The sequence below is a fragment of the Lactuca sativa genome, chromosome 6 (genome assembly GCF_002870075.4).
Source record: "Lactuca sativa cultivar Salinas chromosome 6, Lsat_Salinas_v11, whole genome shotgun sequence".
NCBI classification, from domain to species: Eukaryota; Viridiplantae; Streptophyta; class Magnoliopsida; order Asterales; family Asteraceae; genus Lactuca; species Lactuca sativa.
Window position 1 is genome coordinate 134,571,861 of NC_056628.2, and position 72,089 is coordinate 134,643,949.

At 39.1% G+C, this 72,089-nt stretch overlaps 2 protein-coding genes across 2 annotated transcripts; both read left to right on the plus strand.

The window, feature by feature from the left end:
* Window positions 1-11,726: 11,726 nt before the first annotated feature.
* LOC111919221 (pectin acetylesterase 8) lies at window positions 11,727-16,880 on the plus strand. The gene is made up of 13 exons (XM_023914835.2): window positions 11,727-11,887; window positions 12,404-12,539; window positions 12,662-12,744; window positions 13,655-13,784; window positions 13,872-13,951; window positions 14,037-14,123; window positions 14,541-14,665; window positions 14,754-14,814; window positions 14,901-14,954; window positions 15,049-15,126; window positions 15,817-15,922; window positions 16,039-16,190; window positions 16,476-16,880. The coding sequence occupies exons 2-13, from the start codon at window positions 12,416-12,418 to the stop codon at window positions 16,581-16,583; spliced, it is 1,188 nt and encodes a 395-aa protein (XP_023770603.1). The 5' UTR covers window positions 11,727-11,887; window positions 12,404-12,415; the 3' UTR covers window positions 16,584-16,880.
* Window positions 16,881-22,288: 5,408 nt separating this feature from the next.
* On the plus strand, window positions 22,289-22,843 carry LOC128126875 (uncharacterized). Its single transcript, XM_052765028.1, has one exon. It carries the CDS (start codon window positions 22,289-22,291, stop codon window positions 22,841-22,843), a length of 555 nt encoding a protein of 184 aa, XP_052620988.1.
* Window positions 22,844-72,089: the final 49,246 nt, after the last annotated feature.

Here is a 72,089-nt window from a genome sequence, read left to right on the forward strand (position 1 = left end):
TCTCATTACTCAAAGACCCTAAAGTTGACCAAACCCTAAAAGTCAAAAAAAGTCAACCCTCCGGGTTACGTTGCGCGTACCAAACCTGTACGTTGGGCGTACCCGACGACCTCACAGAAACGGGGTACGCGACCCCTTACGCAGCGCGTACTGGGATTACGCCCCACGTAACTCCCAGTTTCAGACTCCTAAGATTTTGGGGTCTTAAATAGTTAAGACACATGTCCAACTTCTAGATCTGACCATTTTTAAGCCTCTTAATCCATAAAGTTGGTGACTTTAAGCCTTTGCATCGCTGGACAAGTCACTAACACCCATAATATTCCATTTCCAACCCTAGAAAAGCTCATAACTCAAGCATGACCCCCATAACAACGACCAAGTTGGGATTTTTATGGATCTATAACACAAATATCACTGAAACGGGACAGATCTAGGTCCATGGAGTCCATTACACACATAAAGTCTCCACCTTTGGGACTTTTAACCCTAGAAATGGCCCATGCAACACCAAGCCAAAATAAAGAGGAAAGTTTCGAACTTTATACCTCTAGATGAAGCTCCTTCCTCTAAAGATCTCATATCCAAACTTGCACTTCAAGCCTTAGCCTCCACAAGCTCATCTCCTTCTTCTTCACTAACACACCAAGGCACTTTTAGCTGAAAACACTCACACATAAGCTTAAGGACGAAGGAAGGCTCTCTTAGGGTTTCAATCTCTGATATGGTGGCTGAGGGATAAGCCTTAGCATCCCTTAAATAGTGTACAAGCAAAATATTAGGGTTTGCATATGTGCCCTCTAAGCCCAACGTAACCCTAGGTACGCCCAGCGTACCTAGGCGAGTAATATCATATATTCTTCAAACCTAGAGATATGAGTTGTTACTATGAGTTGGTTATACTTTGATTGCATGAAAACGCATTGGTAACTCGATGTTATAAAACGTGCCTTTGTGTAAGATTCAACAAGTAGTAGAACAAGCCATATTAGTCGAAGTTTATCCATTCCTTTTACCTTCGGGATAAAAGTGATATTTGTGCGCCCCTCGAGGATTTAATGATGACACATATGAGTGCTTGGCCAAGCCAGGACTGATTTGATCTGTTCAATCAGTTAGTCGTCATAAATCGAAAATCGAGAAACAACAAATGGATAGAGAGAATGATTTATAATCCACGTCTCAGTCTATATGATATCTAGAATGGAGGAATATATGATCCCTTATCTAATGGACAAGTCATTGACAAAGGTCAGAGTTCATCGACAAGGTCAGAGTTCGACAGCGGCTTTTGAGAGCTACGATTGCCAGTTAGGTTTTGAAGTCATACCCAATAATAGTTTTAGACTTATCCAAGTGGGAGATTGTTGGATTAGTGTCTAAGTCCATAACTTTAATTGGTATGTACTTGACCCGACTCGGCATGGTCCATTTGGGTTGCATGGCATCGGAACATTTGGATAGACCGTTTGTGAGAAGAGGACATTTGTGACATATTAATGTATTATAAGTTCTAATATATTAATATGAAATCATGTTATTTAATTAGTATTGATCAAGAATTAATTTGGACTTAATTTAGTGATCAAAAGAGACTAATTAAATATATGGGGATTGATTGTGTAAATCATTAATTCTTATATATGTGGGCTTATGATCCAAGATTCCTTATGTTGGGTTTAACCCATGTGGTGACCCATGGATACTCCATGGAGGTTAAAACCCATGGAGCATAAGGACTGGGTAAAGTCATGAGTTACATGGTGTAACCCTAATAGCCACACTATATAAAGACCCCTTTAGCTAAAGAAATTGGCACTAGTGATACATGTATGAGGGCTAGCCGATTTGAGCATGAAGTGTCTTCTTCTCATGGTTATTCCAAGTGTTGATGATGTTGTGTGAACCATTTGAGGTGTCACACTTGGGGCACTAGGCTCTCGAGCAACATGGAGTCAAGCTACATCAATAGGTATGCAATCTAACTTATTATATTGCCCGAGTATCAAAAGATTGTATTCTAGATAGGGTAATACCTTGGAATATTCATATTTGCATGTATAATAGAGAAAACATAGATCCAAGGTATTTAGGGTTGCATGTACACTTAGGAGTGTTAGAATGCTCAAAACCCAACAGTCCACCCTCGTGGTCACCCTAAACGGCCCAAAATATCGGGGCCCCAGCTTGCCCCTCTTCCTGAATCGAATTACTCCTTTCCAAGGAGACATTTTCAGGAGTACGAAGTCTCCCACCTGAAACTCGAGCTCGGATCGTCACCTATCCGCGTAACTCTTATGGCGACTCTAAGCTGTCAACAACCTCTGCCTGACCTGCTGTATATGCTCTGTCGTCTGAAGCACTATCTCAGTGTTGCCCATCACTCGCTGCCCTACCTCTCCCCAACAGATGGGAGTCCGGCACCTCCTCCCATACAACAACTCGAAGGGAGGCATACCAATGCTCGAATGGTGGCTGTTGTTATAAGAAAACTCAGCCAATGGCAGATACGTGTCCCAACTCCCTCCAAAGTCCAACACACATTCCCGAAGCATATCCTCGAGCGTCTGAATCGTCCGCTCACTCTGTCCGTCCGTCTATGGGTGGAAAGCGGTACTGAAATGCAGCCTCGTGCCCAACTCCTCATGGAACTTCTTCCAGAACCTGGAAGTGAAACGTAAATTCTGGTCTGATACAATTGAGATCGGAACTCCATGCCGCGATACCACTTACCTCACATACAACTCTGCCAGCCTCTAAGCAGAAGAGCTCTCACTGATAGCAAGAAAGTGAGCGCTCTTCGTCAGACGGTCGACGATCACCCAAATTGCATCGACACCCCTCGCGGTCCTCGACAACTTGGTGATGAAATCCATAGAAATTTGTTCCCACTTCCATTGGGGAACCTCTAGTGGCTGCAACATGCCATGCGGTCGCTGGTGCTCGGCCTTAACCCTGCGACAGGTTAAGCACCTCTCAACAATCGTAATCCTTTACCACGTCCAACCAACTCCTCTGGCGCATATTCAGATTGGGCTGGTCCATCAGATACTTCAAACTCTTGTGGTTCGTGTAGATGGTACACCGAACCCCATACAAATAGTGACGCCATATCTTGAGGGCGAACACCACTTCCCCCAACTCCAAATCATGGGTAGGATACCTCATCTCATGAAGCTTCAGCTGTCTCGATGCATACGTTGTCACATGCCCCCTCTTCATAAGTACTGCGCCCAACCTCGATATCGATGCGTCATAATACACCACAAAATCCTCCATCCCTTCCAGGAGGGCTAGCATTAGGGCTTCGCACGATCTCTGACGAAGTGTCTCAAACGAGGTCTGCTGCTCCGGACCCCATGAAAAAGCAACACCCTTCCGGGTCAACCTGGTGAGAGGCACGATGATCTTGGAAAAATCCCTGATAAATCTCCGATAATAGCCGGCCAATCCTAGAAAACTTCTGATCTCGGTGGGTGATCTCGTCACCTCCCATCTCATAACCGCCTCAATCTTGGCCGGATCGACCAATATCCCATCCTGGTTAACGAGGTGTCCCAAGAACTGGACCTCTCGTAACCAAAAATCACACTTGGAGAATTTGGCGAAAAGCCTCTCCGACCTCAATACCTCGAGAATCTCTCTCAGATGCTCCTCGTGCTGCTCTATATATCTCGAATACACCAAAATATCATCAATAAACACGATCACCGACCGATCCAACATTAGCCTGCACACCCTGTTCATGAGATCCATTAATGCTGCTGGTGCATTGGTGAGCCCAAAAGGCATCACCACGAACTCGTAATGCCCATAACAAGTTCTGAACGCCGTCTTCTGGATATCTTCATCCCGAACTCTCATCTGATGATATCCCGACCTCAAGTCTATCTTGAAGAACCAAGACGCCCCCTGCAACTGATCGAACAGATCGTCGATCCACGGTAACGGATAACGGTTCTTGACCGTCAACTTGTTCAACTCCCGGTAATCAATACACATCCGGTGTGAACCATCCTTTTTCTTGACAAAAAGGATCAGCGCTCCCCATGGTGAGCTACTCGGTCTAATAAACCCCTTCCCCAGTAGCTTCTGAAGCTGCGAGGATAACGCCTGCATCTCGGGCGGTGCAAGGCGATAAGGCGCCTTGGTGATAGGCGCTGCCCCCGGAACCAAATCGATACGAACTCTACCTGCCTCTTGGGAGGCACACCTGGCAATTCCTTGGGAAAAACATCTGGGAACTCGCACACTACTGGAACCTCATCAATCGAACTTGGCCTCCCAGCGGCCACTCGTGTGTTCATCACATAGGCCACAAACCCGCTGCAGCCCTACTGCAAACTCTGTCTCGCTCTGGCAGCCAAACAAAATGCTGACTCACATCGGGTACCCTCGCCTTACACCGTAAGTACTACCCCACTAGGGTCTCGTATTGTCACCAACTAACGCTCGCAGTCTATAACAGCCCCAAATCGGCTCAACCAATCCATGCCCACTATGACACACACGTCCCCCATCGCAATCGGGACCAGATCTATCAGGAACTCTACACCGAAGATCTCGAGTATACATCCTCGAACCACATATCCTTAGCATACACCGCTCGCTCGTTAGCTATAGAAACTCGCAGAGGTCGACTCACCGCCTCTCGTCGGATACTGATGTGCTGACTAAATGCCAAGGAAACAAATGACCGACTCGCACCCGAGTCAAATAACACCAAAGTAGGTACATAATTAACAAGAAAAGTACCTACGCATATCATAATATAAGCACAACACCTCAAACTCAACATGAATAAATGAAAGAATACATACCGCTTATCGAAAGTCTCAATCAATGTGGTCTTGATAGACCCAAACATCTCCGGAATCTCGGCTCGAATGGCAGCAGCCACCTCCTCATGAATCAACCTGCGGATCTCCTCCTCGCTAACACCACTGCTCTCAATAACACATCCCTACTTGTTCCCTAGTACCCTAAGGATTCTTACTTGGACTGCGCACTGATATGGTGTCTTCGGTAGTACGTGCCCTTATACTACCATCCACACTGCATCAGTATTTACCCCAATTCCTCCTCCTTGGATCTCAGCTCACAAGTACTCTACATCTCGCTAGAATAGGCTACCCTTCGGTAAACCTCTCATAAGCTCCTCACTACTACCTACTTACTCTCAAGAATGTAATAGCAGCAGAAATCTTCCTAGGCTAAGGCATCACAAATCAGTCTACTCTAGTCCTAATATGAATACCTAGCCTACTCTAGCATGCATATCATATCATAACATATATCATAACACATAATGTAAGGGTATTTTGGGAAATCACCTTCGGGCGCTGACTGATCGTACACACTGCTCCATTCTGCCTTTTTCCAAAATCCTTTACTCTCTTAGAAAAATTGTTTATTTTATGAAAAACTTTCTCAAATCCTCAGTTTGAGTTCAGATACATCTGAAGTTGCACCCGAATCCCTCAAAACAAGGCTCTGATACCAACTTGTAACGACAAAAATTTCCAAAACAATTTTTCATTTTTAAAACATTTTTTCAATCACCAAAAACAATATCCAACAACTGTATCCAATGTCATCATAATAAACAAATCCCAGAATCTCAAAAGATCTCAAATACATAAACCCTCTTAGTGTGTACGGATCATGCCAGCGCCTTCCCGCGATCATCACTGGTACCTGAAACACATAACACAACACTGTAAGCATAATGCCCACCAACTTTAAGTTAACACTCTTTCAAAGCACATGTATTCTCTAGGAACTAACAAGCTGGAAGTCATACTCTTGGAATAATCATGGGATTGTAGTCTATTTATCTTATTTTGGTACTTTAATAGTTGCCTACTATTGAGGCATTTTCTATACCTTCATGTTTTCCTATACCCTAGACTAAGGAATATGTAATCTACTCTTTTGAAGTAGTAAAAGTATCAATTGTTCAATGTGTGCAAATAACTATGATCCATGATGTCCTCTCAGCGCATGTCGCTTCCACCATCGGATGGAGGTGTGACAACAAACATCAGTGTGGATTATGTCCAATAATCCTTCACATCTTTCACATGTCCCTGTGAATGGTGCTTTCATCACCTTTCCTAATGAACAAGATTAACATTCATCGCTTGATTTTAAGTTAAATGATTCCAAGACTCCATCCTTTTGGAGTTGGGCAATGCATTTTTTTGCTTATGTGCCCAATACACCAATGGCATAAGCATGCCTTGTCTAACATATTATAAGAATCAATATTTAATATATTATTACTCATATTATTCACACATGCAACAATTTCATACACACCGTTACAAGGATAAGCTTTGAATATAAAAGAACCATCTTTATAAATCAAAATATTTCCATCACTATCACTAAATGAATAATGAACACACTATCTAAACAATGAATGGAATGGAATTATGTTTCTTGTCATCTCAGATGAATAGAAGCAATTAAGTAAATCTTCTAACACCATTATCAAGCAAGAGCTCATAAACTTAATCCTTGTAACAAGCGCAATGTGTCTATTCCACATGATCAGATTTATCTTCGATGCTTTAGCTTCTTACTTTCCTTTAGTCCCTTCTTATATGAACAAATACGAAAACCACATCAAGTATTAAGGACCCATGAATTCAAAGTTTTAGTGTTATAGAGTTCGATCATATACATACCATAGGAAGTGTCAGACACCTTGGCTTTACCATACTTTATCCCTTGCAAGTACTTTGGGAAGTTTTTCTTCCAATGGCCCTTTTTGTTACATTGAAAGCAATTGGCCTCTTTCGGATCATTAACAGGTGGAATATCATACTTGACCTTTCCATTTGACTCCTGACTAAACTCTCTAATAGGGTATTTCCATTTCCATTTAGGTTGGGAATAAACATTTCTTTTTTTTCATTTACCTTGTTGAATGGCTAGGATAGGAGCAATCGAGATAGTGAGCCATGAGACATACTCATGTTGTCTCGACAGTTTGCAACAAATTATGGAGTTGCATCAATGTGGTTGTTGTGTTGTTCAAATGATAAGTCAAAATGAATTGATCATAACAACTAGGCAATGGGTTAAGGACCATATCAATAACTAAGTTCCTATCAAAGTTCACATTGATTTTCTCAAGTCTCTCAACGTGTCTCTGCATTTTCTACACATGAGTACACAAAAACTCTCATTCCTTTAGCTTACACAACATTAGGGATTTCACGACTTCAAAGCATTCTTTCCTCACCTTTTTTTGTGTACCTCTAGTTGCATGTTTAAGATTAAACATTTCTGCATGTTTAAGATTAAAGTTGCATGTTCAGTAGCAGCACCGGAAGGGATCGGAAATGACCTGGGAGCCGGAGCGTGAGATGCAGGAGCAGCATCCGGAGCTATTTTCAGAGTGAGACTTCGAGGGCGAAGTCTAGTCCTAGTGGGGGAGAGTTGTAACAGCCCGGAATTCCAGGTATTGTTATATTTATGATTTTAGGTGTTTTAAGAGGGGACTCGGCGAGTTGGAGCTCAGACTCGCCGAGTAGGATCGCGGATCTGGTCGCGGGTTCGCGACTGGACTCGGCGAGTCCGGATATGGACTCGGCGAGTCCGCGCTGTTTAGCGAAACCCTAACCGTTCAGGTTTGGGACACATATAAGGGGCCTTATGGCCGTCATTGTTCACCCTAGTCCTGTGAGTGAAACCCTAATTCGATTGTGAGCATCTGGAGCAAGGTAGAAGACCATTATTGATCTTGGAAGTGTTATTTTGCAAGGAGGAGGAGGTTTGGTTAAGGGAACAACAGGAGAAGCCATATTCTGAGGGTTGGGGACACAGAGCAACGTTATTCAGGTAATAATTTCGAGTTGATCCCTTCTATGTTGATGTGTATATGGATTTAGGGTTTATTGAACCCTTTTGTGGCTAGATTGAGTGTTTCCTTAGTCCCCCAAGCGATTGGAACCCTATATTGGGACCCTTGGAAGTCCAGAATGTCCCATGCCTGAGCTTTTCGGGAATCAATGGAGGTTTTGGATTGGAATCCTTATGCCTTAGGTCAAAACATAAATTATAAGTCATGAGGTGTATTATGAGCACCGAAATGAGGACTTTACGTGATGAACCAGTCTAGGAAGGCCAGACCTATGAATTGCCGGAGCAAATCTGACCTTAGAAAGCAGTTTGAGCGGGTGCATGGCATGGACTCGCCGAGTCCGATGAACAGACTCGGCGAGTAGCTTGAAGATTGCCTTAGAATGGTCCTGTCCGGGTTATGGGTTGGATCGGTGAGTCAGGGCGAGTTAGAGAGGGTTAACAGGTGGTCTGAGTAGAACTGGGACTCGCCGAGTTGTTCTTCAGACTCGGCGAGTTGAGTCGGGGTGGCCCCGTGATTCTTCCAGGAGGAACTCGTCGAGTCAGGGGAGATACTCGACGTGTAGAAAGGGAATCTTAGAGAATTGGCGAGGACGTCTAGACTCGCCGAGTCGCCCTAGCGCTCGCCGAGTCCGGTCAAGTTGACCGTTGACCGTTGACCAGAGTTGACCTATGTTTGACTTCTTAGGGATAGTCAAACTTAGAAGATAAAAGTGTTAATAAGAGATGTATGATGTTATAGGGAGATTGTAGCTCGGCGGATCGAGCACGAGTGACTTCGGGATTTGCTAGCTTTCAATATTCACGAGATGAGTCTTCTCACTATACCGTACCTGGAAGGGTTTGACTGTGTGACCGGAAGGTCGGATATGATATGTGATATATGTGCTATATGTGATAAGATAATTGTTATGCGTGCTATGTATGTTTATGTGGGCCGGAAGGCATTATGTTATGGGCCGGAAGGCGTGTAATCTGGACCGTAAGGTTGGCGTGGGTAGGACCGGAAGGTTTACCCAGTAGGGACGGAAGTCCCCTGAGACACATGGACCGGAAGGTCAGGGCCTGGAAAGGCGTATGTGCGTAAGTTGTATTTTGGGGAACTCACTAAGCTTCATGCTTACAGTGTTTTGTGTTATGTTGTTTTCAGGTTTCTTTCTGTATCACGGGACGGCACCGACTTGATTGTACACACCAGAGAAAGAGTCATATTTTGGAGGATCCTGGTTTTCTATGCAAGTGAAAATGAAGCTATGTTTTGTAATTCAATTATGAATGAGATTTTAAACAAGTGTTCTAAGATTAAAATGATTATTTTAAATGAAAATTTTGTCTTGAAATTTACGGTGTTACAGTTTTAAACTTTGCTTACAAAATTTTTAACTTTTATTTTATACTTTCATATAATTTTCATACAAGTGCTTTTAAACTAAATATTTTTATAAATGTTTTAAAATTTTTTACAAGTTTTTAACTTTTTTTTTTTACATTTTTATACAAAATTTTTTATAACTTTCATACAATTATTTTTAAACTTTCTTTTATAACATTTTTAAAGTGTTTCACAGATTTTGTATGACAATTTAATAATTTTTTATAACATTTTAAAATACTTTCGTTAAATATTAGTTTAAAATGTTATATTAAAAAAATTAAAAGTTTATAAACTTCTAATTAAAAAGTTCTAATAATTTTAGATATTTACATTATATAGTTTTTTTATTTGCTATGTAATATTTTCTTTTTATTTTTTTAAAAAAATCATCCATACTTGTTGTTACATATTTAGTTTTATTGTTAGATACTATTTACCTTAAAAATATTGTATATGCTTAAAAACAAAAGAAAAAAAATATAAGAAGCTATATAAAATATTTAACAAAACAAAAACATATTTATTAATTAAAAAGTAAAATTTAGACTTGATCAATATTTAGGAGATTACGGGTACTTTAAAAATAACATTTGAAAAATAAAATCGCTATTAACAATAGGGAAAATTACTTATCAGAATAATTAATTTTTCGTTTTGTTAACATTTAAGCAATCATCTTTTTTTGTATACAATTGATCATTTAATTTGTTTGTGTTCACATATTACAAAGGAAAAAATAGGCTACTTATTACTTATTGTTTAATCCCACCGCAATAAACAAATTTAAGTGTTTGGATATGAGTCTTTAGAAACCAGCTTATTGTGGTAGGAATAAACTAAATAAGATGATTTTAATAAACAGGGGGGGAATGCTTATTGCTTATTGGTCATTTTACTCATATAAGTTGCTTTGTTTGCCAAACACTTAAAATACTTATTGCTTATTGTTTATTCCCACCACAATAAGTTAATCCAAACATATTTTTAAAAAGTGTTTATTCCGACCGCAATAAACAAATAAACAATAAGCTAATAAGCTAAAAACTATTTATCCAAACACCCCTAAATGGTTAAATATATTTAAAAAAATCTAAAATATAAACAAAAAAAAAATATTATTTTGATAAGTTATTACAAAAATATAATTTTCTATCTTAAAAGCAAATAAAATAATAAAAAACATATTCATATCCGTTGCATGTATTTGCAAAATGGGGCGTTTGCAAGATGTGGTTGGTTGGTATTAATGAAGATGGGATCCAGCTGTACGTGATTGATTGTTTTCGATAATAATTTGACTTTATTGAACGATGGTTTGCGAATCCTTGTCGCTGTCGGTGCCTGCTGATTACGCGTGAGAACGATCTTTCCACGTTCCCTCCCACTTTACGATGCCAAATGGTTTCCTTTTATTAACTTTACTTTCCCATGCAAATAATTTTTTTAATTATTTATCACTCACCTAAACACCTTTTATTATTATTATTATTATTATTATTATTATTATTATTATTATTATTATTATTATTTGATATAATAGAAAAGTATGGTAACGTACTAACGTTTAAAGTAATTATTTTGTTACATTATATAGAAAAGTATAACATAAAAGAATAAATTGATTTTAAATTTAATTTTGTTAAAAATAAACTATATAAATTAATAAAATAATAGAAAGTATCTTTTAATATCTTATTATTATTAAAAGAATATTAAAATATTGTTGTTTTTTTTTTTCAAAAACATGAGAACCGTTTGGTAGATTTCACTATTTTAGTATTTCTAATTGTTTGACAAAATCTTTAATCCGTCAACGAATATGATTTATGATTTCTTTATGTAATACTAATACAAGTTAATTACAAGTTTACAACTACATGGTTTTAATCATTTATTTAGTCAGATAATCTTTTATTGATCGATATACACATGTAGTTATGTTTTAATTTAATAATGATAATAATGATATATACAATAAAATTTTATATTATTTTATGGTTTAATCATTATATTATATTTTTGGTTAATAAAAATTATTGAGATTTGACAATTTACTTTTATGTCGATAATTTCAACATGTAATATTTGATATATCGTGTTAAAATGGCCATTATATAAATATATAATGTTATCAAAATTTAATAGCTTTATTCGAATATTTACTGTCAAAAATTTAATGCTAAAATTTTCACTATAGTGGGTAAACTTTAATAATATTTTCTACTCTGACTATAGTAATTAAGCTATCTAGCCATAATAGATCAAAGTGGTTAATATTATTAAAAAAAATTGTAAAACTTTGATGATTTTAATTGATGAAACTGAAATATAATAATCAAAATGATCAAAAGATGCATATGTAACTTGCTTGGTAAAAATAATAGAAATATTTTTTATTTGTAATATTCTTTTTTTAACGTATATATTTGTTATGATTTATACGTAGTATTATCTGTACTTTTTTGTAAATACACCGAAAACGCAAACACTTGTTTTATCTTCTTGTCAGTAGGCAGTACTATAAAGGCAAGCGGCTATCACTCGAACCCTCATCACTCGTCACTGAAATCTCTTCGACAAATTTTCAATCAGGTGTCATATATACGATCAAGAGATCTAATATAACTGTTCTCCATTCAGGTATGAATAAGATTCTTCATGTAAATTCAAAATTTCTCTTTTGTGAAATCAATCAAGTTATATCTGATTTCAGTTCAAAATACGAAGCATCGTTTTCTGAGAACTTGAACCATGTTCTAGATTTCAAGAAATGAAGTTTATTTAAGATAGATAATCATCTATCATCTATGGCGTATGTGTGTGAAAGAGTTCAAGTGTGTGGTTGTTGTTTTTTTTTACTTTTGTGGTCAAAGATGTGGATAATAAGTTGACTATGAACTCGATAGATATGTGATTTGTTCTAGTTTTAAACCACGAGACTCTTAGATTCTGAAAAATAACAAGTAAAACATGTGTTAATCGTTGGGATTTGGGGTTAAAAAATGACTTGTATGTGACCACAAAAGTCAACTCTAGCATTGAATGATAATAGGTATATGTGTTTGTCATTTCTTGAAAAAGACTTGCTTGTTTGCAAAAAATATATAAATTTAATTTGGATTCAGTTTATAAAATATTTGGTTGTGAAATCTTTAGGTAATTGAAGGCATGATGAGCGAAAGAGGAGATCGATGGCTATGTATATTCTTGGTTTGCACATTAAGTTTGTTATGCACAGAAGCTTATGATGTTGGACTCACTTTTCTTAATAGTGCTGTTGCTAAAGGAGCTGGTAAACAAGCTTTCTTTTTTCCTTTATGAACTTAAATTGAATTATTTAAACTAAATTGGTTATTTTAACGTAACGTGTTACATTTTTGGGGGTTTTAACACGAAATTTATCGTTGTTTTTAGTTTGTTTGGATGGTAGTGCACCCGCGTATCATATCGATAAAGGATTCGGTGCAGGAATCGACAATTGGTTGGTTTTCTTTGAGGTTGGTCATTTCAAGTTAATTGTTTGTCAAATTCGCTATAAATAAACTTATCTATAATAACTCTAAGTTTTGATATAACAATCTATATTAGTTTATGATATATTATTTAACTAGTTGTGAGACCTGTATATACGTTTTGATTAAAACAAAATGTTAAATAAGAATGATTAAATGAGAAGTTTATTTGGATTTGAAATTTGAAATAAGTGAAAATTATGAGAAAAAAAACATGCAAAAAATAAATAAGTTAATTATGTGTTTAGTTATCACATCCGGTGTACTAAACGGGTTAATTATAACAAAATGTTAAACACAAAGGTTTAAACTCTAAATTTATTTGAAATTTGAAATTAATAGTCATTATGATAGGTTTTATTTATGAAAACTAAATTAATGATATATTGAAAATGAAAATTAAAGTAAATGAAAATTGAAAAATAAATGTATTTCAAAATTATGACAAAATGACATATGGATATGGCCAATTTAATGAGAGAAGAACATGTGACAAAATCATTCTTATTTATTATGGTAGATTGAATTGATATAACAACTAATCATCTTAAGATGTTTTATGTGATGTGTGTGTCTATAGTTAACAATTAGCATACATAGATGCAATATTGATGTTAAATATGTAGTAAATAACAATTTAATGCTAATTAGGTATTGACACTAACATTTTTATGTAGAATACGTCACTATATTGGTCATTGAACGGATATTTTTATGCTAAATAGTATGTGACTATACTTACAATTTTTATGTTAATAAACCACATGTGCACTTGGTGTCCGCTTATTCAAAATATTATGAGTCAATTAACCTCTTATATATAATTGAAGTTAATAATTATGGGGTTTCTTAGTGAAAATTTCTCACCAAGGTTCATTTTTCGCATTAATATTAGGGAGGAGGATGGTGCAACAATGCCACAAATTGCCTTACCCGTAGAGATACTCGATTAGGTTCCTCAAAGAAAATGTTGACAACAGAGACGTTTTCGGGCATGTTTCACAACAAGGCAAAATATAACCCTGGTATACCTTTTATTTATCATTTTTAATAACTAATTTCACAACTAGATCATTATACTAATACATTCTTGATTCTACTTTCTTTTTTAGACTTTTACGATTGGAATAGGATCAAGGTCCGTTATTGTGACGGAGCTTCCTTTACCGGTGATGTGGAAGCAGTCGATCCCGTAAGTCAACAAACTTATAACAATTCTTGTCGATTTTTTGTGCTTTTTTTTTGTTCTTTAGTAATATATTCTATTTTTTTTTCAGAATACCAAGCTTTACTATAGAGGAGCCAGGATTTTTCGTGCAGTTGTTGACGATTTGTTAGCAAAAGGGATGAAGAACGCTAAAAATGTACACTCATACTTTTGATGTTGACCTTTTATTCCCATTCACATTAAAATTGAACATGGTTTGATCCAAACCGGTGTTTTGAATCATACCAAAAAAGTCAAGTCCAAGTTTCCTCTAAAAACAGATCAAACGAAAGAAATAACAAAATAACTTCGTATATTTGTTTATTCTATCAAATTTATAACATCATCTAGATACAAAACATCTTTTCCATAAATTTTATTAAAAAATGGAAGATGGATGCTATAAATAAAGTTACAATTAACAAAAAAAAAAACGATACTACATTTTGACATTTTCTATTCATTGCTTTATTTAGCCTAGAACAAAACCCGGTCCGAGAAACCATAATAAGCCCGGTCTGGTTGTTCATATCCGGTTCACATATACCTAATTAAAAAAAAAATCATGTTGTAGGCGATTCTAGCGGGGTGTTCAGCCGGCGGATTGACTTCGATCTTGCAGTGCGATAATTTCCGATCACAATTACCGGCGACGACTAAAGTGAAATGCCTTTCCGATGCCGGATTTTTCATCAATGCGTAAGCTTCGATTTCCATTTCCAATGTTTACTTCACGTTTCCCCTTTGTTTTCGATGTATTGATTTCACGTTTTTGATTCATCAACAGGAAGACGATTATAGGGCAAAGTCACATTGAAGGCTTCTACGCTGACGTCGTTAGAACACATGTACTTTCAAAATTCAAATCCCCTATTTTCCACTCTCAAAAATGTCATCAAAATTTCTGATTATTGAATTTGATTTGTTTGTTTAGGGATCTGCTAAAGTTTTGTCTCCAGCTTGCCTTGCGAAAATGAGTCCTGGTTTGGTAAGACTTAAAAAACATATATTTTGATATATAACTCCTTCGAATTTTGCGTTTTTCTCTATCAAAAATGTAACATTTCTCTTGTTTTTTGCAGTGTTTTTTCCCACAAAACATGGTGCAATTCATCAAAACACCCATTTTCTTGATTAATGCAGCATATGATTCATGGCAGGTTAGGCAACCATAGCATCATCACTAATGAAAATTTCAATTTTTAGTATAGCATTTTACTTTTGTTTCTACTACAACGTTGTACTTTTAAATAGAGTGTCCTAATTAAAAATAATTAGGTATATTTTCCAAAATACACCTTTTTGCTATAATTTGATATATTTTCGATATTGTATTTTGGAAAATATACATTTTTGTTAGGACATGCTATTTTGGAAAATATGGTAAAAAGTAACCTTCAACCTTTGGAAAATATAGCAAAAAGGTAAATGCTAAAATATAGCAAAAAGGTTTGGAAAATATACATTTTTATTAGGACACTATATTTTGGAAAATATAGCAAAAAGTAACCTTCAACCTTTGGAAAATATAGCAAAAAAGTAAATGCTAAAATATACATTTTTATTAGGAAACTATATTTTGGAAAATATAGCAAATAAAGCAAAATTTGGGTAGCTAAGGTTGCTACCCGCTTTAAAAGGTAACAAGTTATAACCTTTTTGCTATAATTAGGTTTATTTTTAAAAATAGAGTGACCTAATAAAAAAATAATTTAAAAATACAATATTGTAATAATAAAAAGTGAATGAACAATGTTATTATAAAAACGTTAAAAGAGTACATAGTTATTTCTTGCATTTAGTCTTTTTTTTTTTTACTTTTAATTTAATTGTAAATCATAAATTTACAGGTGAAGAATATATTAGCTCCCGGAGTGGCTGATCGCAAAGGCACATGGCGCGAATGCAAACTTGACATAACAAAATGTTCATCTGCTCAACTTAACGTCCTTCAAGGTTTCACTTCAATCATTCATTCAGACTGTGTTTGTTCCATTGACATCAATCTCAGTCCAATACTGTTTAAAAAAAAAAAAAAAAAATCTTGACACGTTTTTTGTTAAATTTGTCAGGATACAGGCTGGAATTCTTAAAAGCTCTAAATGGATTTGGCAATGGCAACTCTCCTTCTAGAGGAATGTTCATCAACTCTTGCTATTCTCATTGCCAAACAGGAATTCAAGAAACATGGTTGAGAAATGACTCACCGTTGTTGGGTAACACGGTAATGTCATTTTCTCTTTAATAAATTTACAAATATGGTCCTTGTACTTTACCTAAAATCGCAAGTTCAGTCCAAAATTTGAAATTGTCCTAGTGGCTAGTGTTGTCCTTAAGTTTGCATTTTGGTGCGGATATGGTCCTTAATGACTTCAAAGTTTTGGACTAAAATGGTGGTTTTGATTAAAGTATAGGGGCCATATATGCAATGAAATGCAAACTTAAGGATTATATTGAGAAATTTTCAAACTTAAACTAATGTTTTGTTACGAATTAATTTTTTTATCAGACGATTGCAAAAGCTGTCGGAGATTGGTACTATGAGAGGAACACGTTTCAAAAGATAGATTGTGCATACCCATGTGATAAAACTTGCCACAATCGTGTGTTCGAGTAGAAGCTGACATCATCACATTGTTTATTTACAAGAATGCCCCCTGGAAATTAATTTAATATAAATTCAGTATAAGATATGTTTCCGTACACATTCTTTGATGCGGGTTTTGTGTTGGTGCTGCTTATATTGAAAGGTTCAGTGCCTAATTTCAACTATTGTTATACAAAATACAAAATTTGAAAAGTTATAAGTTTATGAAATATGGGAAGATCGCCAATTTGTCCTCTTGGTGTGTTCCTTTGTTATTATGGATCTTTTGGATGATTACAAATCAATAAAAATGTGGTTCCAATTTAATTTTTTATGGTCTTCTGTCAAGTTTGAGGTTCATGTAGTTTTAGTTTCAAGAAAACGAATTATATTCATTAATTTAGTGTGTTTTTTGTAAAAGCATTACAAGTGAGTTGATAAATTTCGACTAGTGTATAATAATAGTTGATTTGAGCTTTAAGAGCACTTGAGCGCTTGTATATATTTAAGAACCAGGTGTGAGACCCGTATATTATACGGGTTGATTAAAACAAAATGTTAATATAAATGATTAAATGGAAAATTTATTTGAATTTGTGTCATTTTGAAAATTTAAAACACAAATTTGAGATAACTGAAAATTATGAGAAAAAAACATGCAAAAAATAAATAAATTAAAATTATATGTTTAGTTATCAAATTTGTGTATTAAACGGGTAATTATAACAAAATGCTAAACACAAAGGTTTAAACTGTAAATTTATTTGAAATTGAAATTAATAGTCATTATGGTAGGTTTAATTTATGGAAGTTATATTAATGATACATTGGAAATAAAGAATGAAGTAAATGACAAGTGGAAAATAAATATATCTCAAAATTATGACAAAATGACATGTGGCCAATTGAATGAGAAAATGACATGTGGCAAAACCATTCTTATTTATTATGATAGACTTGAAGAACTTGAGTGGAGATAGATAAAAGAGTCTTGTCTTGAAAAATGAATATAATAGCATGCATAATTAAAAATGGCGATTGCGGGAGATGAATGGACGCAGGTTCCCAGACGGCGGAGAAAACCACCGGAATCCCCTTTGGTCACTACTATGTTTGTTTCTAATCTACCGTTAAATGCTAACAAAGGCGAGCTATGGAGATTATTTGGGAACTTTGGTGAATTGTCGGATGTATACATCGCCCAAAAGAAAGATGCCAACAGGAGAAACTTTGCTTTCATTCGATTTAAGAATGTGAGAAATTGGAGGATTCTTGAAGCGACCCTTCAGAACTTATCATTTGCAGGCAAAAAGCTGCAGGTGAACGTCGCAAAATTTGAGCGGAAGCAAAAAAAGAGAGTACAAGATTTTCAATATAGAAGAGAACCGATAAATACCAAGGCCACCGCAGGTATAAGATGTAACGTTCGTGACGGTAGATCCTTCGCTGCTGTGGTGGCCGGATGTGATTTGCCTCCTCCCCCACCTCCTCCGTCCGTGAACCCAATTTCCCTCCATCCCAACGATGTTATGGCTGATTGGATTGATAATGAATTGACATATATGGGGGAAGCGATCAGTATGGAGCATCTACATAGCCTAAATCCTGGTATTTCAATGGGCGATGATGAAGCTTTCTCTATGAAATACGTTGGCGGCCTCAAGGTATGTCTCAGTTTCAGATCAGTTGATGATGTTAATGCATTCTTAAGGGTCAAAGACGACTAGTTATTGAAGTTCTCTAGAGCAAACCAATATCATAATCATTTTGATCGGGTCACATGGGTGAAAATTTATGGTATGCCTTTAAAACTATGGGATAGGAGGAATTTTGATTACATAGCTGGAAAACCTGGTAGAGTCTTAGTACCATTCGAAGCTTCTCCTAAAGCAAGAGACTTATCACATGGGATAGTATGTATTCTTACGGAATCACGTAAAAGAATTGAGGATGAGGTAATTATCAAATGTGATGGGCATCTCCTGAATGTGAGTGTCCTGGAATACGAAGAAGAATGGCTCCCTCAAAATTCATCTGAGTTCGAGACGATTGAGGAAGATGACGACCAGGTCGATTTCAATGATGATGATGACGATTCCGTAGGAGTTTCTGACACTGTCATGATTGAAGACGAAGTAGATGATATTGAAGACGGAGAAATTGTCGGGGATGATACAGAAAAAGTGGAGGATTCTTTCCGGGGGATAGCCGACGGTGACGAAATTGCCGACCAGATGGGGGAGATTGGAGGAGTCGGTCCGGCTCCCATGCAGCCGGTTATCAATGAGTCGCCCAAAAAAAATAGTTCAGAGCCTGGGGAATCTCAACTGCCTCTAGATAATTCCCCATCGGTGGTGAACAGTGGGAATTCCAAAACAGATAATCTGAATTCTTCAGATAATAATTCATTCGGAGAATTAAAAAATATGATACACAATGGTTGTTTTGGGCCATTTAACTCCAAGTGGGTCAGTCCATCAAATGATGGGCCAGAGGTTGACGGAACTATTGGCGTGGATCTTGGAAAGCTTAATGAAGCAAGCCATTTAGATACCTTGGGGCCAGATCTTGATTTCGTTGGATCCTACTCTAAACGTCGGAAAATTAGAAACATTGATATAGGAGACAGAAATTTCCCCCCACCCCCAAATTTCGAGTCAGAAGCTCCTCTGATGGATACCCAAATAATTAATTTAAACAATTCCCCTTCAAATCCAGCTTCAAATAATGTTCATCTTGACCCGACAATAATTTCTACCCCTGAGATTGTGCGCACAGCAAGGATTGGGCGTTCGATTGGGTTTGATATCGATGAGGAAAACGCAATCCTCATTGAAGCTATGGATGAGACTGGTGCTAGTAATCATACTCGATGAATATAGTTTCCTTAAACATCCGTGGTCTTGGTGAAACTCGTAAGAGGGATTGGGTGCAATCGCTTTGTCGTCTTCATAAAGCCTCTTTTTTTGGTCTACAGGAAACCCATCTAGACAGGTCTCTTAATCGTGAGATGATTAGAGAATGTTGGGGTGATTACAATTTTGAATTTGCGTATGAAAATGCATCTGGGAGATCTGGTGGGCTGGTATCTATTTGGGACAGGAATTACTTCACTTCTTCTGAGGTAATTAAATCTCGTTCCTTTTTTTATTGTTATTGGTATCTGTTCAACCTTCTCTTGCCCGGTGGCATTTGTAAATGTCTATGGTCCCCAATCCCCTTCTAAGAAGCGTAAGCTATGGGAGGAGTTGCTTCTCATCAAAAATTCTCGCACAGCATGCTGGATAGTCTTTGGTGATTTTAATGTGGTGAGAAGACAGGAGGAGCGTATTAATTCCATGTTTTGTCAATCTAGTGCTAATTATTTCAACAAATTCATTGAATTAGCGGGATTTCATGAGCCAAAAATGGGGGGTTTTCGATTTACTTATTTTCAAAAGGCTGGAGCGAAACTTAGCAAACTAGATCGCTTTCTTGTTTGTTCGGAGTTCTCCAACTTGTTCCCTCATGTGTCAGCCACGGCTCTTCCAAGAGATAAATCTGATCATTGTCCCATTCTACTTTCTCAATCCAGAGCAAACTTCGGTCCCCTGCCATTCAAGCTATTCAATTCATGACTGACCAGACAAGGGTTCGATGAAGTGGTTAGTAAGGCCTGTCGTGAATTCAGCGGTTTTGGCCCCCCCGATTCGAAGCTATTGAATAAATTGAAAGCAATCAAAAAGGTGATTCGTGAATGGCGTTCTTTGGAGTTTTCTAAGGAAACGGCAGAACTTATAAAACTCAAGGAGGCACGTATTGATATTGATAAAAGGTTTGACTGTGGTTATTTTAACGATGTCGATCTGGATGAAAGAACCATAATTTCAGGAAGAATAGAAGAGCTTGAAAGGCTCGCAATCATTGATTTGAAGCAAAAAGCCCGGATTAAATGGACGATTGACGGGGATGAAAATTCTCGTTTTTTCCATGGCTATGTATCCAACCGATCGAGGAGGAATCACATGCATGGCATTCTAATTAATGGTGATTGGAGAGCGATCTGGTGGCCATGAAAGCAAAGGCGGCACGATTTTTTGTTGAAAAATTCAGCGAAAGATGGGCAGATAGACCAAAATTTCACAGCAGTAAATTCAAAATGATCTCTGATGCCAGCCGTGTATTTTTGGAGGATAATTTCTCTTATGAAGAAATTAAAAATGCTATTTGGAGTTGTGGTAGCGAGAAAGCCCCAGGGCCTGATGGCTTCACATTTAAATTCTTCAAACGCTTTTGGTTGATTCTAAAGGATGATATTGTTGGTTGTGTTAGATATTTTGAGGCATTCGGGTCTTTATCAAGGGGCTGCAATTCCTCCTTCATCACACTTGTTGCCAAAACAAAGGACCCTCTTAGTCTTAATGACTATAGACCCATTAGTCTCATTGGGTCTATCTACAAGATCATCTCCAAGTTACTTGCCTCCAGGTTAAAATCAGTGATCAGTGAATGCATTGATGAGGTCCAAACAGCGTTTGTGGCTAATAGATACATCTTGGAGGGCCCGCTCATAGTCAATGAAATTTGCTCCTGGGGGAAGGCGAAAAAGAAAAAAAATACTCATCTTCAAAGCAGACTTTAATAAGGCCTTTGACTCATTAAATTGGGGTTACTTGGATTCTATGATGTCGCAAATGAATTTTGGAAGTAAATGGAGATTGTGGATAAGAGGGTGTTTGGCATCAGCAAGGGCATCGGTGATTGTAAATGGTAGTCCGACAAGTGAATTCCCACTTCAAAAAGGTGTTCGTCAAGGAGACCCGCTCTCTCCATTCCTCTTCATCATGGCAATGGAGGGTTTAAATATTGCTATGAAAGAAGCTGTGGAAAAGGGAATTTTCAAGGGCATTTCTATTCCAAATGTTGGGCCTACGTTGTCGCATTTATTCTATGCGGATGATGCGATTTTTTTGGGTGAATGGTCAAAGCATAATATAGATAACCTTGGTCGTATCCTTAGATGTTTTTACGTTTCATCTGGACTTCAAGTGAATTTTAAAAAATCAAAAGTTGTTGGCATTGGTGTGACCGATCGAGAGGTTGAACGATGGGTTGCCCCGCTAGGGTGTGAACCAGCCTCCCTCCCTTTCTCGAATCTTGGGGTTCCGGTTGGGGCTAATATGAACTTAATAAAAAATTGGAATCCAATTGTGGATAAGTTCAAATCAAAATTATCGATATGGAAAGCAAAAAATTTAAGCTTTGGTGGTAGAATAACGCTTGCTAAAGCCGTCTTGGGTAATCTTCCCAATTATTATTTATCGATCTTCGCTGCCCCAACAGGTATACTAGAAATTTTGGAAAGGATTCGGAGGAACTTTATTTGGGGGGCAGAAGGTGATTCCCAAAAGATCAATTGGGTGGCATGGGAGAGATTAATAGCACCACGTGAAGTTGGGGGTCTCGGTATTGGTTCCATAAAAGCTCCTAACATTTCTTTATTATCTAAATGGTGGTGGAAACTCAAAACGTCTCCTAATTCATTATGGTCTTGCGTTATAAACGGTATTCATTACATGGGGAGGCCGAATGAAAATATTGATGCTTCAAAAAATATCCCTGGAGTTTGGAATAATATTGTTAGATGCAAAAATGAACTTAGAAAAGTAAACATTCTAGTTCATAATGTTATTAGAAAATCACCAACCGGTGATACCTAGGAATTTGATTTTTGTAAAGAGAAATACTGTGTAGCTATGATGAGAACGAGAATAGACAGATCCCCACACCTAATATGCGACGGTGAATTTCCATGGTTTAAGTGGGTGCCAATGAAAGTTCTATGTTTCGCTTGGCGAGCTAGGTTGGGTCGAATCCCAACTTTGTTGGCCCTTAGCCGCAGGAATGTTAAGGTAGACTCCCAATGGTGTAGTGCATGTATCCCGAGGTTAGAAACTTCCGACCATCTCCTAGTGGACTGCCCGTTTGCGGATCATGTATGGAGGAATCTGGAGAAGTGGTGCGGTATTGGGAAGATAAACGCCAACTCGGTTCGAGGAATTATTGATGAGGGTGTCAGACTGAAGATGGGTTCCAATCGCAAGAAGAAGGCTCTGTTCTCGATCCTCTATGGTGCTCTATGGGCTATTTGGCGTGCCAGGAACGATAGAATCTTCAATGGCGATATTTCTGATCCGATTAAGGTTGTCGATTCGATTAAGTCTATGACATTTCTGTGGGTAAAACATAGATATGGCAGGTGTAGTATTAATTGGGGTTATTGGATTGGATCCCCGTTAAACTGTTTGTAATTGAACTCTGTCTTTTGTTTTTCTTTATCCTTCCACTAGCACCTTGCTAGGGTTGGTGTTTTATATAATATATATTTGCCGGTTCCAAAAAAAAAAAGTCTTGTCTTGAAACAATTCAATACTCGGATGAAATGAGAACTTCCTTTCATACGTGTGAAGGAAAGGATTCTTTTTCAATAATCACATAGTATTTTCGAAAAAATTCTTATAAGTTGGCACACTAATAATAAATATGAAATAAGCACCGGCGTTGTATCATAACTAAATATAACTAAAAATTTCCCAGTCCACAAAAATGTACGAAAGTTCAAGGGTGGAAAAATATCGATGTTCAAATTTGAGGGGTCAAAAGTAACATTCTACAAAGTAAGGGTGGAAAGTGCCAACATAAGAATGTGTAGGGATGAAATCTATCAAAAGAAACATTTGTGGTCAAAGCCCTGAAATAAGAAAGTTTTGTCAATCAAAGTATGAAACCACAAAACTATAGTCTAAGGGACCAAATATGTCAAAAAAAATTATGGTTAAGTATAAAATAAGAAACATTGTGGCCAAAGTATAAAAATATAAAAGTATAATATTCATAATAACTTTTGTTTTAATATATAGTTTAATTATAGAAGTCTGTGCATGCTTTTGCATTTGTTACCTTTTGGTGAAGTGTCCAGAAGGAACGAATCATCTTAGTATGGATCGAATTTGGAGTCATCGAGGTAGTCATTGTAAGGCGAGTCATTTTTTTTTCTTAAGAAGTTTCAATGTAAGGTGATGAGTCATCATCCATCGTTTAAGAGCTTTGATCTGATTTGTGGAGACCAGATGGTCATGCTAGATAACCATTTCATGCATTATTTGGATTGGTATTAACCTAAACTCAACATCTGTATCGTTTTTCCAATGAATTATGTAGTCTTTAAGTATATTTAAGTATGAATGACTATGTTTATCTCTTTTAATGGATTGATTTTGGTCCATATGAATGAAGGCAATGGATGAATGGTAAACATGTTGTTATGATTTATAAACTTTTGATGTTGTCCAGTAAGTGATAATGCGTTAGAACATAATTCATATATATGTTCGTATAGACACATGTCTTGACTATTAGTGAGCATGGGGAACCATAAGAGAAGGGTGAATATATTCTTAGTTCTTAGTGTGTCACTGAACTCATAATAGAAGATATAGGAGATAAGTTTCATAAAGTTGAACAGTACAAGGATGATGTAGTTCTCATAGAGATACTAGAAGAAGGTGGGAGCTTCTTTAAGGAGCATGAAGAAGTCATGGATATGGGAACCATTTAGCAATATTTAGGTGGGCCTAAGACCTTTCTTGAACATGCCACGGCTTCATAGGAGGATGTATAGAAGTGCCTTGTAGTTTAGAGAAGAACATTATTTGAGTGTAAGTTCTCCACTGAGTTTGTTGACTTTTTTAAGAAAGTAAAGCTTCTAGATAGGATGTGGATGGACAAAGTAGAAGGAGGTTCCATGATTAGAGGACTTAAGGACACATGAAACCATTCGAACCATGTGGGTTAAGTCATTGAGTTGAGTCTTCATGGGGTCATTGTATTTTATACTCTTGTCTTCTGGTTGAAAATCTGCAAGAATAATTTTTGCTCTATTGATATGATTAACCATGAATATCCATTAGAATAACACATGTGCTCTAATGAAGAAGAAATGTTTGAGTATTATGTGATTTATGTGTAAATTATGTGCAATATATGTGCTTATAACGATATAATAAAATAGGAATAAAATACGCGTCTAAAATAAAATAATAATTAGAACCAATATCTTTGAAGAAAGTTGAAGTAGTCGTAACAAGGATTCCGGAGATATAAGGGACGCTAAAATTTGACTTATAACGAAGAAGTTATGACCTATCGAAGTTTCGCGATTAAACCGGCACGACTCCGCGTATTGTAAAAACTAAATTTTTGACAAAGTACTTTTAGCCTTAGAGATCTAAACGAAATTTGTAGTAGATGTTAAACCAAGAACGTGCATATAGAGAACGTCCAAATATGACTTCATTTGAGGAAGTTATGATTTTTCTAAAATTCAACGTAGTAGTGTACAGCTCGGAAATCGAATTTTAGATCGATCGGTTATTAGCCGACACAATCTAAATGAGAATTAAATATCTCATTAATAGGAGTTCAACGATAAAAAGACAATCGAAAATGGAGTCTGTATATAGAAGTTATGAATTTTACACGGTCATTAACAGTGTAATCTTCTCAAACTGTTAAATTTAGGATCGGTTGAGAATTAGTCGATGGGGTCAAAAGGAAAGTTTTAGTACTCGTAAATACTTAACCGTTGATATAAAGAACGTCAAAAATGGAGCTCGTATGCGAAAGTTATGAATTTTTGAAGATCTGCAGTTTTACCTGCGCCCGGTGCCACGTGTCAACATTAGAGGTGAAGCCTTGGTGCCTATGCATGCTCACGATGTGAGAGGCCCCTAGACAACCTATTAATAGAGCCAAAATTCACTCATTTCTTCACACATTACATTCTCTCCCAAACCCCCTCAAGGTCCCTAGGCCTTGTTCTAGCACTTCCTAATGGCTAGTAGCGAAGCTTCTGAGTGCTAGAAAGGTCTGAGAAATAGAGATTTAGGTGTAGAAGTTCTGCCCGCATAGAGTCTGGTTTCTCGCTAAACCACATGTAAGTTGAGTTATGCTTGTTGTACTTTAAGTATAACTTATCTTTAAGTTCATTATCATTATTATGAACCTATAAACAAGATTTATCAGTGATTCCAAGTCGTTATATTGATTGATCTACTTGCGGGGATGATGTATAGGCTGGATTTAGTAAGGTGTTAAAGTGAGATTTCCAAACAGTGTACCTTGTATACCAAACGAACCCTACCTCCGATGTGATCCTACCTGGTTGTCCCTTATCAGCTATAGATCAGTAGACTTTGAATTAATGATGAATCTAGACTAATAATTAGTTGCAATAAATATTAGACTAAGACTTAGTGATAATGATATTAGGTTACGTCAAAGGAAAAGACAGTTGCTAGAAATGAAGTGTTGTCCGAATTTCGAGTCGTCACTTTAACAAGTGAGTGCATAGTTACTTTCATCTTACACATAGATATGAAGTATTTAATATAAATTACATGCTATGTGTGCCTATTATCTGTGTTCCTGATATTTATGTTGGATGAACGATTTATACATGTTTTACTTGATTTAAACTATATATGTATTTTATACCTATAATTATGTTGGGTGAAGATATGTAGATGAAAGATGATATAGATGATGAAAGATGAAAGATGAGATAAATGATAAGAGACCTTGACTTTAAAGATGATCCAGTCATCTAGCGGAGTATAGAAGACGGTCACAGACTATTCTAGACAGTCTAGTGGAACGCTAGCAAGCTCGTAACCTGTAGGTATTTTTGAACTAATTAAGTGTTCACCAGGTGTACTCCATCCCTCTCATGGTTGCCTTACTAACATATATTGTTGAGGAATTACCTAAGCATTATTGTCTATCCTAAAGATAATCCTTATGATAGGTCCCGTTAATTAGATGGTTTAGGGACAGAAAGTGAGGATAAAGGGAATGGGTAATCGGGTTGAATGATATGATGAAAATAAAGAATTTTGTAACACCTACAAAAATCATGCCAAATTTAAACTTTTTAAAACATGTAAAAACTAATAGTCATTACAAATTTGTTTTCAAAATAGTCTATATCAGAGTCTCCCAGAAACAAAGTCATAAAAAGTGAGGAGCTGTACGATCACGTTTTTGCCTTGCCACAGTCCCTTGATGTACCTAAAGCAATAAACTGAAACTGTAAGCCTAAGAGCTTAGTAAGTTCCCCCAAAATACCAACGCCATACAGTCGTAAACATATAGTGTAACGCCCATAGATCCGAGCTAGTCAATTTAGAGATAATAGGGATCAAAAACGACTTTTTGACAAAAGATTATTTAGAATAAATAATCTTAACCAAGTTGTAGAATATGTCTCAAGGGTTCCGTACATATAAAGAACGCCGAAATCCGAGTTATAAAGAAGAAGTTATGACCTGTCGAAGTTTCGCGACAGAACCGGCACGACACCAGGAAGACGTAAATAGTGAATTGATGATAGAGCGACTTTTAGCATTAGTAATCTAAATGAAAGTCGTAGAATATGTTAACCTAATAACGTCCATAAAAAGAACGCCCAAATCTGACTTCGTATGAGGAAGTTATGATTTTTCGAAGTTTCGGCTTAGCGGCGTACATCCCGAAGTTCGAGTATTAGATCGAGCAGTTTTTAGCCGACACAACCTAAACGAGAATCGAAGATCTCGTTATTAATAGCGTAACGATAAAACGACAGACGAAAATGGACATCGGATGAAGAAGTTATGAGATTTTAACGGTGTTAAAAATATAACTTTAAAAATAAAGTCAAAATTAGCCGACGGAGTCTAAAAGAAAGTTGTAGAGTACGTCTCCACCTACGTGTGGATATAAATAACGTCAAAAATGGAGTTAGTATGAACAAGTTACAAATTATAATAGCATATTTACGTATTAAAATAAAGTATAAATCATATATACGTACACATATATATACATATGTATATATCATTAGAAAGGTATCGACGATGCGGTCATTATAAGACTAATGTTGAGTTCTTTCGACATTATTTTAGTACAAATATCGTTAAATCTATTTAAAATAGTAATATAAAGGGGTGTTTAGTTGTTTATATAACTATAATGTCATTAAGTAATTATGGAGGGTAGTTTTTGAAAATTCAATTAGTATAAATAAGAGCCTCTAGCTCTTATATTTCTTGCACCATTATCTTGATTCAAGAGTCTTTCTCTTCTTATCCCCCGGGCATTTCGGTCCCTCGTGATTTGACTTCTCTTTCTGTAGTTTTAGTATAGTAAGGTGAACGCTGAAGCGCTGCACGAATCTTTCTTAGAAAGATTCAGCGACGAATTCTGCCCCTGCAGAGCCCGACTACTAGTTAAAATCCCCTTGTAAGTAAGTTATGCTTACCCTATTTTAAATATAGTCTATATTTAAAATTAGTATTGTTATTATTAACATATAATAAATATTTGAGCTATCATTATGACTTATATAAGTGTCGTTATAATATCTTTTTAACCAATCGCGGTACGGGGAATCTGGTTTAAAGGGCCGCATAGGGTTGTTCAATTTCAGAAGTGCTATATGCCAAAATGGTCCTGCCCTCCGGTGTTTTATGTCTGGTCCCTGTCTGTACATAGTGGTTCGAAAGTATTGCTTAAACGCTTATATAATTATAATAATAATAATAATAATAATAATAATAATAATAATAATAATAATAATTAGTCAGGTAAATATTAGACTAAAATCTAGTGGTAATAATACTAGGTTTCGTCGAAGGAAATTATTTTAAAGTAACGAAGCGCTGTCCGAGTACCTAGTCACCACCGTATCAAGTGGGTGCATAATTACTTTCATCTTACACATAGATATGAAGTATTTTATATAAACTACGTGCTATGTGTGCATATTATCTGAATACTTGTTGTCTATGTTGGATGAACAATTTTATACATGTTTTAAATGATTTAAACTGTATATGCATTTTATATCTACGATAATGTTGGGGTAAAAATGGGTAGATGTAATATGAGTTGGATGATGAGTTGAGAAGTGTTATAGACCACGAGGTGAGGGTGAGGGGTGGACGATGTGAGAAGCCTTTTCCCAAACGAGGGCCCCGTCATTCAGCAGAGTATGGATGACAACCACGGACTATTCTAGACAGTCCAGTGGAACACTAGCAAGCTCGCAACCTGTAAGTGTTGTGAACGATGTGTTCACCCGGTGTACTCTAAACCTTGGTGACCATGCAGACTTGGTGCCTAAACCTTGGTGATCATGCAGACTTGATGCCTAAACCTTGGTGATCATGCAGACTTGATGCCTAAACCCTTGCGACTATGCAGACTTAGTGCCCGTTGTGTAAACCGTGGCAACGATGGACTTCGTGCCGATTCCTTAGGATGATCCTTGGGAATGAGTGAACGAGAAATAGCTGATTATTAGGGTAGATCCTTAAGAATAAAGAAGATAATGGAGTTGGGTAATTGGGTTGATTGCTTGATTGTTTAAACATAATAATTATATTATTGTGGGTTGAAAACCCTATGTACTAACCAGGTTTCCCAACCTGACCCACTCAGTTTATTTGTATCACAGGTGTCGATATGAAGTTACATTACACTGAGAGATTTAAAAGAGATGTAGATCACTAGTGATAATGAATGTAATATCAGTTTATGCTTATATTTTTGTATTGACGATGACATCCCAAATGTTTTAAAATGAATAAAAATACTTTTCTTCGGAAATGCTTTGATAGCGTATTTATCATGTTTTACTGGGAACAAATTTCGCAACATTTTTATTAAAAGAGGTACTCTGATTTTTATAAAGCATAAGCAAAATCGGTCTTTTCTGGCCGAGAAAATGAGGATGTCACATATAGTCAAACAACATGCATAATGAGCCTTCAGCCTGACTGGACCGCCTTGCAAGCCTTCAACCCATCGGGACCGCTCTCCGAGCCTTCGGTACGTCTGGACCGCCTCGCATGGCCTACAGCCCATCCGGACCGCTCGCTGGGCCTTCGGCCTAACTGAACCCATTTGCAGGACCTTCAGTATATCCAGATCGCCCTGGGTATGTTGGCCTTCAGCACAAAGTAGGACCACCTCAGCCCAACCCCCTCTCAACAAACATGTGCACATGTCATACATATCATACGCTAGCATACATAACAGTCAAACCGATCTAACCGATCACTAATCATAGCAACATCCTATTACCATGATACAGACCTAACCAGTCACTAATATAGCATATCACCATCCTAACTACCAGGATGTAAATCAATAAGCATATCATGAAATAAACCCGGATACAATCCGAAGAGCCGACATTGGTGTGTCACAACTAGGAATTCTATACCATGTAACAACAACAATGATAGCATTTGTGAACCAAAAATGTGAAAGAACGTATGATGCTTATTCAATAACAACAAATTTTCCATCAAACGCTTTATGCAAGCACTTCAAATAGTCAACAAAGACTTGGAAACCCTAAAAATCCCGGTTTAAGTCCATTATGGACTAGGATTTCCTTATTCGGCCTAATGGGCCAATAATCTTCCAATTTGACCATTTTGGGCTTAGAACTCTTAAATGGGCTCTAATTGGACCCACTTCCATTTATTTTAACATTTTGGGCCATATTGGGTCTAGAATGAAATAAAATACCCTAATGGGCCTTATTGGGCCATAACTAACCTAATTAACTTTAATGGACTATGAAGCCCATTAGTTTTGACAAATTGGGCTGTAAACCATCATGGGAGCTAAGTGGGCCGAAAAATCATCAAATTGGGCCCACTAGGGGTGTAAGTGAACCGAGCTACTCGTGAGCTACTCGGGATCGACTCGTTAAAAGCTCGACTCAAGATCGAATTAAACGAGCCTGAGCCGAGCTCGAGCCTAAATATGAGACTCGTTTATTAAATGAGCTCGAGCCGAGCTTCAATTAGTGGGCTCGCGAGCCTAAACGAGCTTAAACGAGCCTATATATATATATATACATACATAAATACATACATACACACACATACACACACACACACATATATATATATATATATATATATATATATATATATATACATGGAAGCTCGTTTAGGCTCGATTAGGCTCGCGAGCCCACTGAATTGTTCACGAGCCAAGCTCGAGCTTGGTTAGGCTCGGGCTCGACTCGGCTCGCTTACACCCCTAAGGCCCACGATATGGATTTAAGCAAAAAGGCCCAAAACTCTCTTTTCTTTTCTCTAATTCTCGGCCCAAGTGGAACAACAAAAAAAATGGAAATTAATGAAATAAGGAGGGTTAGCCACCTCCTTATTATATTTTGGTCTTCCATGCAACCATCTCATGTTCCCATGCATCCATCACATCCTTATCTCTCTCTTCTCCCCTCTCTTTTCTTCTTTGGCCGAGAACACAAAGGAAAAACACACACACCTCACAAATTCTCTCCAAACACTCTCAAATAACACTCTTCACTTCTCCTTCAAAGTTTACGAGATTAATAGCTTTTCAAGGAGGTTATTCCACAAAAATCATCATTCTAGGTAAGTCTTTACTTGAATCCATGGCTTAACTTCTATATTTCATCAAACATCTCATCTTAACTCATGTAAATTCATGATCTAACTCCCTAGAGCCATCTAAGTTCGAAAACTTCCTCAAGAAGTTGCTAGGGCCGAAATTTTCTCTCAAATCTTCATCAAAACCAAATCCAAATCTCAACGTGAGTTCATACCCCTCTATTTTTTTATTTTCATATGTTTTGTGGGGGAGAATACAAGTAAAATGTGTAGATCTATGTGTATGTGTGTGCTATGTGTGATTTCATGTGTATAAATGGTAAATATGTGCCAAAAATGAAATATATAGTTCATAAGGGAAAAATATGTGATCTAGGGTGTATTACACATAACTAGTTAAGAAAATATACCATATAAGGGTTAAAATAAACAAGTTACAACGTAAGACTCATTATTGGGTTATTTTTGTCAAATAAGCAAATGTTTGGGGAAAGATTGTCATTCACGGTTTCTTAAGGACTAAAAGAGTAAAATCGGTAAAAATAAATGTTTTTTATGGACATCATACTCTTTTAAGGGCTAGACGTGTAAATTGTAGCTTAATGGGCCAAATTTTGGACTTTTCGGCCCATTAAGCCATAACTTGCGAAAATTTCAGCTTTCAAGGGAGTGAAATGATAAACTTCTCAAAACAGAGGGTAAAAAGGGTAAAAAAAACTATTTCAGGGGTTAAAATGATGTATTTTCCAAACAACGATAAAAAATATAAACTTTTTGGATTTTGGGCCAAAATTGTAAAAATTGCAAAAGTTTGGGCTTTAACCGAAAAATACTTTTCCGGAAGGGCTAAAACTGCCAAAGAATATGGTTTTGAGCTACATACATCACTTGAACAAGTCTTTGAGTCAAAAATGTTAAGAAAATGGTTTAAGGGCTTAAATTGTCTTTTTTTTTATATAAAGGACAAAAATTGTCAATTTTACCAAAGAAGGGCTGAAAGGGGTTCAAACCAAGATTTTTGATTCAATTATTTTATTTTTAAGATATTTGAGTTAAAATAAAAATACCAAACTACCAGTCATGAAAATGGAAAGATGAAAATACATATAATTCCAAACATCATTAGAAATAACCGACCAGCCTTGTTCCGGTGCGAAATTAACAATCACCCAATCAAACTTTCCAACAATTAAACTACACCTAAAACAAGTAAACATTCAAATCTTTAGGCTTGAAAGTTTCAATCATGCTTGTTGGGCCTTTGTGACTCATTAACATGATTTTTGGGCCCAAGGGATAATAATAAATGTTATTGGGCCTTCTATGACCCAATTTCATATTTAAGGGACCCTCAATGGATTTTAAGTGCTATTGGGCCTTAGTAGCCCATTAGCATTGCTAGTAAGGTCCAAGTAAGTCAAATGCGAAATGGGCCAGCGTGTCCTTCGTATAACCAATAGCCATAAATAATACGCGGGAATAGTAGGATCTCGTAATCCTCTTCTCCTCGTTTATTAGGCCGATCGTCAATCCAAGTAAACAAATATAGGTCGATAATTAATTTTAATCAAAGTCAATTGGATTTTGTGAGTAATAACGGGTGGCACCAACGTGTGTCGGTCGTAGTCTATAGATGTAATCAAAGTCTCCTGGAGGGAGAGCGAGAGTTTGTGTATAGATCTATACGGGGGTGACTCTCCCACACCTCGGCTGTTCGCTATAGTTAGACTCGGCCAGTCTAGGGTGACAAAATCTTAAGATCAATTTCTACGTTCACCATAGTGCCAAGACAGACGAACTAGTCATTATCATGCATGGTTATAACGACTCACATAAATAAATCCAATATAAATCAAGTAATCAAGGTAAGTTAAAATCATTCACGTGATGGGATAACAATTTGAACCGTTATATGATACTTTTATTTTTGGAAAACATCGGGTTTTCCGGGGAAGTTCAACATTTTTCACTGGTACTTTTAATACGAAGTTTTTCAACTATACACGTCTAGAAATCATCATGCATATATTTACGGATCTTCACACTTTTATATAAACAATGGTCTTTTCAGAAAATATCGGATTTTCTGGGTTGTTTTCTTTCAAACTACACAAAACATTTTTCATATCAAACCTGCTTATGAACTCACCAACATTCCATATGTTGACCGTTTTCAAAATAACTTGTATTCTCAGGTAACAGGTAAGCTGAGGAGTAGTACCAAGTATGTTAGGGTATTGTACTTTTGAAAACTATCAAACAATTTATGTTATGGAATTGTAATGTTAAAACAATGTACTTTATGTGAACAACGTCAGTTGTAATATATTGATGCATGGTGATGTTTATGTTATGATTCATGTATATTCAATGTGATGATATTCAATTTAACTCACGCGAACCCTCGGACGTTTCCGCCGTCTGGTTCGGGGGTGTGACAGGTTGGTATCAGAGCACTGTTTATAGTGAACTAGCATATCTAACCACACATCGATATGCAACTATAAACCAAAAATGGACCAATAACAATTCTGAACAAAACGAATAAAACACCCCTACTTGTACGATATAGGAAAAACAACATAATACCAAATCAAATAAGATGATGCTGGCATCTTGGTTAAGTCGGGACTGTTCATAGTGGTATTAAGGGGTGAATGTATCATGATCAACTACATTTCCTCCGAGGTACAACTATCGCATGCCCCGAGGAAATCGCGATGGTCGGTAAACCTAAAAACATACCCCTTTATTTCCAAGAAGAGAACATCAACTCACTTTATACAATAATTAAAAACATCTTAGGAGTAATAATATTTATTCATATACCTCCTCTCAGTCACTATGGAAGGGGAGCACCAGGGCCTTTAGTTTCATCAGGTCTTAGTGGCCCACGGGATGATCGAGGATGAGCCTGAGGGAGATCAGGAGGGATCACACGACATGGGGCCTGACGAGTACACGGACACAGACTACGAGTTTGATGGGACCGATGACGACATGGAGGAAGAACAAGGCTCAGGCGAGGATTTTGCCACATCACCTGCCAGCGAGGCGCAGCAGGACCACCCCGCCCCACCAGCGAATCCCGCGAGGGAGAATCACTCTCCAGAAGCTGAGATTGCTGCTCCGCGGCAACATCTATTCGCCATGGAAGCACAAGCGGTGCAAGCTGAGCAGGAAAGGGATAAAGTCATTGGAGAAATGACTGAGATGGCCCAGTTATTGGCACAACACATCGGTATATGTGACAACCTAAAATTTATCCCGTTATTGTAACCTCTTCTTCCGTTAATAAAACTTGTTCATATAAATTTTTCCGTTAACATTTGGATTAGGTTATTTAAATTGAAAAGTTTTTAGTTTACGACCACGTCGAGTTACGACCACTTTATCGGGTACTACCATAAGCCCCGTTTAACGTCGGTATTGGGTAGATTTCCTCCAGGCCACAAACTCAAACCCCTATATAAGGGTGAGGGAACCTCATTTACACCCTTTCCACCCTCTCTCTACTCTCTCTCTCTTCAAAGCCGATTTCGATCCAAAAACACCTCTTTCAAGCTCCATAATCATAAGTAATCTATCCTAGCTTGTTGCTTAGCTTGATATACATGCAAATTCGTGTTTAAATCATCCAAAAGCCTCAAAATCATGTGTTTACGGCCCAAGAACACTCTTGGACCGCAAACACCCATAAATGGGGTTTTGAAGCCCCGAAACCCTTCCAAATCACTTCTAGTGCTTAGCTATGACTTAAGGGCTTGCATGTACGAGTTTGGAACACCAAAATCTTGTCATTTGAGGGGTAAACATGAGTTTACAGCCCAACAACATTCTTGGACCATAAACCCCTCTTCATAGGCCGTGAACACCATTTAAGGTGTTAAATTGCCCCTTAAACACCTCCTATGGCTTGGAATAATGTCTAGAACCAACCACCATCGAAGTAGGACCCTTAAACACCAAGGAAACCATGACCCTAGGAGATTACGGCCGTAAACCCCCCCAAGGATTGGTCCCATGGCCGTAAACTCCTCTAAGGAGGTCAAAGGGTGCCCTAACTTCCTTCCATGGCTTGTATATTGGACTAGAATCATGTGTGCTTAACCTAGAACCATTAAATCATCAATTAAGGGGTAAAGTTAGAGTTTAAGACCGTAAACTCCCTGTTTACAGCCGTAAACTCCCATAAATGGTCCATATGAGGACTTAACCACTTCCTATGCCCTAGAATTGAACCTAGCCTAATTCCTCAAGTGTTATAAGACCTTTGAGCAACCAAGAACACACCACCCATGAGTTTACGGTCGTAAACTCATGGGGATATGGTCTTTGGGCCGAAATCTCCCCAAAGAGTTTACTCTTGAAGAGTAAACTCCCTAACTAGGCCATACACCCCCTTATTGCAACCCAATAGCCTCCTAGACTTGTAGCAAAGTGTTTTCATGCAATAGGACATCCTTACTTGTTTAATTAGTTATTAAATGAATAATTAGATACTTAAATGTATCATTAAATGTTAAATAGGATCCGAGTGTGTGTTGAAGTCCTTACTTGACACCTAGGGTCCTATACTGTCCATTCATCCGAATCGCCAACGTCAGGTGAGTTCATACCCCTAAATTAACCTTTTAAATGATTTTAACTGCTTTTATAGGGGGGAATACAAGTTGAACTGTAAAGTTATTAGATAAATCACATGTGATTAATAACTGTATAGCAAAATAGATTTTGCATGTTAAACTGTTTATCCAGCTTAAGATTTCCAAATCATGTTTTCGAATCTTGTTAAAGTATGAATATCCCTTTCTATATCATTAAAGGTTATCCAAAGTTTTTCAAAGTTTGTTTACTAAAGAGACATCCAGTCGTAATTTCTTATCAAAGGTTTTCTTCACTTAAACTGTTTTATAAAAATCATTTTCAAAGCCATTTATGAAAGGTTTTTCTAAGGATTCCAAAGATTTTCAAAACTTGTTTTACAAAATGACATTAAGTCGTAAATTTCTTATGTGTAAAGGTTTTCCAAAGGTTTCATCAAAGTTTTCTTCTATGCTTTTATTTCGTTAAATGCATGCCTATATTTGTATAGTTATATAAATAATGTTTAAAGGACTTAGGAAGGTTAGTCGCCCTATTTCCTTTTCCTCGTTGGGATGTGGTATGGTGGGTATCGGTTATCTGTTCGAAGGTCGTTTAAACATTAATTATATATGATGTATACATGTAGAGACATAAAGGTTTCCATCGACCAGTTCATTTCCCTTGGGTAGCAAGGGCATCCTTCCATTCATCATTCATAGACCTGAAACATTAGTAACTATTATAGGAATAGTTAGGAGATTCTATTTACTCTTTCCAACACTGAGAATACCAAAGGAGTCAGTTCATTCGTGAGTCTATATCATTATTCCAATACTTATAATAGAATTCGAAATACGAGATGCATCTTCAGGACACGGATTTCACCGTTGTCAAGTTGGTAACCAGAGTCTCCTGGAGGGAGAGCGGGCATTGTGTGTATAGATCTATACGGGACAGACACTCCCACACCCTGATTGCTAGCTACAGTCCCCAGCCGACCAAGCCAAGGGGTGACAAATGTCACATTCATTCCGACGCCTGCAGGGCGTCAAGTATTCGATTGTCAATCAGTATGGTTACGAGTATCTCTATGTTTACCTTATAATTCATGGCCTTAAGGTAACGAGAATTAACACGGTATTTTTGAAACAATCCACTTAGGATTACCGGATGTTTTAGACTTTGCTAGCTGTGTCGTTCATTCGATACTGTCTGGAGTCTGTGCTTCCTTTTGTTAGACTGAGCCAGGCGTATCATTCATTCGATACTCTCCTGAAGTCTATGATTTCTTTTGCTTTAGTCAGTAGTATTATTGCTGAGGTATATGTTATTTTCCCCTAGTATTTTTACTTGTGATATTCTCATATTTTCTTTAAAGTCAATACTGTATTTTGGTAATGATAGTATTTTGGGGGAAATTACTCCTTAAAACATAAATCTGTCGGGTCTCGGTAGAAGACTGCTTTTATTTAGAAAATATAGGATTTTCTGGAAAGAATTCTAATACTTTGTAGATTCCAAACTACCATTTTCATGAAGTTATTTTGAATATCAATGTGTATTTATACTAATGTCATTAAATACTTATGAACTCACCAGCATTATAAAAATGTTGATACTCGCTTTCAAAATAACTTGTATTCTCAGGCCATTGATAGACAGGTACATCCCGGGAGCTTTTGTGAAGTCAGCCTAGTACCAAGCTGCATCTATATTATTTTATGTATTACTTTGACGTTGCTATGAAATGTAACCTATGTAAAATAATTACTATTAATTCAATGGTTGTTGTACTTTGATTAATATACTACATGTGTTGTGATACTTGACATGACGTCATCCACCCCAGAACGTTTCCGCCGCTCCGGTTTTGGGGTGTGATAGATTGGTATCAGAGCATTGTTTATAGTGAGCTTAGTATATCAATTCATAAAAAATATACAGTCTATAAATACATAGGGATAAAACACTCTGACCAAGAATTATACTTAAAAATATAACCATATTTTACCAAAGTATAAGAACATCCAGAATCTAAATATTCGAACAAAAGTATCACAAGAAGAACGAATAAAAGTCTTTGGATGTTGACCATTACCGTCAAACCTGGGCAGTTATGTAATCGTAAGCTGGAATAAATGTAACCTGATCAACTACATTTATTCGAGATGCGACCAACGTGTGCTTGGGAGTGATGGTTGTGTTGCAACAAATCTGAAACTTACCAAATAGGAATGCTAGAGCCAAACATAAAGTTTAAAATACTATGGGAGTATTTTGGAATACTAAAAGACTCACATTAATCCCAGAATCATATTCAGAAGTTAAGAATCAAACAAGTAATAAAATACCATAGGGGTATTTTAGGATCCATAGATAACCTTGCGTGAAAAACTAAAAAGATCCTTATTGATATACCTATGATTACAGAGGGTATACTTCCAAGGTTATATATAATAAGGATCCCATAGACTAAGAATGTTTGGTTTCGCTCTACTTCCTTTTCCTCGTTGGGATGTGGATATAGAGTAGTATCACATATTCGAAGGCTTATCGGATCTACGTTATATATAATTTGTGTACCCTATGTAATTGTAGCAGGACTCGATATGGATCACCCAGTGAAATGTTAATAATCTCTTAGGATTCTCTAGACATTTCCATTCACGTACAAACCCTGTAGAAAGCCTTATCCGCTTCAGTGTTCAACATAAGAGTTGATTCAGACCCAGAAGAGGTTCATTGAGAAGATTTCCAGTTCGGAGATAAATGAACGAGGACGAGACTATTGAAACCACCAAGTGCCTATACCTTTTAGGGACACCGGTGGGAAATCCACCTGAACTTCCGAGATTTCCAATCATCCATCATGAAGCAATGACACTCAGGGGCAGGATTAGAAGTAAGACAGCGGTGACACTCAGAGTCAGGATCAGAAGTAAGACAGCGATGACACTCAGAGTCAGGATCGGAAGTAATATGGAGTAGAAATTCAATATGTCTTCACGAGAAGAGAACCCTAGGTAACTATCCGAAGAAAACCAACACCGGTCCTAGTCAAGGATGAGAGGTAGACAGAGGGAGCCAATACATGGAACCCGAGAAGTGTCTTTTCCTCGTTATTGTCGCGCTAATACACCCATAAAATAATACAATTTAGTGAGTTAGTGATTACACTACTCACGCTATGTGTTAGGTAAATCGCCTTTTCCCGTGGCAAGTAATACGATTAGATCGGATTTCAAAACCTCGAATTGAGGGTGTTTAGCCATAAGTCTTCATGAGCCCTTTTCTTCCATGATCCTCGTTCCGAACTTCCCTCAAATCTTTCCAAGCCGGAGAGTGAACCTTTCCAGCATAAAGATAACTTAGTAGGAACGACTCCCATCTTATGGCTTTCCGATACTCTTACTCCTACCTTGAATACCCGGACTACATCATAGGGATGTAGGTCGACACTCAGATAACCAATATCCGAGGCGCGGGAAAAATTTATGCCTATTATAGTAGGGATAAATATGCCTAGAGTTAATCATCGTCTCTCATCAGCTTGTGTTCCTTTTCCATGTAGGAAACCCATGCTTCCATGTGACATCCCCAAAGTCACGGCCAGAAAAGACCGGTTTGTTTATGCTTTGTTTAAAAATCAGAGTAACATTTTAAATAAAAGCATTGCGGAATTTGTCCCAAAACAAAATATGATAAAGATTTATCAAAAGCATTTCCATAGAAATGTATTTCATTAAAAGACTCGGGATGTCATGTTCGTACAAATCAAAAGCATAAACATTACAATATAAGCCTTACTACATTATTTCATATCTACAGGCCTATATCCATAATCCCTCGTCCAAAACATCACATCTATGCTCATGCGCCACTACCTGTAATACAAGAAACTGAGTGGGTCAGGCTTGGGAGCCTGGTGAGCACATAGGGTTTTCAACCCACAATAAATAAGTTTATTAACTTCATTAAATTAAACAAACCCGATTACTCGTTCTCGTTATCCTCACATTATGTCCCTAAGCATCTATCATAAGGGACCTATCCTAAGGATTATCATCGGGACGGACACTACTGCTAAGGGGATTCCTCAGCAACAAATGTCCTTAAGGCAACCATGTGGGGGATGGAGTACATCTGGTGAGCACACAGTTCAAATAAACACACAGTTCGAATAAACACCTACAAGTTGCGAGCCTGCTAGTGTTCCACTGGACTGTCTAGAATAGTCCGTGGTCGTCATCTATACTCCGCTAGATGACTAGATCATCAATAACATCTGTAACGAGGCCTCTCATTATTTTATTTTGTCACACAACAACTATTACATCTACCCATGTTTTACCCAACACATTTTGTAGATATAAAATACATATACAGTTTAAATCATTGAAAACATGTATAAAACGTTCATCCAGCATAGATAGCAAGTATTCAGATAATATGCACACATAGCACGTAATTTATATAAGATACTTCATATCCATGTGTAAGCTGAAAGTAACTATGCACTCACTTTAACGTTCGATAGACGAATAACGTTCTGGAATGGATGCGAGAAGGTCGAGTAGTTTTCCGTGAATACGAATCTCCAAGAAAATTTAGTTTCCTAAGGAAATATTAATATAATTAATATTTGGAGGGTAGTTTGGTAATTAACCAAGGTATAGTGTCCGTTATGTTAATTAAATAATTTAGTTGGACTAAATTATAAATATAATTTCCAAATGAGGGACCAATATGGAACATATACATCCTAGTTTAGGTGTTTAGGACTAAATTTGTAAATAATTTCCATGGTAGGGGGTTTAAAATTAATTTCGTAATGAAGTTTGAATAGTGGAGGCATGATTTGTAATCCATTTAAAAAAAAGAGGGGTCAATCTCATAAATTCAAAAAAGGTCATGGGTTTTATTTAAATAAAACAAATCAAAGTTTGCATAGTGCATCTCTTTCATTCATACATCGTGAGTTACAGATATTTGAATGAAAGGTAATCACTTCCTCCTGTTTCTTCTTCGATTAAGCACAACAAAGCAAAATAAATAAATAAACTAGTTTTTGGCCATTTGCTAACGAATGTAACATACAAAAATAAATAAATTGTGATGGTGGGGTACTCACAAAGCAGCGACAACAGGGGGTGGTGGAATGGTGGTTTATGGTGATGATCTTCAAGGTAATATAGAGGGAGATAGAGATCAAGATTGAGAGAGAGAGAAGCTAAAGATTGAGGTGTGATTTTTTTTTGGAGATGATATGAAGCTCTATTTATAGTGTAAGGGGATACACTAATGGAAGAGAAGCCCCATGCTTCAATCACCATGCTTGTACTTGATTGGGGAAGCTTGCACTCAAGATAAAAAAAAAAGGAATGGAGAGGGTTGCTGTCACGTGGGCAAAGAATGAGCTGGAAATAGGTGCTCATAATTAGTGGGTCCCACAAGGTAGTTTAATCCTTTAACTTGTCTAAAACACTTATAAATTGATGAATCGAGATCCCGATGTTGGATTGCATTTTCAAAAATTTCTTATGAAAGAGGGTAATTCAACGATTCCAGAAACCCAAACAGATTAATTTTTGGAGTTACGGAACTCCGGGAAATCGCACTTAAAGTTTTGCGTCTAAACGGCACGCGGTGTCCGTTTTCGCAACTTTTGTAAATATTTTCGTTAAAAATATTTCGAGTATGAAATCAAATACTAGACCATATCCTTAGTCCAAAAACGATCTCGTAAATCCTGTCGGCAAAGTATAAGTACCTCAAAGGATCGATTCGGTTTTACGCGATTAAAGAAAAGTAGTGTTTTACTGTCTGATTTTCTTAAAACTGTCGTATCTTTTGCATACGAACTCCGTTTTCGACGTTCTTTATATCCACGCGTAGACGGGAACGTACTCTACAACTTTATGTAAATATATCAGACTTATATCACAATTTAATTTTGACGCTTATTTTTATTCTTTATTAGTTATATCTTTATAAATAAATAATAAGCATATAAATTCACATAATTCACAAAATACTCAAATATTTCATCTTTATTACTTCAAAAAGAGTTACAATAGTTGACCTAGACTATTACATTGTTAAAAATGCTTAGCCCCAAAACCCGGGCGTTACACTCCAAAGAAGCGTAACCAATTCACTGGCAAGAAACCGACTCTCTTATTCGATGAAGCTACGTTCCAAGCTACAGTCCTGATAGCCGTAGCAGCTGTCATGGATCAACTGAATGCTAAAAATGCCAATGTTAGCAAGAGCCCTATCGAGATTCCTGATCCTAGCAATGGACGGCAGCAACCAACTCCTGCGTACCCAGCCACCCAAGAACCCCAACTAAAGCCACTGAAGAGAAAATTCAAGAACGAGGAGGGAAGTACCTCGGCTCAAGGACGTTCCGAAGGGCAACGAGCTGAGGTAGTCAATACCCCTGTCAACCCTTCCATCCTGACATCTGGAAGGCCATACCTAGGAAACCTGCCCCGTTGCAGCAAATGCAGCTACCATCATCATGGTATCTGCCGGGAACTCTTTTGTGTTAGGTGCAACATGAAGGGGCATACCTCTCGTACCTGCAGAGCCCCGATTGAGTTCATTACATCAACCACCAATGTGGGGGCCAGTCCAGTATGCCACCTATGTGGTGAAATTGGGCACTTCAAGCGGGACTGCCCAACTGAAAGAAACGACAAGGGCACAGGAGGAGTATAACCCTAATGCCTAAGGAGAAGCATCAATGAACCCGGTAAAATTTTGGTACGTCTCTCAATCTCAGATAGCTAACCGAAGACATTAAAAGGCTACTTCTAAATGTAATTACTCTCCCGTTAAGGCGAAATTCACAGCACTGTTGTAAGAATTCAAAATTTCATCAGGTAAAGCTATAATGGCTCGGTATATACGTTAAAGCCATGTATAATTAAGATGGATAGACCTCGAGTGAGTGATGTTGCCTCATTTCCCGTTCCTCGTTTGGTTGTGGATTTAGGGCGGAGTCGCTCAGTCAACAGTCCTTCCCACCTTAATTATACATGAGTAGTGTATGCTAAGCGATTATAGAAAGACCTCGTGAGAATCCATTCATGAAAAGTACATTATTCCGAAACCTCAGGACCCTCTATAGTTCCGCGTCGACTCTATCAGTCCAAGTATCCATGACAGTGATACATGGGACGAAACCCGAGACGCCGAGAACTTGTGTGCCCGTTCAGCACATGGCCCTATCGACCCTCATTCTATGTCATGTCGATGTATGCCAACTTTGACGCCTCTATCAATCATGGTTCGACTTAGTGCAACCATGTGTAAATTCCTAGTGTTGTGTAAAAAGAACTTTCAACGTAGCCATTTCGGAAAATAAAGGTCCTTCCGAACCTAATAATAAAACCTAATGCGATCCGTCAGTCGTCTCTCTTATCTAAAACCTTCCGAAATACCCCTGAGTAGGGTATCGCGCGCTGTTAACCAACCCTTGCTTAGACAAATAGAACCCGAAGAGAAAGACACTGCAGGCATTCCAGAAGACGATGACCACCTGAAACCTACTCCATAGATCCCCCAGAAAGACCCTTAGCACCTCACAATCAGGTTCGTAAATCAAGAGGAAAGAACTCATGGGATTGACTACTATTAACTGAGTATATGCATAAGAGTGGTATATAATTTAGATCAAAAAGATTTAAGATGTGTGCTTCCTCCCTACTCCCTGTTCCTCGTTGGGTTGTGGGTCTGGGGTGGAGTAGCACAACTAAACATCCCGTCAATCTCAGTTATATACGGCTTGCATACACCAAGTATTAGTGGTTAAGCCAAGTATGAGCTCTACCACGAACCTCATAGTAAAACCCTTCATCCTATCCCATAGAATAGGAACTAGAGTCAAGAGAACCATTATCATCCCGGTTAAGCCAATATAGTAGCTAATACCCTCAGTTGGTAAAGAAATCTAAGTCGTAAGAGTCAAGGACATTGCCTACGACCATCCATTCACGCTTAATCCCACGAATTAAGCATCTTAGCAAATATCCCGGAAACCTGGAAGCTGCGATAAGATAAGCTCTGAGAAGAGTGGATGAGGAAATTAGAAGTTCCGAGTGACGGAACCCTATACTTCTAGACTTAATCTAAATCAAGGAAACTCAGAACCACCGGAAGAGTAGTCGCAGAAGATGCTCGCACTACTCAGGCACTTCGTCCACCCTGTTACTGACAAGTAGTGCCTAGGACACTCCGCCTCCTCACGTGGAAGAAGTCACCGTCTGTAACGTCCGTAGATCTGGGCTAGTCAATTTAGAGACGATAGGCATCAAAAATGATTTTTTATGAAAGATTATTTAGAATGAATAATCTTAACTAAGTTATAGTATATGTTACAAGGTTTCCGTGCATATAAAGAACGCTAAAATCCGAGTTATAATGAAGAAGTTATGACCTGTCGAAGTTTCGCGACAGAACCAGCACGACACAACGCGACGTAAATAGTGAATTTAGGTTAGAGCGATATTTAGCCTTAGCGATCTAAACGAAAGTCGTAGAGTTTGTTAAGCCGTGAGCGTGCATAAAAAGAACGTCCAAATCTGACTTCGTATGAGGAAGTTATGATTTTTCTAAGTTTCAGCTTAGCAGTATGCAACCCGAATACTCGATTTGAGATCGAGCGGTTTTTAGCCGAAACAATCTAAACGAGAATCGAATATCTCGTCAGTTGTAGTGAAACGATAAAAAGATAGGCGGAAACGGACGTCGGATGAAGAAGTTATGAATTTATAACGGAGTTTTCCTGTCCCGGCCTGCTAAAATAAAATAATAAAAAAAATAAAGTCAAAATTAGCCGATGGAGTCTAAACGAAAGTTGTAGAGCATAGTCTCACCTACGCGGAGATATAAAGAACATCGAAAACAGAGTTCGTATGAGGAAGATATGAATTTTTGAAGTTTATTAAATATTTTCGGTATTTAATTTAAATAAAAATTATCCGATATTATCCAATGGGGGGACTCAGCGAGCTGATCCACATTACGCCCAGCGTAATGTAATTTGTGCCCAGCGTAATTTGGGTTTCCAGCCCCCTATAAAAGGATGTCGAGGGCAACCGAGTTCTTTGCTCATTTCTTCCCTTTCTCTCGTGTTTTTGCATCGTTTTTCATGCAAGAATTATCCCGAAGCCCCGGTATCATTCCCGAGACCCGAAGCAAGTCCCGAGGCCCCGAAGATCCCGAGAAGTGCAATTCCCGAGCCGAAGCTCTGCCCGCGAGGAGTCCGGTTTTTGTGAAGATCTTCCAGATCTACCAAAGAATACTACTTCTACAAGCCGTAGTGCTGTCCAATCATCTTCTGATCAAGTAAGTGTGTGGTTACTTTCTTCTAACACATAAATATGCAGTATTTTCTTTGAAATACGTGTTATGTGTGTGTATATATATATATATATATATATATATATATATATATATTGTTGTTTATTTGGAGTGAGTGTATAGTCCCATTCATAAACACAATTTTAATACAAGTATTGTTTGAATGTATTAAGTATATGTTTTGGGTGAGAGTTTAGTCACTCTCTTTTAACACATAAATATGAAGTATTTGCTATGAAATACATGCTATGTGTTTATATATTGTTGTTTGTTTGAGATAAGTGTGGAATGGATGTTTTATATGGTTTTTAAATGAGTAAAAATGTATATGTATTTTATATCTACTAATATGTTGGGTAGAACATGGATAGATGAGATAGTTGGTATGTGACAAAATGATGAGGTAAATAATGAGGTATGAAAGATGATTAAGAATGATACTGGCAGATGCACCAATTAGAGAATATCATAATACTAGCAGATGCGCTTAAGAATAATATTGGTAGATGCACCAAATAGAGAATGCCATAATACTAGCAGATGCGCTTATAGGATAATCCTGGCAGATGCGCTTATAGGATAATGTCGGCAGATGCGCCTAAAAGAGAATGACATAAACCTGGCAGTCGCGCTTCATAGTGTTTGACGTAATCTTGGCAGAGGCGCTTAAAGGATGATGTTGGTAGATGCGCCTTATGTAGCAATGGATTTTGTGCCAATTCCTTATAGGTCAATCCTCAGGAATGAATGAATGAAGGATAGTTGAATTCTTAGGCTAAAACCTTGAGAAATAAAGAAGATAATGGGGATGGATAATTGGGTTGATTGTTTGATGGTTGAATATAATAATTATATTATTGTGGGTCGAAAACCCTATATGCTCACCAGGCTCCCAAGCCTAACCCTCTCAGTTTTCTTTATATTACAGGTTATGGTACGAGAGCATAAGTTGGATGACATAACGAGAGATTTTGGATTATAGGCCAGTAGTTATGAATAACTGTTGTAAGGTCTGTTTTGTTCTGTTTATGCTTTTGGTCTGTATTGAACATGACATCCCGAGATTTTGTTATAAAATGAAAATACATTTCTTTAAAGAAATGCTTTGATAAATCTTTATCATATTTTGGGAACAAATTCCGCAACTGTTTTCTTTAAAAGATAACTCTGATTTTTAAAACAAAGCATAAACAAATCGGGCTTTTCTGGCCATGAAATTGGGGATGTCACACCGTCGCCCTGTAGACGATAGACTGCATTCTCTGAAGTGATACTAGAATGCCAAGAACCACAGGATAATCTCCGCATCCAAGAATACTTGAATAAAATACGAAAGTAGGTTGCGTTAAGCCTTATAACCCAAATCCTGAAGAGAATATAGACTCGAGACCAGCTTAGGTGTTAGTCGATGGGTTATGCATGATCACGCGCTTTCTACAACTGGAATGAACCGACACCTTAGAGAATAGGGCATGTCTTAGAGATTCATTGGACTACTAGGTGTTCCAAGAATACTATCTCACACAGAGATAGTAGAACCACCTCCCAAGATAGTCCAACACTTCAGAAATTCTCTAAGGACTGATTTAGCCCTGAGCAGAGATTGCTATTCATGAAACAACAAAGGAAGTAAGAGCATGATTCTTTCCTGTTAGAAATCATATTGTGAAAGCGTCAACTAGACGATGATGAGGAGTTTGAAAACTTTATAAACAATTGTATGGTAAAACCCTATCTCACCGACCCTGAGAGTTTCCGTTAGAAACATCTCAAGAATCAGAAGTGCAGGTTCATTTTGCACAAGGTTGAGATAGACACCCTGCAGCAAATAGATACCAGTAGACATCCAATTCATCCGATGATCCAGAAAACCTCTGAAGGCCAGGCAGCAGGAAACACGAATCCAAGGATGACTCGAGCCTTCTAAGAACCAACCATGAGAACTACACGCTCAGTAAGAGAGAACTTTTAGAACTTCAAAATGGCAATCACGCCAGTGATGATCTCGCCATAGAAGTACATTATGTTCTAAGTACTGAAAAGCTCTATCTTTCCGAGAGCTTAGGACCATCCGAGATCCTTTATAAGAATTGGTCCAACCCTCGTCAGACCATGACTACTTTCGGAATTCCATAAGTTTCACCCCAAATCAATCCACGTCCTAGACTTGAAAGAGTGCTTGCCCGACGTAACTCTCTAAATCCCACCCTTCTTGATAGAAATCATTGGGAACCCTAACTTCGTAGAGGAACCTGTAGGAATCGCGAACCGAACGAAACGAAATCCGCATCCCGTTAAGTGAAGGTTTGCTGGAACGCCAAGCAAAGGCCGGAGTTCACTTGGGAGCGCGAGGACCAACCGAATAGGAAGTACCCTCATCTCTCTACCCGATTGTTCATGCCACTTCCTTGCCTAAACCCTAATTTCGGGACGAAATTCCCTCTAACGAGGGGATGATGTGACAACCTGAAATTTATCCCGTCATTGTAACCTCTTCTTCCGTTAATAAAACTCGTTCTTATAAACTTTTTCGTTAACATTTGGATTAGGTTATTTAAATTGAAAAGTTTTTAGTTTACGACCACGTCGAGTTATGACCACTTTATCAGGTACGACCATAAGCCCCGTTTAACGTCGGTATCGGGTAGATTTCCTCCGGGCCACAAACTCAAACCCCTATATAAGGGTGAGGGAACCTCATTTACACTCTTTCCACCCTCTCTCTACTCTCTCTTCAAAGCCGATTTCGATCCAAAAACACCTCTTTCAAGCTCCATAATCGTAAGTAATCTATCCTAGCTTGTTGTTTAGCTTGATATACATGCAAATTCGTGTTTAAATCATCCAAAAGCCTCAAAATCATGTGTTTACGGCCCAAGAACACTCTTGGACCGCAAACACCCATAAATGGGGTTTTGAAGCCCCAAAACCCTTCCAAATCACTTCTAGTGCTTAGCTATGACTTAAGGGGTTGCATGTACGAGTTTGGAACACCAAAATATTGTCATTTGAGGGGTAAACATGAGTTTACAGCCCAAGAACATTCTTGGACCGTAAAACCCTCTTCATAGGCCGTGAACACCATTTAAGGTGTTAAATTGCCCCTTAAACACCTCCTATGGTTGGGAAGAATGTCTAGAACCATCCACCATCGAAGTAGGACCCTTAAACACCAAGGAAACCATGACCCTAGGAGATTAAGGCCGTAAACCCCCCCCCCCCCCCCCAAGGATTGGTCCCTAGGCCGTAAACTCCTCTAAGGAGGTTAAAGGGTGCCCTAAATTCCTTCCATGGCTTGTATATTGGACTAGAATCATGTGTGCTTAACCTATAACCATTAAATCATGAAGTAAGGGGGAAAGTAAGAGTTTACGGCCGTAAACTCCCTGTTTACAGCCGTAAACTCCCATAAATGGTCCATATGAGGACTTAACCACTTCCTATGCCCTAGAATTGAACCTAGCCTAATTCCTCAAGTGTTATAAGACCTTTGAGCAACCAAGAACACACCACCCATGAGTTTATGGCCATAAACTCATGGGGATATGGTCTTTGGGCTGAAATCTCCCCAAAGAGTTTACTCTTGAAGAGTAAACTCCCTAACTAGGCCATACACCCCCTTATTGCAACCCAATAGCCTCCTAGCACTTGTAGCAAAGTGTTTTCATGCAGTATGACATCCTTACGTGTTTAATTAGTTATTAAATGACTAATTAGATACTTAAATGTATCATTACATGTTAAATAGGATCCAAGTGTGTGTTCAAGTCCTCACTTGACACCTAGCGTCCTATACTGTCCATTCATCCGAATCACCAACGTCAGGTGAGTTCATACCCCTAAATTAACCTTTTAAATGATTTTAACTGCTTTTATAGGGGGAATACAAGTTGAACTGTACAGTTATTAGATAAATCACATGTGATTAATAACTGTATAGCAAAATAGATTTTGCATGTTAAACTGTTTATCCAGCTTAAGATTTCCAAATCATGTTTTCGAATCTTGTTAAAGTATGAATATCCCTTTTTATATCATTAAAGGTTATCCAAAGTTTTTCAAAGTTTGTTTACTAAAGAGACATCCAGTCATAATTTCTTATCAAAGGTTTTCTTCACTTAAACTGTTTTATAAAAATCATTTTCAAAGCCGTTTATGAAAGGTTTTTCAAAGGATTCCAAAGATTTTCAAAACTTGTTTTACAAAATGACATTAAGTCGTAAATTTCTTATGTGTAAAGGTTTTCCAAAGGTTTCATCAAAGATTTCTTCTATGCTTTTATTTCGTTAAATGCATGCCTATATTTGTATAGTTATATAAATAATGTTTAAAGGACTTAGGAAGGTTAGTCGCCCTATTTCCTTTTCCTCGTTGGGATGTGGTATGGTGGGTATCGGTTATCTGTCCGAAGGTCGTTTAAACATTAATTATATATGATGTATACATGTAGAGACATAAAGGTTTCCATCGACCAGTTCATTTCCCTTGGGTAGCAAGGGCATCCTTCCATTCATCATTCATAGACCTGAAACATTAGTAACTATTATAGGAATAGTTAGGAGATTCTATTTACTCTTTCCAGCACGGAGAATACCAAAGGAGCCAGTTCATTCGTGAGTCTATATCATTATTCCAATACTTATAATAGAATTCGAAATACGAGATGCATCTTCAGGACACGGATTTCACCGTTGTCAAGTTGGTAACCAGAGTCTCCTGGAGGGAGAGCGGGCATTGTGTGTATAGATCTATACTGAACAGACACTCGACACCCTGACTGCTAGCTACAGTCCTGTAACATCCAAAATTTCAAAACAATTAAAACTTTTCAAAAACCACTCATTTTAATAACGTTGTTACAAAAAGGTTTTCAATACATTATTTGACAGAGTATTTTCCCAGGTTCATATCATAAAACACCAACGCGAGGAACGGTACGATCACGCCTTTGCCTTGCCACAGACTCCTGAGAACCTGAAACATAAAACCACAACTGTAAGCCCGAAAGCTTAGTGAGATACCCCCAATATACCAACCACATATACGCCCTTCCAGGCCACGACCTTCCGGTCCATACATATTGCCTTCCGGCCCATAACATATTGCCTTCCGGCCCATAGCATAAAACGCATACATAACATAACAAATCATAGAACGACCCTGCATACCGGGTCACACCCCAGATCTAGCAATCATACGCATAACACATAATCATATAACAGTTCACAGTTAGCAATTGATCAACAGATCACATAACGTGGCATTACTCTAATCAAGATACCGGTCTAGCCGGTCACTAGCATAACATTACCCTACGAATCAATCAACATACTGAATGCATACATACGCCTTTCCAGGCCATGACCTTCCGGTCCACATAGCAATGCCTTCCGGCCCATAACATGTAATGCCTTCCGGCCTATATCATAACAATGACAACTACTCGGATTTCCATCCGATAAAGAGGGTCGGCCTTGGTGCCATAAACCCTAGCGATATAGTGAGGATAACTCACCTCGAAACTGCCGACTGAACAGATAGCTCAAGCTGCTCCGATCACTGATACGATCTCCACCTCTGGACAGCCACCAATGCACTGAATTCAAACAGTAATCAACAATTACCAAAATACCCTTGGAACCACGGGTAAATCCTTGGTCAAAGACAAGGTCAAAGTCAACCCCTGACTGACCCTACTCGCCGAGTCAACCCTATGACTCGCCGAGTCCCCATACTCAGAACTTCACTCAATCCGCGATCTAACTCGTCGAGTATCCCCCTTAACTCGACGAGTTCCTCCTGGAAGAATCGCAGGGCCACCCCGACTCAACTCGCCGAGTCTGAAGAACAACTCGACGAGTCCCAGTAAATCTTCAAGCTACTCGCCGAGTCTGTTCATCGGACTCGGCGAGTCCATGCCATGCAACCGCTCAAACTGCTTCCTAAGGTCAGAACTGCTCCGACCATTCATAGGTCTGGCCTTCCTAGACTAATCCATCACGTAAGGTCCTCCTTTCAGTGCTCATGATACACCCCATGATTCATAACATACATATTGACCTAAGGCATAAGGATTCCAATCCAAAACCTTCATCAATTCCCGAAATGTACAGGCATGGGACATTCTGGACCTCCAAAGGTCCCAATACAGGGTTACAATCGTTTGGGGGACTAGGGTAGCATTCAATCTAATCACAAAAGGGTTCCACAAACCCTAATTCCATGAACACATCAACATAACAGAGCATAACTCGAATTCTTACCTGAATAATGTGCCCTCTGTGTCCCCAAATCCTCAGAACGTGACTCCCTTGCTGTTCCTTTAGCCAAGCCCTTCTCTTCCTTGCACAACAACACTTCCAAGATCAACAATGGCCCTTGAACTTTGCTCCAGATGCACCCAATCGATTTAGGGTTCTTCTCAGAAGGCTAAAAATGAACAATGATGGCCAATAAGTGCCTCTTATACGTCCCAAACCTGAATGGTTAGGGTTTTCGCTAAACAGCGCAGACTCGCCGAGTCCAGTCGCGAACCCGCGACCCGGTCTGCGATCCTACTCGGCGAGTCTAGGCTCCAACTCGCCGAGTCCCTTCTTAAAACACCCCAAAATCATAATTATATCAATATTTGGAATTCCGGGCTGTTACAACTCTCCCCCACTAGAACTAGACTTCGCCCTCGAAGTCTCACTCTGAAAATAGCTCCGGATGCTGCTCCCACATCTCACGCTCCGGCTCACAGGTCATTTCCGATCCCCTCCGGCGCTGCCACTGAACTAACACCAGAGGTATCTCCTTATTCCTCAGAACCTCGATCTTCCGATCTCTGATGACCACTGGTCTCTCAGCATAATTCAGGCCCGCATCCACCTGAATGTCTTCTAATGGGACCACTGCCGACTCATCGGCTTTACACTTTCTCAATTGCGACACATGAAAAATGTCGTGGATTTGTCTCAAATCCGTGGGCAACTCCAAACGTTAGGCCACCCGGCCTACCCCCGCAATCACATGAAAAGGCCCATTATACCGGGGCCCCAACTTGCCCCTCTTCCTGAATCGAATCACTCCTCTCCAAGGAGAGGCCTTCAGGAGTACGAGGTCGCCGACCTGAAACTCAAGCTCGGACCGGCGTCTGTCTGCATAACTTTTCCTGTCGGCTCTGGGCGGTCAATAACCTCTGTCTAACCTGCTGAATCTGCTCTGCCGACTGAAGCACGATCTCTGTACTGCCCATCACTCTCTGGAACCGAGAATTTCCCAAGATGCAACTCTGCTCTAAATCTCAATGATCACTTGTCCCATAAGGGTTAGGAAACCATGAACCACCGGATCCCCGATCCAAAGCCCACTTTGTCCATTCCGGACCGACTGAGAGATCCATTCTCACTCTCAGAGCAACCCTCACAAGTTCGCCTCTTGCCATCACATACACATGCTGAACTAGCCCCAACACCCGCAGGTTGGAAGACTCGATACACTGATGATATCCTCGAACATCTCCCAAGATGAACCACTACATCCACCCTACATTCTGATCAGAATCACACTGAGAATTTAAGATTCTCTCTCCCCCTGCATCCCTTCTGAGCCTCAACAGACATCCCCAAACCGGATGGGTTCCTACTTCGCTGTCGCAAACACGATGCTCGAAGCCATACTCGAATACTCTAACCATAACTCTGCTCTGCAGCTTTCATTCTCGTGAACTTGCACTCCCCTTCGGAGTACACACCTTTCTCTTTTCCTTCCAAGGGACCCTCTTGGCCATAATGCCACTCCAACCGGTGCCACGGTGCTTGCCCCAAGCGACACCACCCTTTTTGCGTAACCGCTATTCACATACTCTGGTTCTCATTGCAGGGGCTCTCAATCCCATGCACTCTCTCCACTCATCAAAATCACTGCCTCAACTAAACAAGATCACTAACCCGGGGCCAGACCTTCCAATGCACTCACACTGCAACATACACAATCCGCAATCTCAAACTGATCCAGCAATACCAACAGAGTCTCCAGCATGACTGGACCGACTCTCATAACACATACTAGCCACTCAAGGCTATATCTCTGTGGGTCTGTACACCCAAACTCTGCGAACCCTCAGGTTCTAACTCTGGGAACCTTCCGGTTCCAGCTCTAGAAACATGCACAACATAATCCCGTGGGATTAATGCAGTACAACCCATCACGTATCTCAAACATACAAATACTCTGATCGCATAACCCCGGTTACTTACTCAAGCTTGATCCCGGCCTTCTCTCAGGCCTCCACAATCAAATGCCCTAGGTCTGTATCCCGCCCCGCATACCCGACACTCGCTCTCGTCGGCCTATACTCTGAGCTGACAAACACTGCTGAATCCCAACAGCTAAGCACCCTCACATACTCATCGATCTCCCGGAGAATTCTCCAATTCTCCCCCACTAAAGCACTGACTAACTGCCACCGATCGTCATTAACGACCTTTCAGAACAATCCTGCACAAAGAGAACATCCACACACTGACTGCTTCCCACAAGCATAAGCAACCCTCAGCAAAACACATCTTCTCCCTGATCAATCCACTCAAAAGAATCCGGTCTTTCAATTATCCACTCTACGACCGCAGATGCTACCCGACATTCAAACCAGTGCCGCATCTCCACTAACAACCCTCACGAACGATAACCAACGGAATGCCCAACAATAACCCGTAACCAAACCCACAACCTGCCAAAGGATGAATACCGCATCAAAAACCGCACAAGGCTACCGGCACCAAAACACCAAACTATAACCATACCAAACCATCGGGGAACAACGAATGCCAAAGCGAAAACCTGAAGCACCAATCCATAACCATGCCAAACCCGCGAAACAACGAATACCGCATCGAAATCCACACAAGATACCAGCACAAACAATACGCCACAACCAACGCAAGGAAATCAAGACATCAAGAAAGCATCATACCCGCAGCTGCCTCCGGCACTGCTCCGTCTTCCTCTGCCGCAAGCCGATAAGCATGACCCTGAGCCCTTAGGGCTCCGCTCCATCCTGAACTCCTCAAGGTGGCCGGTGCTAGAGCCTGCACCGGTCCTGCAGAAAGCTGTGGACAGTTGACCCTCAAATGTCCATCCTGCCGACACTGATAACAAATCCTCAAATCCCGAATTGGCACTGACTGCCGACAATCCCGTGCACAGTGCCCCTCCTTTCCGCACTTGCGGCATGCACCACCGGACCAGCAAGCTCCGGTGTAACCCCTCCCACACTTCCCACAAGTGTGGCTGCTCCGATCCCCCATTCTAACATCTACAGTCCTGGACCGTTTCGGCGCCGGCTGCGACTGCATCGGGGCCTGACTCAGCTCACGCAACTGCAACTCAACCTCTAACTCACGCCACATGGCGGCCTCCTGCAACTCCAACAAGGTCTCACACCTCTGCGCAGACACGAACTGTCTGATATCCCCCTTGAGCATACTCAGATATCGGGACATCTGAGCCTGCTCCGAAGCGAACTCAGGGCAAAACATCGCCCTCTCAATAAACATCCTGGTGCTCTCAGTCACCGACTCCAAATCCTGCTTCAGCTCAAGGAACTCCCGAGCCAATCTCTCCCTCTCATCTCGCGGAACGTAGCGAGTACTGAACATCTCTCTGAACTGATCCCCTGAAACCGCAGCCCTCTACGCGTCGAAATATGACCCCGTGGTCAATCTCCACCAATCCTTCGCCCCGAGCCTCAATAGGTTCAGAGCACACCTCACCCTCTGATCAGCAGGGCATAAACTCGTGGAGAAACACCCCTCCATGTCTGATAACCATCTCATAGCAACAATCGGGTCCTGAACTCCATCGAATGTGGGAGGCTTCGTATAATAGAAGTCCCGATACTGAAACCCCGACTAGCTCCTCCCCTTGCCGCTGTTACAGCCGCTGTAGCCACCGCGGTAGCCGTCTCTGCGAGAGCCGCATATCGCTCATCAAAATACTCAATCATGGCGGTCTTGATCGACCCAAACAATCCCGGCAACTCAGTCCGGAACAATGCAGCAACCCCATCACGCAGGATCTCGCGAATCCTCGCATCCCGCTCGCTCGTGCTCGTCTGATCGATAACCTCCGACAGCACCGATCCACCCGGAACTTGCTCTCCAGCTCCCGATCCTGATCCGGATCCACTATCATCATGCCTCGAAATCTCCATACCGAAGACACCATACCAATCTCAGACACTTCCCAAAATCCTGGGATCCAACTCTCGCAACCCTACCCTAGAGACCATGGTTTCCCTGATACGCGTATGGGTCCTGTGCTTTCAGTAGTACGGGCCCATACTACCTTCCACACCTACCCATATTTGTATGAAGTACTACCACAATACCCTAGGGAACATGCATAACAACGATCAACCCTCACCACTAGAGGAACACTGAGAATATCCCATAAGGGACCCTAGGCTACAGGCATCACAAATCAGGCAACATTATCATGAATTCCTGAAGATCCCTAGCCTAACTCTAGCATGCTGTTCTATCAAGCTCAAATAAACAAATATCATGTATGGTATCTTGGGGTTACTTACTGGCTCTGGCTGATCGTACCTCCGCGTCCTCCTTTTACTTAATTTGAAAACCATTTTAATTTCTCTTTTTAAAATCCTCCTCGATTTGAGATTGGGGTCACACGAATGTTTCCCCAATTCACTCAAACCAAGGCTCTGATACCAACTTGTAACATCCAAAATTTCAAAACAATTAAAACTTTTCAAAAACCACTCATTTTAATAACGTTGTTACAAAAAGGTTTTCAATACATTATTTGACAGAGTATTTTCCCAGGTTCATATCATAAAACACCAACGCGAGGAACGGTACGATCACGCCTTTGCCTTGCCACAGACTCCTGAGAACCTGAAACATAAAACCACAACTGTAAGCCCGAAAGCTTAGTGAGATACCCCCAATATACCAACCACATATACGCCCTTCCAGGCCACGACCTTCCGGTCCATACATATTGCCTTCCGGCCCATAACATATTGCCTTCCGGCCCATAGCATAAAACGCATACATAACATAACAAATCATAGAACGACCCTGCATACCGGGTCACACCCCAGATCTAGCAATCATACGCATAACACATAATCATATAACAGTTCACAGTTAGCAATTGATCAACAGATCACATAACGTGGCATTACTCTAATCAAGATACCGGTCTAGCCGGTCACTAGCATAACATTACCCTACGAATCAATCAACATACTGAATGCATACATACGCCTTTCCAGGCCATGACCTTCCGGTCCACATAGCAATGCCTTCCGGCCCATAACATGTAATGCCTTCCGGCCTATATCATAACAATGACAACTACTCGGATTTCCATCCGATAAAGAGGGTCGGCCTTGGTGCCATAAACCCTAGCGATATAGTGAGGATAACTCACCTCGAAACTGCCGACTGAACAGATAGCTCAAGCTGCTCCGATCACTGATACGATCTCCACCTCTGGACAGCCACCAATGCACTGAATTCAAACAGTAATCAACAATTACCAAAATACCCTTGGAACCACGGGTAAATCCTTGGTCAAAGACAAGGTCAAAGTCAACCCCTGACTGACCCTACTCGCCGAGTCAACCCTATGACTCGCCGAGTCCCCATACTCAGAACTTCACTCAATCCGCGATCTAACTCGTCGAGTATCCCCCTTAACTCGACGAGTTCCTCCTGGAAGAATCGCAGGGCCACCCCGACTCAACTCGCCGAGTCTGAAGAACAACTCGACGAGTCCCAGTAAATCTTCAAGCTACTCGCCGAGTCTGTTCATCGGACTCGGCGAGTCCATGCCATGCAACCGCTCAAACTGCTTCCTAAGGTCAGAACTGCTCCGACCATTCATAGGTCTGGCCTTCCTAGACTAATCCATCACGTAAGGTCCTCCTTTCAGTGCTCATGATACACCCCATGATTCATAACATACATATTGACCTAAGGCATAAGGATTCCAATCCAAAACCTTCATCAATTCCCGAAATGTACAGGCATGGGACATTCTGGACCTCCAAAGGTCCCAATACAGGGTTACAATCGTTTGGGGGACTAGGGTAGCATTCAATCTAATCACAAAAGGGTTCCACAAACCCTAATTCCATGAACACATCAACATAGCAGAGCAGAACTCGAATTCTTACCTGAATAATGTGCCCTCTGTGTCCCCAAATCCTCAGAACGTGACTCCCTTGCTGTTCCTTTAGCCAAGCCCTTCTCTTCCTTGCACAACAACACTTCCAAGATCAACAATGGCCCTTGAACTTTGCTCCAGATGCACCCAATCGATTTAGGGTTCTTCTCAGAAGGCTAAAAATGAACAATGACGGCCAATAAGTGCCTCTTATACATCCCAAAACTGAACGGTTAGGGTTTTCGCTAAACAGCGCAGACTCGCCGAGTCCATAACTGGACTCGTCGAGTCCAGTCGCGAACCCGCGACCCGGTCTGCGATCCTACTCGACGAGTCTAGGCTCCAACTCGCCGAGTCCCTTCTTAAAACACCCCAAAATCATAATTATATCAATATTTGGAATTCCGGGCTGTTACAAGTCCTCGGCCAACCAAGCCAAGGGGTGACAAATGTCACATTCATTCCGACGCCTGCAGGGCGTCAAGTATTCGAATGTCAATCAGTATGGTTACGAGTATCTCTATTTTTACCTTATAGTTCATGGCCTTAAGGTAACGAGAATTAACATGGTATTTTTGAAACAACCCACTTAGGATTACCGGATGTTTTAGACTTTGCTAGCTGTGTCGTTCATTCGATATTGTCTAGAGTCTGTGCTTCCTTTTGTTAGACTGAGCCAGGCGTATCATTCATTCAATACTCTCCTGGAGTCTATGATTTATTTTGCTTTAGTCAATAGTATTACCGCTGAGGTATATGTTATTTTTCCCTAGTATTTTTACTTGTGATATTCTTATATTTTCTTTAAAGTCAATACCGTATTTTGGTAATGATAGTATTTTGGGGAAAATTACTCCTTAAAACATAAATCTGTCAGGTCTCGGTAGAAGACTGCTTTTATTTAGAAAATATAGGATTTTCTGGAAAGAATTCTAATACTTTGTAGATTCCAAACTACCATTTTCATGAAGTTATTTTGAATATCAATGTGTATTTATACTAATGTCATTAAATACTTATGAACTCACCATCATTATAAAAATGTTGATACTCGCTTTCAAAATAACTAGTATTCTCAGGCCATCGATAGACAGGTACATCCCGGGAGCTTTTGTGAAGTCAGCCTAGTACCAAGCTGCATCTATATTATTTTCTGTATTACTTTAACGTTGCTATGAAATGTAACCTATGTAAAATAATTACTATTAATACAATGGTTGTGGTACTTTGATTACTATACTGCATGTGTTGTGATACTTGACATGACGTCATCCACCCCAGAACATTTCCGCCGTTCCGGTTTTGGGGTGTGACAGTATATGACCTCGCTGCCGTCATAGGGCGCTCCTTAGAGTGTTAGGACTAGACTTACCTTACTAGTACTATGATCTATTCTATGTACCACCGACTCTTTGTTTAAGTGATTACACTAATCATAGAGTCGTTACGCTGCCGAACTTGCACCACTTATGTATGCTCTTTCGAGCGAATTTTCATGTATCAAAGTGCGGATAATATTAATGGAAAATTTTATGTGTTCTATTATGATGTTGTAATCTTCTATGTGATATATATCCATGATTGTATGCAAATTAATGAAACTACTTAAGTTCATACCACACACCTAGTTTATAGGACCACAATCTCACAAAAACCATAGGCACTCAACATCTTTTTGTTCCATGACAGAAAGATGCCTCAACGGCCAACCCGTGGATACCCTGGGCCAACCCCACCCGAAGTCAACTCAGCTGCATTCCAAGCAGTAGTATCTGCTGTGGTTACTGCAGCCATGGCGCAAATCCACCAAGGGAACAATGGTGGAGTCAATGGAAAATGGGCTGGAAGTTCGAACAACGGAATAAATCAAGGACCTACCAAGACATGGTCCTACAAAGATTTCACCAATGCCAAGCCACAAACCTTTAATGGAACTGGGGGAATGATAACCCTGAAAAGATGGATTGAGAAGGTGGAATCGGTGTTCGACATATGCGAATGCCCTGAGGAGATGAAGGTGAAGTTTGTCACATGCACGTTCGTTGATCAAGCTCTCACTTGGTAGAACGGACACGTAGAAGCCATGAATCTACCTGTAGCTAACTCTATGTCGTGGGCGGAGTTGAAAGAAATGCTGATGGCCGAGTACTGCCCGCGAGGCGAAATTCAGAAGATGCAACAGGAGTTGTGGAATCTCACCGTCCGAAATTCCGACATTGACGCATACATATCAAGGTTTAGCGAACTGTCTCTGTTGTTCCCTGGAATGATTACTTCGGAGGGAAAGAAAATCGAATGATTCATCTATGGATTAACCTCCCCAATCCAAGGAAATGTGATAGCTGCAAATCCTGAAACCTTCGACAGTGCCAAGAGATTGGCCAAGAAGCTTTACGACCATAACAACAAAAAGGGCAAGAAGTCAGGGGAAACCGAAAACAAGAAGGAGAGTGACAACAAGAAGGGAAAGAATAACAAGAGGAAGGGACGACAAGGCTCGGAGTCGTCAAAGAAGCAACAATCAGTGACAGTTAATGCTGCAACCACCCAAGTTCCATCCGCACCACATGCTCCAGTCTCAGCTGCTCCAAGTGTTCCTAGGCTGTATTCCGGAAATCTCCCAAAGTGCAACAAGTGCAGTCTCCATCATAATGGAGAATGCAGAGATATGCATTGTACCAGTTGCAATCGAAAGGGTCACATGGCAAAATATTGCAGGAACTATCCTCCCCAGAATCAGCAGCAAGGAAACAACAACAACAACAACACCAACAACAGCGGAAACAATGCAAGACAAAGCCACACCTGCTATGGATGTGGAAAAACTAGGCATTTCCGTCGAAACTGCCCTAACAGCAACAACCCTGGGAATGGATGAACAGGAAGAGTGCTGACCATGGGTCAGGGAGAAGCGGTTCAGGACCCCACTGTTGTCACCGGTACGTTTCTCCTAAACCACATTTATGCATGCATCCTATTTGATACCAGAGCAGAACGAAGCTTTGTGAGCAATAGATTTAAACACTTGTTAAAACAACAACCCCAGAAGCTTAATGAAACCTTTATGGTGGAAATGGCCAGTGGGAAAATAGAATCCACTAGGGAAATCTATATCGGATGTACCCTAACCTTGGACCAACATGCCTTTCAAATAAACTTAATGCCTGTTTCCATTAGGAGTTTTGATGTGATTGTTGGCATGGATTGGTTAAGCCCCCACCATGCTGAAATTATGTGTCATGAGAAGGTCGTTCGCCTTCACCTTCCAAATTGCGAAACCCTAATTATATACGGAGACAAACCCAACACGAACCTTCATCTTATCTCGTGCATTAAGGCACAGAAGTATCTACGAAAGAAAGACTTGACGTTTCTGGTTCATATAGTGGATAAATCCAAAGAAGAGGTCAATATTCGAGACATTCCAGTAGCTTGCGAGTTCCCGGATGTCTTCCCTGATGATCTTCCAAGGATACCCCCAGAAAGACAAGTCGAGTTTCGAATTGACCTTGTGCCAGGAGCTACGCCCATCGGCAAATCGCCCTACAGATTGGCTCCTATGGAGATTCAAGAGTTGTCCAGCCAACTGAGTGAGCTTTTGGACAAAGGATTCATCCGACCCAATTTCTCACCCTGGGGAGTTCCGGTTCTTTTTGTTAAGAAGAACGACGGATCCTTTAGGATGTGCATTGACTACAGGGAACTAAATAAGCTCACTGTCAAAAATCGTTATCCACTTCCGCGAATCGGCGATCTATTTGATCAACTTCAAGGTGCAGGCTATTTCTCCAAGATAGATCTACGATCTGGATACCATCAACTCAAGGTTTTGGGAAGAGGATATCCCCAAAACTGCTTTCCGAACTCGTTATGGACATTATGAATTTGTCGTAATGCCCTTCGGTCTAACGAATGCCCCTGCTGCATTCATGGATCTAATGAATCGAACCTGCCGACCATTCCTCGACAACGTTGTCATCGTTTTCATTGAAGACATACTAGTTTACTCTCGAAACGAGGAAGAGCATGGCCAACATCTCCGACAAATCCTGGAAACCCTGCGAACCGAAAAGCTATACGCAAAACTCTCTAAGTGTGAGTTCTGGCTCCATAGTGTGAACTTTTTGGGTCATGTTGATAGTCAAGAAGGGATACACGTGGATCCTTCTAAGGTTAAAGCCATCGAAGGATGGGCGATCCCAATGACACCCACATAAATTCGCCAATTTTTAGGTCTCGCATGCTACTACAGGAGGTTCATCCAGAACTTCTCTAAGACAGCCAAGCCACTTACCATGCTTACACAAAAAGTTGTACCCTTTGAATGGACAGGTAAGCAAGAAACTAGGGGTGTGCAAAAAAAACCGCAAAACTGAAAAACCGAGCCGAACCGGCCAATCCGAAACCGAAAAAACCGAAACCGAAAAAACCGTAACCGAAAAAAACCGAAACCGAAAAAACCGGATATAAACGGGTCGGTTTTTGGTTTTCATATTTAGGTATCCGCGGATACCCGAACCGAACCGTTTGATAATATATATATATATATATATATATATATATATATATATATATATATATATATATATATATATATATATATATATATATATATATATATATATATATAAAGTAAAAAAAGTATTATTTCATTACTATTGTTTTGATTGATCTACGAGTCCAATAACCTAAACAAAAATCCATATCGACAACTCCAATTTTGTTATTCTATGTTCATTTGATTTTCTTGTTATTTTTATTATTGTATTTATTATACAAATTATAATATATGATATTTGAACTTCATTACGTTTTTTAAACTTCATTATGTTTTTTGTAAACTCTTTGACTTACTAGTTTTAAGAAAGAGATAACTAAAATGGAGTTTGTAGTTTCAATTGACTTTAATTTTTTATATTTTACCGGGTACCCGTGAACCGAACCGTGGTTACCCGCTTTCATACGGTTCGGTTCGGTTCGCTTTTTTTGTTAATATGGTTCGGTTTCAGTTAGTGCGTATGAGGTACCCACCCCGTGGTCACGGTTAACAATTTTATTACTATCTGAACCGAACCGCCCCGTGAACACCCCTACAAGAAACTGCATTCGAACTTTGAAGCAAGCACTCTGCAGTGCACCAATACTATCGCTACCAGAAGGGACGGATGACTTTGTAGTTTACTGCGATGCGTCGAATCAGGGTTTAGGTTGCGTACTCATGCAACATGGGAAGGTGATAGCTTATGCATCACGAAAACTAAAGACACATGAGGTGAACTATACGACCCATGATCTAGAATTAGGAGTTGTGGTCTTCGCCTTAAAAATTTGGAGGCACTACCTTTATGGTACAAAGTGCACCATTTTCACGGACCACAAGAGCCTCCAACACATCCTAAATCAAAAAGAGTTGAACATGAAGCAATGAAGATGGGTTGAGCTGCTAAACGATTATGAGTGTGAAATCAAGTACCACCCAGGCAAGGCTAACACGGTAGCTGATGCCTTGAGTCGGAAAGAATACTCGCATCGTCGTGTAAAAGCTCTCTCCATAACCATTCAATCCCACCTGACCTCACAAATCAGAGCGGCCTAGTCCGATGCCATGAAGACGGAAAACAAAGCAAGCGAAGCGTTACGTGGAATGGAAAAGAATTTCGAAGTGAAGGAGGACGAAGCATATTATTTTATGAACCGCATTTGGATCCTTAAACTTGGGGGATTCAGAGAAATGGTCATGGATGAAGCCCACAAGACACGATACTCCATCCATCCAGGTTCAGATAAAATGTACTTGGATATCAAGCTACATTATTGGTGGCCTAACATGAAGGTAGAGATTGCCACCTATGTTAGCAAATGCCTTACTTGTGCTAAGGTAAAGGTGGAATATCAGAAGCCCTCGGGATTACTATAGCAACTAGTAATTCCCGAGTGGAAATGGGAAAGGATTGCTATGGACTTTGTGACCAAACTACCCAACGCAGTAGATGGATTGGATACCATATGGGTAATAGTCGACAGATTGACGAAATCCGCTCATTTCCTGCCAATAAAAGAATCCTAAAAGATGGAAAGGTTGACGAGGATATACATCAAGGAAATTGTGAGACTCCACGGAGTGCCAGTATCTATCATCTCAGATAAAGATAGTAGATTCACTTCATGTTTTTGGCAATCACTTCAGAAAGCTCTAGGAACACATCTCGACATGAGCACCGCTTATCATCCTCAAACTGATGGTCAAAGCGAACAGACCATTTAGACGATTGAATACATGCTTCACGCGTGTGTGATAGACTTTGGAAAGTCGTGGGATACCCACTTGCCTTTAATCGAATTCTCGTACAACAACAGTTATCACTCGAGCATCAAAGTTGCTCCCTTCGAGGCGTTGTATGGACGTAAATGTAGATCACCGTTGTGTTGGGCTGAAGTAGGTGATACTCAGCTAGCAGGAAGACAGACATCAAGCAATGCATTAACGGGACCGGAGATTATATGCGAAACAACGGAGAAAATAGTTCAAATCAGAGCTCGACTACAAGCATCTCGAGACCGACAGAAGAGCTATGCTGATAAACGGCGAAAGCCCTTGGAGTTTCAAGCCGGGGATCGAGTGTTGTTAAAGGTCTCTCCCTGGAAAGGGGTTATTCGTTTTGGAAAACGGGGAAAACTGAACCCACGATACATTGGACCCTTCGAGATCCTCGCCCGAATCGGTCCAGTGGCTTATAGACTGCAGCTACCCACTGAGCTCAGCAGTGTACACCCCGTGTTCCACTTTTCCAATTTGAAAAAGTGTTTATCCGACAAAACCATCAGCATTCCACTTGAAGAAATCGAAATCAACGAGAATCTCCTGTTCGTCGAAGAACCAGTCGAAATCATGGAAAGGGAGGTGAAGCGTACTAAGCAAAGTCGCATTCCGATTGTGAAGGTACGGTGGAACCCGAAGCGTGGGACAGAATTCACATGGGAACGCGAAGACCAGATGAAGCAGAAGTACCCTCACCTATTCTCGCATTCTTGAATCTAGCCTTAGAAAGAATTTCGGGACGAAATTCCCTTTAACGGGGGATGATGTCACAACTAGGAATTATGTACCATGTAACAACAACGATGATAACATTTGTGAACCAAAAATGTGGAAGCACGTATGATGCTTATTCAATAACAACAAAATTTCCATCAAACACTTTATGCAAGCACTTAAAATAGTCAACAAAGAATTGGAAACCCTAAAAATCCCGGTATAAGTCCATTATGGACTAGGATTTCCTTATTGGGCCTAATGGGCCAATAATCTTCCAGTTTGACCATTTTGGGCTTAGAATTCTTAAATGGGCTCTAATTGGACCCTCCTCCATTTATTTTAACATTTTGGGCCATATCGGGCCTAGAATGAAATAAAATACCCTAATGGGCCATATTGGGCCATAACTATCCTAATTAACTTTAATGGACTATGAAGCCCATTATTTTTGACAAATTTGGCCGTAAACCATCATGGGAGCCAAATGGGCCGAAAAATCATCAAATTGGGCCCACGATATGGATTTAAGCAAAAAGGCCCAAAACTCTCTTTTCTTTTCTCTAATTCTCGGGCCAAGTGGAACAAAAAAAAATGGAAATTAATGAAATAAGGAGGGTTAGCCACCTCCTTATTTTATTTTGGTCTTCCATGCAACCATCTCATGTTCCCATGCATCCATCACATCCTTATCTCTCTCTTTTGCCCTCTCTTTTCTTCTTCGGCCGAGAACACAAAGGAAAAACACACATACCTCACAAATTCTCTCCAAACACTCTATAAGAACACTCTTCACTTCTCCTTCAAAGTTTTCGAGATTAAGAGCTTTTCAAGGAGGTTATTCCACAAAAATCATCATTCTAGGTAAGTCTTTACTTGAATCCATGGCTTAAATTCTATATTTCATCAAACATCTCATCTTAACTCATGCAAATTCATGATCTAACTCCCTAGAGCCATCTAAGTTTGAAAACTTCCTCAAGAAGTTGCTAGGGCCGAAATCTTCTCTCAAATCTTCATCAAAACCAAATCCAAATCTCAAGGTGAGTTCATACCCCTCTATTTTTGGTTTTCATATGTTTTATGGGGGAGAATACAAGTAAAATGTGTAGATTTATATGTATGTGTGTGCTATGTGTGATTTTATGTGTATAAATGGTAAATATGTGCCAAAATGAAATATATTTCGAGATCTATAGTTCATAAGGGAAAAATATGTGATCTAGGGTGTATTACACATAACTAGTTAATAAAATCTACCATATAAGGGTTAAAATAAACAAGTTACAACATTAAGACTCATTATTGGGTTATTTTTGTCAAATAAGCAAAAGTTTGGGGAAAGATTGTCATTCACAGTTTCTTAAGGACTAAAAGAGTAAAATAAGTAAAAATAAATGTTTTTATGGACGTCATACTCTTTTAAGGGCTAGAAGTGTAAATTGTAGTTTAATGGGCCAAATTTTGGGCTTTTCGACCCATTAAGACATAACTTGCGAAAATTTCAACTTTCAAGGGAGTGAAATGACAAACTTCTCAAAACAGAGGGTAAAAATGGTAAAAAAAAACTATTTCAGGGGTTAAAATGATGTATTTTTCCAAACAAGGATAAAAAATGTAAACTTTTTGGATTTTGGGCCAAAATTGTAAAAATTGCAAAAGTTTGGGATTTGACCGAAAAATACTTTTCTGGAAGGGCTGAAACTGCCAAAGAATAAGGTTTTGATCTAAAAACATCACTTGAACAAGTCTTTGAGTAAAAAATGTTAAGAAAACGGTTCAAGGGCTTAAAATGTCTTTTTTTTATATAAAGGACTAAAATCGTCAATTTTACCAAAGAAGGGCTGAAAGGGGTTCAAACCAAGATTTTTGAGTCAATTATTTTATATTTTAAGATATTTGAGTTAAAATAAAAATACTATACTACCATTCATGAAAATGGAAAGATGAAAATACGTATAATTCCAAACATCGTTAGAAATAACCGACCGACTTTGTTCCAATGCGAAATTAACAATCACCCAATCAAACTTTCCAACAATTAAACTACACCTAAAACAAGTAAACATTCAAATCTTTAGGCATTCTAGAAAAAAATTTCGTAATTGATTTACCGAAAAATAAGTTTTAAATTCATTGGATCTTTAGGCTTGAAAGTTCCAATCATGCTTGTTGGTCCTTTGTGACCCATTAACATGATTTTTGGGCCCAAGGGATAATAATAAATGTTATTGGGCCTTTTATGACCCAATTTCATACTTAAGGGGCCCTCAATGGATTTTAAGTGCTATTGGGCCTTAGTGGCCCAATAGCATTGCTAGTAAGGTCCAAGTAAGTCAAATGCGAAATGGGCCAATCCGCTTCAACTCGACGAGTCAGGGCATCCAACTCGCCAAGTAGACCTTGCAAATTATGAAAACTAAAACCACAAAATTAATACGTAAAAGTCGGGGTGTTACAAATTTAATTATTGTAGGTTGAAAACCTTATGTGCTCACCAATCTCCCAAGCCTGACCCATTCAGTTTCTTGTATTACAGGTAGTGACACAAGAGCACAAGTGTGATGATTAGATGAGAGATTTATAGATTACAGGTCAGTAGAATAATAGATGTTTGTAAGGCCTACATTGTTTCCGTTTATGCTTATGTATCGTATTGACGATGACATCCCAACATTTTTAATATAAATAAAATACATTTATTCAGAAATGCTTTGATATTATTGTTATCATATTTTGGGAACAAATTCTGCAACATTATTCTTCAAAAGGATACTTCATATTACGTGGCCAATGGGCCTTAAGAGCCCATTCAAATGTATACTGAGCCCAATATTTTCCATGACATGTTTATTAGGCCTTGCGACCCATTTACATGTTAATTTGGGCCTGAGTTATGGGTCACATGTTTGTTGGGCCTTTGTGGTCCATTTACGTGCCTATTGGGCCCAAATTACCCACTTACATGTTATTAGGCCTTTGTGATCCATTTGCATGCTAATTGGGCTTGGACTGAAATTCACATGCTTAGTAGATTGTAACTATACTTTCACATATAACGCCCGCAGATCCGGGCTAGTCAATTTAGAGGCAATAGGGGTCGAAAACGACTTTTCGACAAAATATTATTTAGAATAAATAATCTTAACCAAGTTGTAGAATATGTCACAAGGTTTCCGTACATATAAAGAATGCCGATATCCGAGTTATAACGAAGAAGTTATGGCCCGTCGAAGTTTTACGGCAAAACCGACACGACACCAGGAGACATAAATAGTGAATTTATGATGGAGCGACTTTTAGCCTTAGTGATCTAAACCAGAGTTGTAGTATATGTTAAACCGAGAACATCCATAAAAAGAACGCCCAAATCTGACTTCGTATGAGGAAGTTATGATTTTTCTAAGATTCGGCTTAGCAGTGCACGACCCGAAACTCGAATTTTAGTTCGAGCGGTTTTTGGCTTACACGACCTAAATAAGAGTTGGAGATCTCATTAATAGGAGCTCAACGATAAAAATACATACGAAAACGAAGTCCGTATGAAGGAGTTACGAATTCTTCGCGGTCATTTAACAGTCTAAACGCCTCCTACTGTTAAATTTGAGATCGGTCGAGAATTAGCCGACGGAGTCTAAATGAAAGTTGTAGATCTTGATTTTACCTACGCGTTGAAAAAAATAACGTCAAAACGGAGCTCGTATGCGAGAGTTATGATTTTTCTAAGTTTGAAGTCTGATACGCGATAGGGGGTGATGTAGCACCACCAGAATTGGACACGTGGCACCACCAGAAGGCTACCACATGCCCCAACTCGGCGAGTAGGTCCTCCTACTCGGAGAGTCCACCAGTCAGGCCTCCTATAAATAGAGGTGTCGGGCATTCACTTCTCTTCACACCTCTCCAACATTCTTTCTCTCTCTACACACTCTCTCTCTAGGCTATCCTAACCCCCCAAAGCCTAGGTAAACCCCCTAGCACCCGAAGGAAGCCCCGAGAAAAGAGCCTTTCGGCTCGGAAACGCTGCTCCAGCGAAGCCCGGTTTTGAGAAAAACCCGCTGTAAGTGAGCTACGCCTAACATATCTTTAGTTTAGCTTATGTTTTAATATAGTAATGTTATTAGGACCTTATAATAAGTACTTGGGCTATTATTATGGGTTATATAAGTATCGTTTAACGCTTATATAATAGTAATAATAGCTAGACTATTAATTAGTCGCGGTGAATATTAGACTAAACCCTAGTGGTATTGATACTAGGTTTTATCGAAGGAAAATTGTTTTAAGAGTAACGAAGTGTTGTCCGAGTGTCGAGTCACCACCTTCCCAGGTGAGTGCATAGTTACTTTCATCTTACACATATATATGAAGTATTTTATATAAATTACGTGCTATGTGTGCATATTACCTGAGTACTTGCTGTCTATGCTGGATGAACGATTTTATACACGTTTTAAATGATTTAAACCGTATATGTATTTTATATCTACGAAAATGTTGGGGTAAGACATGGGTAGATGTAATAGATGAAATATGAGTTGGATGATGAGTTGAGAGGTGAAATAGACCGTGAGGTGAGGGTGAGAGGTGGACAATGTGAGAAGCCTTTTTCCCAAATGATGGCCCCGTCATTCAGCAGAGTATGGATGACAACCACGGACTATTCTAGACAGTCTAGTGGAACACCAGCAGGCTCGCAACCTGTAGGTGTTGTGAACGATGTGTTCACCGGTGTACTCTAAAAACCCATTGATATGTATTGCGAGTGGACTCTCGAAAACGATACTGTCAATAAAACCCTGGCAGATGCGCCTAAAGGGCTCTACCGGCAAAAGCGCCTAATAGAGAACCTCATAACCCCGACAGATGCGCCTAAAAGGACTATTCCGGCAGATGCGCCCCACAGAGAATGTCACAATTTTGGCAGTCGCGCCTAAGTGACAGAACTAGCAGTTGTGCTTGACAGATGTGTCATTTACAACGATGGAATTCGTACCTATTCCTTAGGATACTCCTTAGGAATGAATGAACAAGAAATAGTTGATTCTTAGGGTAGATCCTTAAGAATAAAGAAGATAATGGGGATGGGTAATTGGGTTAACTGTTTGATGATTAAACATAATAATTATATTATTGTGGGTTGAAAACCCTATGTACTCACCAGGTTTCCCAACCTGACCCAATCAGTTTATTTATATCACAAGTGTCGATATGAAGTGACATTACACTGAGAGATTAAAGAGATGTAGATCACTAGTGTAAATAAATGTAAGTTCCGTTTATGCTTATGTTCCCGTATTGACAATGACATCCCAAACGTTTTAAAATGAATAAACGTTTCTTCAAAAATGTTTTGATAACGTATTTATCGTATTTTTCTGGGAACAAATTCCGCAACATTTTTATGAAAAGAAGTACTCTGATTTTTAAACAAAGCATAAACAAAATCGGTCTTTTCTGGTCGTGAAAATGGAGATGTCACATCACATAACTGTGACATCCCCAAAATCACAGCCATAAAAAGACCGGTTTCATTTATGCTTTTAAAATAGTTTCAGAGTAAATCCATTGATTTAAAATAGTTGCGGAATTTGTTCCCAAAACAAAATATGATAAAATAAAGTTTATCAAAGCATTTCATCAAGAGATGCATTTTCATTATATAACAATATTCGGGATGTCATGTTCCGATAAACAGACCAAAAGCATAAACAACAAAAGATAGACCATATAACAACTGGTCTAATATCAAAAGATCTTGATAAGTCATCCAATTTATGCTCTCGCGCCACTACCTGTAATACAACAAAACTGAGTGGGCTAGGCTTGGGAGCTTGGTGAGCATATAGGGCTTTCAACCCACAATAAATAATTATATTTAATTTCACCAACCAACAATAACCCGATTACCCATTACTGTTATCCTCACTTTACATCCCTAAAACAACATCTATCTCCAGGGACCTAATCTAGGATTTTCATCGGGACGGACATTACTGCAAAGAGGTTTCCTCAACAGTATATGTCCTAAAGGCAACCATACGGGGGATGGAGAACACCGGTGAACACATCGCTCACAACACCTACAGGTTATGAGCCTGCTAGGGTTCCACATGACTGTCTAGAAAGAGTCTGTGGTCGTTATCCATACTCCATTGAATAACCAGATCAACAACAACAACATCGAGGCCTCTCATTTGTTTATCACACACCAACTATCTACATATGTTCTACCCAACATATTAGTAGATAAAAATATATATTTTTATACATAGTTTAAAACCTGTATAGCATTCTCATTCAATACATATTCCAAACAACAGATGAGACACATACACATAACACGTATTTCATAGAGAATAAATCAAATCTATGAGATAGAATAAAGTGAATATACATTCACACATATAACAACAAAATATACACATAACACGTATCTCGTATAAAATACTTCATAATTATGCGTTAGAAGAAAGTATCTACACACTCACTTGATCAGAAGATGATCGGACAACACTACGGCTTGTAGAAGTAGTATTCCTCGGTAGATCTGGAAGATCTTCACAAAAATTGGCTTCTCGCGGGTAGAGCTTCGGCTCGGGAAACTTTACTTCTCAGGATCCTCGGAGCTTCGGGTCTCGGGATGATACTGGGGCTTCGGGGTATAATTTGCACGCAAAACAATGTAATACGGAGTGAAAGAGAAGAAAGGAGAAACAAAATTCGGAAGCCTAGCTTCCCTTTTATAGTGGTTGAAGTCAGCCTCGAACGCAGGGCGTTCCCACATACATCACTGCTTACGAACTTTGGATTTGACCACTGATACTGTGCCTCAAACGTGGTGCGTTCCCTGAACGAACGCATGGCATTCTCGAGCGCAGTGTGTTCCCATAAGGAAAGCATGGTGTCCCCCCCCCCCAGCCCAGCCTCGAAGTTCGTGCCCAATCTTTGAACGTCCATTTTCGTTTGTCTTTCTGTCGTTGCACTACTATCGATGAGATCTTCGATTCTCATTTTAGAATGTTTTGGCTAAATATTGCTCGATCCCATATTCGAACTTCAGGCTGTACACTGCTAAGTCGAAACTTAGAAAAATCATCACTTCCTCATACGAAGTCAGATTTAGACGTTCTTTTTATGCACGCTCTCAGTTTAACGTATTCTATGACTTTCGTTTAGACCACTTAGGCTAAATATCGCTCTATCTTAAATTCGTATTTTACGTCATACATTGTCGTGCCGGTTCTGTCGCGAAACTTCGACAGATCATAACTTCTTCATTATAACTCGGATTTCGACATTCTTTATATATTCGGAAACCTCGTAACGACCACTACGTTTTCGTGTATCAATATTGGGTTTATCTAACATTTCATTTTCACGCTTATTTTTATTCTTAATTCATTTAAGCCACACAATTAAGAAATTAAGCATAAAACACATCATACTCAGATAATACATTTCTATTATTTCAAAACGGGTTACAAAGGTTAACCTAGACTATTACATTATCATTAATTCCTAGCCTAGAAACGCGAGCGTTACAATAACTATTGAACTTCGAATACTTATATATGTACCTTTGGATTTGATAACATACAACATACACGTAAACATTAAACATAGTACGAAAGGTTGAGAATCTAGTGAGACGTGTCGGTTGGCACCTTTGAGTGTACAATCGTAGCTTGTAGTTATAATCAGAGTCTCCTGGAGGGAGAGCGAGAGTTTGTGTATAGATCTATACAGGGTGGCCCCCACGCCTTAGTTGTTCGCTACAGCTAGACTAGGCCAGTTTAGGGCGAGAAAACCATGAGCAAATACTGGCATTTGGAAAAATGCCAAGACAAGCAACCTAGTCATTATCATGTATGGTTATAACGGGTCATATTG

What these genes read in the sequence shown, in the direction of transcription:
- LOC111919221 (XM_023914835.2), top strand. Translation starts at nt 12,416, where the DNA reads ATGATGAGCGAAAGAGGAGATCGATGGCTATGTATATTCTTGGTTTGC. An exon ending in GCCGGATTTTTCATCAATGC is followed by an intron (nt 14,666 to 14,753) that starts GTAAGCTTCGAT and finishes ATTCATCAACAG; the next exon opens with GAAGACGATTATAGGGCAAA. An exon ending in CTGACGTCGTTAGAACACAT is followed by an intron (nt 14,815 to 14,900) that starts GTACTTTCAAAA and finishes TTGTTTGTTTAG; the next exon opens with GGATCTGCTAAAGTTTTGTC.
- LOC128126875 (XM_052765028.1), top strand. Translation starts at nt 22,289, where the DNA reads ATGATGAGAACGAGAATAGACAGATCCCCACACCTAATATGCGACGGT.